Here is a 63,145-nt window from a genome sequence, read left to right as displayed (position 1 = left end):
GTCAATGGTTTCATCTTCTGCAAAAGGAAAGTGGAGTTCAACAAGAACCATGTGCCTTTATGACATTGGTCTTAAAGGTAAAAATCAGCCTAAAAAGGGGCACCCACCACACTTAACAAAAGCAGCACGTGGTGCATTGAGGCCTGAGAAAACTCTGGCTTGGTTCCAGCCCAGGAGATTCCTAAATCTTTAATTATAATTATTCCTTTTAATTGCACTGGATGTAAAAGCAGGGGTGAGCAGATCCCTGTGGACAAAACAACGGCTGTGTCTAGACACTCCTGGTTGTCATTTGTTTCTTTTTATCCCACAAGCCATCACTCAGCCATCCCCACCAGCCAGGCCTCCAAGCCCAGCTGTGAAAAAGGGTTTCCACAATTGACCTGCAGGCAAGAAGGAAATGAAGCAAATCAAGACAAAAACAAGCGAAAAAAACCCAACACACCAACCCCAAACCTCAGGGTCCAAGACTCAATAAGGGGATGCAAAGCACTGGATTAAAGAAACAATCCAGGCAGGAGTAATCCTGCTTTTCAGTGCCCTCCCAGCAGCTGCTGTCGCTGCCTGGTGGGAATTGTTTGGGTTTTTTTTTTTTCCTTGTAATTTAGTATTTGAGGGAGTGGGTGTTGGAGGCACTGGGATCACTGGTTTGATTGGAGGGGTGTTGCCAAGGGAAACGCTGGTGGTGCTGCCATGCTGATAAAAACCCCAGGGCTTCAAGTCCGGGCTTGTCTTTGCCTGGTTAGACCAGAAGGTGGAGGCAGTTGGGTTGGAAATGGACTTTATTGGGTGCAGTGATGGAGAGAGAGTAAAGAAGAGGGGGAAAGGGAGGGAAGAGGGAGGATGGAGGGGTGGAGAGAGGGAGGGATGGAGAGAGGGAGGGATGGAGGTTGAAGGGATGGAGGATGGAGGGATGGAGGGTGAAGGGATGGAGGATGGAGGGGTGGAGGATGGAAGGGTGGAGAATGGAGAGATGGAGAGAGGGAGGGTGGAGGGTGAAGGGATGGAGGGATGGTTGAAGGGATGGAGGGATGGAGGGTGAAGGGATGGAGAATGGAGGGTGGAGAGAGGGAGGGATGGAGGTTGAAGGGATGGAGGGATGGAGGTTGAAGGGATGGAGGGATGGAGGTTGAAGGGATGGGGGGTGGAGGGTGAAGGGATGGAGAATGGAGGGGTGGAGAGAGGGAGGGATGGAGGTTGAAGGGATGGAGGGATGGAGGTTGAAGGGATGGAGGGATGGAGGTTGAAGAGATGGAGGGTGGAGGGTGAAGGGATGGAGAATGGAGGGGTGGAGAGAGGGAGGGATGGAGGTTGAAGGGATGGAGGGATGGAGGTTGAAGGGATGGAGGGATGGAGGTTGAAGAGATGGAGGGGTGGAGGGTGAAGGGATGGAGAATGGAAGGGGTGGAGAGAGGGAGGGATGGAGGTTGAAGGGATGGAGGGATGGAGGGGTGAAGGATGGAGGGGTGGAGGATGGAGGGATGGAGAGACAGAGGGATGGAGGTGTGGAGGGGTGGGAGGCTGAAGGGTGGAGGGATGGAGGGTGAAGGGATGGAGGATGGAAGGATAGGGGGATGGAGGCATAGAGGGGTGGGGGATGGAGGGATGAAGTAGGCCAGAGGGGAGAAGGTGGAGGCAAGGCTGGACAGCAGGGTGGGGAGTGGAGTGTGGGTGGGATTTGGGTTATGAATCTGTCCTGGGAAGGAGCATTAGGAGACAGGGATCTGCTGCCTCATGGCAGAGGGGGCTGGGGGAGGGTTTGCTCTTGCAGCTGGAAACCTGCAGTGAAGGAGGAAGAGCTCCAGCCAAAAAGAAATAATACAATGTCTGTGTGTGTGTGTGTTTGTGTGCATGGCTGTGTGTGTGTGTGCTGGTACCAGTCTGCTGGTACCTCCCCAGTCAGCCAGGACTGCTGGTAAATGATGGGAAGTGGCTTGGTGAGCACCCCCACCAGCCCTTTCAGCAGGCTCGGGTGGGCTGGGTCCCACGGGTTTGTGCAGCAGGTCAGTGACCATCTCCTCCTGGACTGGGGGGGTGGGGGATCATTCTGCTCCTGGTCCCTGTGCCCCAGCTTGGGGAGTTGGATTCCCTTCCCATAACTGGTCCTGCTACTAAAGGCTGAGGTGAAGAAGTCATTAAGCACCTCAGCCTTTTCCTCATCCTTCATCACCATGTTTCCTCCTGCATCTAACAGGGGATGGAGGGTCTCCCTGCTCTTTCTTTTGTTGTTGCTATATTTATAGATGCTTTTCTCCTTGTCCTTTACCATGGAGGCCAGATTGATTTTTAGCTGGGCCCTGGACCTTCTAATTCCCTCCCTGCAGAGCCTCACAGCATTTCTGTAGCCCTCATGAGTGGCCTGGCCCTTCCTCCAAAGGCCATGGATTCTCCTCTTCTCCCTGAGGAGGTTTTGGCACCAGCCAAAGCTCCCTGCTCAGCCAGGCTGGTCTCCTTGCAGCACGTGGGGATGCTCTGCTCCTGCTCCTGGGCCTTCAGGACTTCCTCCTTGAAGACCATCCAGCCTCCACATGTCCCTACGTCCGCGTGCAGCACGTGTGTGTGCACGTCTGTGTGGACGTGTGTGCATGTGCACGTGTGTGCACAGGTGTGTGGGAGTTGGGTCTTCAAGGTCCCTTCCAACTCCAAACGTTCTGTGGGTCTGTGTGTGCCTGCAGATGCGTGTGCACGCATGTGCATACGTGCAGGGCTTGTGTTTCCACGTGCAGGTGCACATTTGCTGGGTGTGCATGAGTGTGTGCAAGTGTGAGCACAGCTCTGGGCATGTCCAGTTGGGTGTGTTGGTGTTTGTGTGTGTGTCTATGTCTGTGTGCACACCTGAGTCCGCGCATCTGCCTGCACGTGTGTGCACATAGTGCTTGCACGTGTGCATCTGAGTACACGTGTGCATGGAGGTGCACTCTTCTGCACATGCATGTGTGTGTGCATGTGATTGCAGGTACACGTGTGTGCATTCATGTGCAGCATGCATTAGTGTGTATGTTTGTGTGCAGGTGTGTGGGTGCATGTGCATGTACATACACCTGAGTGCACGTGTGCACATAAGTTGGTGCACGTGTGTTTGTGTGTGTATGTGTGCAGCCATGGGTTTGTGCAGGTAAGTGTGCATACATGTGTGCATAGCCACGTGCAGGGGTGTGTGCAGGTTGAATGCCCATGTGTGTGTGGACACGTGTGTCTGTGTGTGCTGGCATGGAGTTGTGTGCACGTGTGTGTGTCTGCATGTGTGTGTGTGCTCACCTATGTGTGTGCATGTCTGTGTGTCTGAATGTATGTGTGTGTGCTCACCTATGTGTCTGCATGTCTGTGTGTCTGTGTGTGTGTGCTCACCTATGTGTCTGCATGTCTGTGTGTCTGCATGTGTGTGTGCTCACCTATGTGTTTGCATGTCTGTGTGTCTGCATGTGTGTGTGCTCACCTGTGTGTGTGCATGTCTCTGTGTGTGTGCTCACCTATGTGTGCTCACCTGTGTGTGTGCATGTCTCTGTGCGTGTGCTCACCTATGTGTGTGCATGTGTGTGTCTGCATGTGTGTGTTTGCTCACCTATGTGTGTGCATGTGTGTGTGTGTGTGCTCACCTGTGTGTCTGCATGTGTGCATGTGTGCTCACCCATGTGTGTGCATGCATGTGTGTGTGCTCACCTATGTGTGTGCTCACCTATGTGTGTGCATGTGTGTGTCTGCATGTGTGTGTGTGTGTGTGCTCACCCATGTGTGTGCATGCGTGTGTGTGTGCTCACCTATGTGTGTGCTCACCTATGTGTGTGCATGTGTGTGTCTGCATGTGTGTGTGTGTGTGTGCTCACCCATGTGTGTGCATGCGTGTGTGTGTGCTCACCTATGTGTGTGCTCACCTATGTGTGTGCATGTGTGTGTCTGCATGTGTGTGTGTGCTCACCCATCTGTGTGCACGCGTGTGTGTGTGCTCACCCATGTGTGTGCTCACCTGTGTGTGTGCTCACCCATCTGTGTGCACGCGTGTGTGTGTGCTCACCTATGTGCGTGCCCGTGGGCGCGTGCACGTATCTCTGTGTGTCGAACCGCACGCGCGATCGCACACGCGAGCGCGCGCGGGTGCGTATCCGCACGCGGGTGCGTCTGGCACGCGCGTGTGCCTGTGTCCGTGTGTGCGCGCGTGCAGGTGTCCACGCGCGCCTGTTTGCACGTGCCCGCGCGTGCCTGGCAGGCGGGTGCACGCGCCCGCGCGCCCGCGGCCCCGCCCCTCTTCCCCCCCCCCGCCCCTTTCCCGGCGGCGCGCGCGCGGGGCGGGGCCGCGCATCCCCCCCCCCCCCCCCAGCGACGCGGGTCCCGGCGTTGCGGGGCGCGGAGCCGGGGCGCGCGCGCGGCTCCTCCGGCCGCGAGGTGCGGTGCGGGGCGGTGCGGGGTTCGGGGGGGGGGGGGTCGGGGTCCGGCCATGGCGTGGCCCTGCATCACCCGCGCCTGCTGCATCGCCCGCTTCTGGAGCCAGCTGGACAAGGCGGACATCGCCGTCCCCCTCGTCTTCACCAAGTACTCCGAGGCCACCGAGCAGCCCCCGCGCCCCGCCGCCCCCATCGACACCCAGCCCGCCGGGGAAGCGGACCCGGCTCCCGCAGCCGCCCGGCCCGGCCCGGCCCCGCACCCTTCCCCCCCGGCCGACTCGGTGATGCGACACGACTACAAACCCTGGAAGGTGCAGCGCCCGGAGCCCAGCTGCAAACCCAAGAGCGAGTACCAGCCCTCCGACACCCCCTTCGAGAGGGAGACCCAGTACCAGAAGGATTTCCGTGCCTGGCCCATCCCGAAGAGGGGAGACCACCCTTGGATCCCCAAGCCGGGACCTTCCCCCGTCCTCGCCCCCCCGGAGCGCGGTTCCCCGGAGAAACCGGCGCAGGAGAAGAGGCGGAAGGTGCCCGAGAAGAGAGAAGGAGACCCCGAAGGGGAGGATGAGCATCCTAAAGCGCTGCGGGGCGCGGGCGGGAGAGAGAAGGGGCGGAAGAAGGTGGAGGAGCCCCCGGGGGACGCGGGCAGGGGCCGGGCGGCCGCCGATGCTCTCAACAGGCAGATCAAGGAGGAGGTGGCCGCGGGGGTCAGCTCGTCCTACAGGTAAAACACCCCCCCCCGCCCCCCCAACATCCCCCCAGCCCAACCCTCATCCCTCCGGCTCCTCTCCAGCCTTTCTTCCCGTCCCCTCTCGCTCATCATCCCCCTGGGCAGGACATCCCAGCCTGGGAGAGCTGGGAACGCGGCTTTGGAAACATCGCAGTGTGTGTGTGTCTGTGTGTGTGTCTGTGTCTGTGTGTGTGTGTGTGTGTCTGTGTGTGTGTTGGGGGGGGGGGGGAGTTGCTGTGAGCTCCTCTCCTGAGATTTTTCCACCCATCCCGGGTGGGGCGCCGGGGGGGGGAGGTGGCCGCGCGGGGAGCGAATCCGCGGCTCCTTTTTGGCGGGTGGGTTGGGAGCAGGTTGGGGTGGGTGTCTGTGTGTGTGTCCCCGCATCCCCAAAATTCACAGACACCCCCCCCTCCCCCTCCCCTCCTTGCCTTTCGGGGGGGGAGGAGGGGACGAGTCTCCCCCCCCCCGCTCTTTTCCAAGCGCATCCCCGGTGCCGCTGTATCCTAAAGGACCGAGCATCCCCACCGCATCCCGAGGGCCATCCAAACCCCCCCCCCCCGCCTCCGCCCCGCGCCGGTGGGGCACCCCCCACCCGTGGAAGGGTCCCCACGCAGCATCCCCCCCCCCCCAGACAAAGCAGCATCCCGGGATGCGGGTGACAAAGCGTCCTAGGCCGCTTGGGTGGGGCAGCCTTTGGATGCTGCCATGTTTAATGCAGCTTGGGGGGGGGGGGGGGGTTGGTGGCACACCCCTCTGTGTGTCCCCCCGCCCCCCCTCTTTCCTCCACCAGCCCCCCCCCACCCCAAAAGGGTGCCCTTATTTCACCCCAGGAAAAGCCCCCGCTTGGGATTCAGAGCATGGAGCTCCCGGCTGTGGTTTCCCTCTCGGGTTTTGGATGCTGCTGGGAATGTGAGACAAAAAAAAGTGAGGGGAGGGGGGGATGGGGATGGAGGAGAAGGGGGGAAGGGGGACGGGAGCCCCCGCACGTACATTTGCAAGGAGGTTTTGCTGCGGTGGATGGTTTTCCAGAGCTTTCTTTTGGCAGAACCCACCTCTGCCGGGGCTGGAGTGGAGGTGGCAGAGGGCAGAGCTGGGGTTTGTCGTGAGAAAAGTGTCACCACAGCCTTTTTGGCTTCTCCCCGAGGTGCTGATGCCGTGATGAGATCGATTTCCTTCCCCGTGGGGTGGGGTGGGGGGGGTTTAGAGGGGACACCTGCCATCAAACTGATAGTCAATTCACGCAGATCTAAAATGAAGGTGGGTTGTGACTCCTGTGTCCTACTGGTGCTGGCGTGGGCACCAGAGACCTGACCATCATCTTTTCCCTTGTCCCCAGGTGGGACACAGTTCCAGCAGTGAGATTTTGGGGTTTGCTGTAATTCCATCATCAGGTCTGGGGCCCTTGCTGGGGATGGGAGTGATGAGCTTCGGGCTCAGGTGCATCCAGGTGTGACAGGGGTGGTCAGCTGAGACGTGAGACAACAGCCAGGGATTTTTGGAAGGTGTGGGGAAAGAGGTTTTCCAGAAGTGACCCACTCGTTTGATCTGCTTTGGCCAGCTGTGATTTTTGACTCCTGTTTGTTTGGGGTTTTTTGTCTGTCTGGGATCATGTCAGCAATGGCAGGACTACAGCAGAAGGCTGTCCTAGAGCTGGAGAGCTGTTGTGGTGCTGCCTTCCACTGGAGCAAGGGATAATTAGACTTATTTTCTTGCACATTTAAATGCAGATTGCTCACCTTCCCATCCCTCCTGTCTCCTCCAGCAAATTCATGCAGCTGAGGCAGGGCAGGCTGGGCTGGGTTTCCTCCCCAAGCAAAAGGGTTGGGTCAGCTCAGATGTTAAACCCGAGAAGAACTAGAAGGCTTCAGCCCTCCTTGTGTTGCTCCTTATCTTTCAGGACACCCTTAGGGCTTCCTTTTCCCTTGGATCCTCATCTGCTCTCCCATTTCCATGTCTTTCCTTCCTTGCAGCACACTGTAAGTGAAGTGTTTGCTCTGATGCTCAGCCCGGGAACATAAGCGCCTCTTCATTAATGCAGAAGTGATGTTGTGGCTAATTGTTCTCATTTACTGATCAAATCAGGCATCTTTTTACAGTGCTGTTGACTGTTTGGGTTCTTTTTAAAACTCAAATTCTCCAAATCCTTCCTACTGTCAAGAACCTTGCTACTTACAGGACTCCTTCCTGGGTGGGTTTTGAACATTTCCAAGGATGGAGACACCGCAGCCTATTGGGGCAACATTTTTGGGCCACTCAGAAGCCAAAATTGTCTCCTGGTGACATTTTGCCAGCCAGGGGCAAGGGCTGGCTTAAATGGGGCTTGTCCTCCATGGCTTTTGCTGGGCTTGTACATGGGTGAAGGCTCCTCAGCAGGAGAGAGCAGGAGGAGATGTCCTTACAGTCCTCTGCCACCACTGCAAATCAGTGTAATGTGATCCTCCAAGGCTGGGAGACAGTTCCTCAGTGAAACCAAAGAGCTCACTGGTAATGATTTTTAAGCTTGCTCTGTCCCCCTTGAGTATTCTTTCCAGGCCAGGGAATGGAGCATGGAATAGAGTAAGCAACTAGCCCAAGGTCATGAGGGAAGTCCACGCTAACGGGAGGCATTCCCTTCTATCATAGAATCCCAGAATCCCAGGCAGGGTTGGGTTGGAAGGCACCTTAAAGATCATCTAGATCTAACCCCCCCCTGCATGACCAGGGATACCTCCCACCAGACCAGGTTGCTCCAAGCCCCATCCAACCTGCCCTTCAACACTGCCAGGGATGGAGATTCCACAGCTTCACTGGGCAACATGTGTCTCACCAGCCACACAGTGCAGAATTACTTCCCAAGATCTCATCTAAATCTCCCCTTTTTCAGTTTAAAACCCTTCCCCCTGCTCCCATCCCTCTCTGCCCTTGTCCCAAGCCCCTCCCCAGCTTTCCTGGAGCCCCTTCAGGCCCTGGAAGGTGCTCTCAGGTCTCCCTGGAGCCTTCTCTTCTCCAGGCTCAACACCCCAACTCTCCCAGCCTGGCTCCAGAGCAGAGCTGCTCCAGCCCTCCCATCATCTCCATGGCCCTTCTCTGGACTTGCTCCAACTGCTCCATGTGTCCTTGTGTTGGGGACCCCAGAGCTGCTCCCAGCCCTGCAGGGGGGTCTCACCAGAGCGGAGCAGAGGGGGACAATCCCCTCCCTGCCCTGCTGGTCACACTTCTTTTTAACCTCTTTTTACCAAGACAAATGAATATTGCAATGACCGTGTGTCTGTGCTGGTGATGAAGATGAAGAAGCCTTCAGCAAGGCCAGAGCAGCCCTGGCAGGGCTGAGCATGTCTATTGCACAAGAATAAATAGGAATTATTTATATGATTTACATTATTCATGTAATTTCCATTATTTTTCTTAATAGTACTAATCTTGATATTCTGAATATTTATCTTTGTATACATTTATTACATGTTTATATATAGGATTTATTTATGGACTTATTCCCAAATACACTCCCTTGGCAAGCCAAGGGAAAGAGTGAGAGGTCGTGCTCATTCCTAATGGGTTCCAAAAGTTGGGTGACTCCCTGGGCAAGGTCTGGTTTGAAGCCATCAGGAGCAAGTAGGTTGGAAGGTGATCAAGTCGTGCGTGGTGGCATCTGCTTGTCAGTTCCTGCCCTGTGACTGTTCCTCTTTGGCTGTGGGGAAACTGAGTCAGAGGTGCTCTGTATCCTACCTGAGCCCACACAATGCAGCAGGGTGCAACTCCAGGGCTTCCTTCTCCTGTTCACTGTTGTTCTTCTGAGGTTGAGGTGCTGGAAGCCACCACTGTGACCAGGTATGCCTTGGTGTGACACGGGTTCCAGCACCATGTTTCTTGCCTCAGTTTCCCTCCCCAAAGCATGTGTTGCCCAGGCAGTGCTACAGGGGCAGGTTTCATCTCCCTTCTGTCCCTGCTTCTCATGGTGGCCTGGGGACCCTGAGGGATCAAGTAAGGACCAGGACATCCTTCAGCAACTAGGAAAACGAGGTTTATATGGATGACCTGACTTCTAGGTAAGAGTCAGGACCCAGCCTTGGGGGCTTTGCAGCTCCTTGGAAAGCTGTTGCTGCTGGATGGAGCATTTCTTTTTCAGTTACCTGGTGTCCCAGAGAAGGATCTGGTGGCATCACTGAGGGGTTTATCTGTATGGGCCACAGAGGTGACCCTGGTGACACCAGTGCTTGAGACAGGATTGTGCCCCTGAACTCCTGGAGGGATTGAGCAGAGCCCTTCTCCCTCCCATCCCAAAGGATGGAGGGAGCTGAGATTAACCCTGGGGATCAAGGACCAAAAGAGAGAAGGTGACAGAATGTGCAAATAATGACATTGACTGGTGGAAGTGAAATTTTAATAATTCCACTTTTGCACATTTGGCAAAAATGCAAGAAGGAGTGAAAGTTTTCCATTTCTATTTGAAAATGATGGAAAAAGATTAGATTTAGGTGTTTCCTGGGTATTTTTTTCCCTTTCTTCTTCTTTTTCTTGCATTCTTCTCCTTTTGTTACCTTCATTCACTGATAAATATCTATAAAATATATATAAATATAAAATTATATAAAAATATAAATTTATATAAATATATATATTATGTATATACAAAATTTCACCCCCTTTGCAGTGTGTCAAAATGAGTAGTGAGGTGATTAATCTTCCCCAGAGACACAATATTGTGAAACCTGGTTTTTAATTTCATCACCAGAAAGAGATTTTTCTTCTTTTTTTTTTTTTTTAACCAAAACAATGATTATTTCTTGTTCCCCCCACCAATTTCCTTTCCTATCAGAGGAAACAAAGCAAGAAAGGCTTCAATGGGAATTTTTGGCCTGCGTCTCATGTTAATGAATTGCCTGTTGCTAATGTTCTGTCATTCATCTCAAGCCCTGGAGGTGCTGAAGATGTGGAGCAAATGAGGATCTGTAGTAGCTATGGAGATGAATGAGTCAGTGCTGGAGACTTGGTGTGGGTTTGTTTTTTTTCCTGAGGTCTAGAGGAGCTCATTTAGGGAGGGATCTTCATGCAGAAGGGCTGGAGTGAGCTACACCAGGGCAGAGAATTCCTCCTCCATCAGTATCAAGGAAGGAATTTTTGATGCTGAGGGGGGTAAAACACTGGCCCATGTTGCCCAGAGGAGTGGGAGATGCCCCATCCATGGAAACACTCAAGGTCAGGTTGGACAAGCTGTGAGCAACCTGGTCTAGTTGAAGATGTCCCTGCTCATTACAGAAAGGTTGGACTGGATGAGCTTTAAAGGTCCTTTCCAACACAAACCCTTCTGTGATTAGATGATTATGATTGTGGAATTGTAGGGATGGAAGATCCCAAGATCCACATTTCATTTCTGGGGAAGGGTGTAATATATCTAGACCACACCAGGTTGATTTTAACCTCTTCTTGAAAGTCTCCAGTGGAGGACATGTCCAATCTTAGGTTCACAGAATCACAGAATAGTTGGGGTTGGAAGGGACCTTTTAAATTCATCTAGTCCAACCCCCCTGCATGAGCAGGGACATCTTCTACTAGACCAGGTTGCTCCAAGCCCCATCCAACCTGGTCTTGAGCACTTCCAAGGAGGGTGCATCTACCCCCTCTTTGGGCAACCTGGGCCAGTGTTTCACCACCCACACATGAAAGAATTTCCTCCTAATGTCCCACCTAAATCTCCCCTCTGCCAGATTGAAGCTCTTCCCCCTCCATGCCCTTGTATAAAGTTCCTCTCTAGTTTCTGTAGCCCCTTCAGGTACTGGAAGGTGCTGGTGCTGTCAGTTGTGCTAAGCTTGGTGGAAAATTTTCCTTTGCCTTCTGAAATTTCTGATCAGATCCATAGACCAGGTCGGTATCAGTAAGTTAAACAGTTCCAGGACACATTCCTGGACATGGGGACATGATTGTTTACACTCTTGAACAGTCTCTTAACCTGCTTCCCAGGCTGGTTTGGGGGTGGGTACCAGGCAAGAACTGATCCAAACAAGCAGCTTGGGTGCAACCACCTCGCTCTGGGGGTCCAAGGGGTTTCACAGTGTGAGTGTGTGTGGTCCCAGCCTCCATTGCCAGATAATGTTCCTGGGCAGGTTTCATTTCCAAGTGTCATTTCAGTTACAAACTCCCAGTTTGGATGAGCATATCATTCAAGCAACCCTTGCAGACACACGGATCCAAGGTTGCTGTCAGCTGGAAGGGATGGAGCAGGATGTTTTCTTCAGTCCAGAAAAGGCTGGTTGTTCAAAGAGATGTTTGGCAGCTTTGGCCAAGGCTGAGTTCTGGCACAACAGTGACTTAATATGTACCTTTACTGGCAGGAGACACGTCTGCTGGTACCACAAGGACCAGTTGTATGAGTCTGTCATAACCATGTGTGGTGGAAGCCCTTGTGTTTACCAAGACAAGAAGGTGGAGATGGGTGCTGCAGACAGGCAGCTGTCCTGCCATGCTCTGAATCTTGATCTTGAGGGTGGTGAGACCCTGGCCCAGGTTGCCCAGAGAAGCTGTGGCTGCCCCATCCCTGGCAGTGTTGAAGGGCAGGCTGGATGGGGCTTGGAGCAGCCTGGGCTGGTGGGAGGTGTCCCTGCCTATGCAGGGGGTTGGATGATATAAGGTTTCTTCCAACACAAACCATCTCTGATTCTGTTTCTATGATCTTCTCTGGAGATAGTCCACCAACTGAGAAAGGGCCTTGGTAGTTATCTCCAAGTTGGAGATACTTTTGTAGTATCTTGGCCAACGTATTCCCTGCAATCACATGAAGGTGGACAATATCCAGGCCCAGAAGCCAGCTGGGAGCTGCTCAGCAGTGTAGGCAATACTGAATTTGGCTGCCTTGGCTGTGTGGAAGCTGGAGCTGGGCTGTGTTTGCTGTGGGACGGGGATGAGCACAAGGAAGAGATGGACATGGCCTTCAGGTGATGGAGTCAATGTCCTTGAGCAATTTTTCCTCTGCTTTTGCTCAGCTGTGTCACCTCAGCAGGGACCTGTAGGCACAAGGGCCTGGATGGGACCCTCTGCACCAGTAAGTCCAGTTATCTAGTTTGTTCTTTAGTCTTCACGAGTGACACCCGAGGCTGTCTCAGAAATGTGGAATGTTTCCTTGCATGATGCCAGCTGGAAGGGTGTGCCAAGAGCTCAGTCTCAGATGGTTTGCAGCCATCATCTCATTTCCAGCCTGAGCCAATGGACAGGTTATAATTTGCTGTTCTGTGGGCACTGGGTTACTCAGTGCTTTTTCTCCTATGAGGAGGTCACAGCTCAGTGTCTCCATGTACAGTATCCACAGTTTGGCTCTGCAGCTTGCAAGTCAAAGCTTTTTAGTCTCCTTTTTACTCCCTCTATCAACCATTTCTCTCTAGGTCTTCTTAGATGAAATCATGGTTTCTGAAACACAGATCCAGACTGTTGCCCTTTGGAGATGAGCTCCAAATGATGATGGATCCCATGGCACATTTCATAGAATCATAAAACCACAGAATGGTTTGAATCACAGAATCATGGAATGGTTTGGGTTGGAAGGGACCTTCAAGATCATCTAGATCCAACCCCCTGCCATGGGCAGGGACACCTCCCAGCAGCCCAGGCTGCTCCAAGCCCCATCCAACCTGCCCTTCAACACTGCCAGGGATGGGGCAGCCACAGCTTCTCTGGGCAACCTGGGCCAGGCTCTCCCCACCCTCACATTAGATAATTTCTTCCTAATGTCTAACCTAAACCTCCTCTCCTCCAGTTTTAATCCATTACCCCTTGTCCTCTCATTTGTGGACATCACAGATGCATTGTGAATCCCTCACGCTTAGATAACCAGGACATCCACATTGTTCTTCTCCTTGGGCAATTCCAGCCATGGAGCTCCCATCCTGTAGCAAAAAAAAAAAAAATCCTAGTGATTAGTACCCAGCCTAGAATTTAGTACTGATAATTTGCATCCCAGTTTGGGCACAGCAGGCAAGGTCAACCCTTCTCTGCCTCCGTGGTATCCCCGTCCTCCTCCGTGTTGGTGCTGCCTACAACACAGTGTCATCAGGAGGTCTCATCAGTGCTGCCCTACTTGTTTTTTGGTGCCAAAGTCAACCTTAAAAATGCTAAGCACTGCTAACCTCCTTCCAGGCTGCAGCTCAGCCTTGCAACACTCAGCACTGTCATTTCCCTCGCCCAGTTTCCCGTTCTGCTGATGTTTGTGTTCACTGGCTTAATTAACAATTTCCCACGTGGCCCTGTAATCAGATGCTTTCCTGAAACGAGCTGGATTTTCATAGTTCTTTTGTCTGCTAAGTCACTTATCATATCAAAGGACATGTCAAACATCTCTCCTTCTCCCCTCCCTGTGTCTGTTTAGGCCACCAGCTTCTGGATGCAGGAGCAGGTGCTGTAGAGCAGACCCCACTTTCACTTGGTGGCTTCAAGCTGCCACTGTAACACAAACCATAAATAAAGAGGAGAGGAATCAGCTAATTTAGACAGCAGGACCTTTCCCTGTCCTTCCTTTGCCAAATAAATCATGAGCAGCTGTTGTAAATTTGTCTTCTCTCACATTTAGAGCATGACCTTTGCTTTTCCCATCTCCTACCAGCTGAACAAGCCTTCACTTTCTAAGTACTTCTGCACCCTGTCCCACATCAGTCTTGCTTTGCTCTCAGCTGAATGTGTTCATAGCTCTAAAGCTTCAGCTAAACCTGGCCCTGCCCATGGATGCTCTCCTAGTGTGACCATCAGCACCAGGCACGAGGGGAAAGACAGACATAGGGAAGCTTTCTAGGATGGAAGTTTGATTTCCCTTGATTTATCAGGCAGCATTCTGGAAATCCTTCTGATGTCCTTTATCTTTTAATTTTAAATAAAAGATGGGAGATGCCCCTCCCTGACTCAAGGTCAGGTTGCTTGGGGCTCTGAGCAACCTGATCTAGTAGAAGATGTCCCTTCTCATGGCAGGGGGGTTGGACTGGATGAGCTTTAAAGGTCCCTTCCAACTCAAACCAGTCTGTGATTCTGTAACTCTATGGTGTGTATATAAATACACACACACACAAACCAAGCTGTTCACCAAGTTCCTGCCTTACCCCCCAACTAGTCTCCCCTCCCCAAGTCCAACATTGTGGGTGTTGCACAGAGAACACATTTTTGCTTTCTATTAATGATTCCTCTTGCTCAACTGGTGCCTTCACCTGAAGGGACCCTGCAGCCCTTTGCAAACATGCTCTGCATGTGGAGAAGCTCCTGCTGCTCTGGGTGTCTGTCTGCAAGCTGTGCTGTTGAGACTACAAACCAGGGTGTTTTGGTGCTGGGAAGGTGGGGAAGCTGCTGTGTTTTGTGGTGTTTTTTTTTTATTTTTCCTATTTTTTAATTTTTAAATTATTTTTTATTTTATTTTTGGGGAGCTGTAATTCAGATTTGCAGAGAAGAATGGACTTAAGGGATGTTCTCAGGCTGATGGGGGGCTGTCTGAAGTGATGTCCATGCTCACAGGGCTGGCTCTATCAGTAAAAAATCACTGCAGCTCCTGTAACACGGGCAGAATCACCTGGAGGTGAGGATACAGCTGTCCCTGTCCATGAGGATGCCAGCTGCACAAAAAAAAAAACACCTTGAGGGGGAGAATTTAACCCGTGAACCTAAAGGAGCAGCTTGTTTCAGAGAGTGTTTTACATGTAGTGGAGAAGGAAAACAAATATTCCTGCTTCACAGCTCGCCCAGGGTGGATAAAAATTAGTGGGTGATGAACAATGTCTGGAGAGATTGTGGAGTTTCCTTCTCTTTCAAGACCCATCTGGATGTATTTCTGTGTGACCTGCCCTAGGTGGTCCTGCTCTGGCATAGGGGTTGGCCTCGATGATCTCCAGAGGCCCCTTCCAACCACTGTGATTTGGTGATTCTGTGTGTCCCATGCTGGGATGGGCTGGCACTGGGGTACAGCCCAGGGACCCCAGCATCCCCATCCATCTCCATCTGCAGGGTTTCTCTTCCAGGTTGCAATTTGGGAGCACAAAATAATATCCCTGGTGGGGATTTTTATTTATCATCTTAATAGGACAAGGGGTAATGGATTAAAGCGTGAAGAGGGAAGATTTAGATTAGACACTAGGAGGAAATTCATTAGTGTGAGGGTGGGGAGAGCCTGGCCCAGGTTGCCCAGGGAAGCTGTGGCTGCCCCATCCCTGGAAGGGTTCAAGGGCAGGTTGGATGGGGCTTGGAGCAGCCTGGGCTGCTGGGAGGTGTCCCTGCCCATGGCAGGGGGGTTGGAACTAGATGATCTTGAAGGTCCCTTCCAACCCAAACCATCCTATGATTCTATGGTTATTGTGGAAGCATCTCCCAGCTTGTCCTCACATGGTTGGTTAAAACCAGGCTTTACATTCATCTGGTTTTAACTAAAAATGCCACCTCAGAGATGTAAACAAACCTTCTGGGCATTGGTTACTCCATCACCACTGGACAGGCAAGGAAATCCAGGCTCTTGTGAGCTGTGGGCTGCCTCCTGGCAGCTGCACATCCCTCCGTAGGATTCCTGCTGGCTGCAGTCAGTTTCTTCTGCATGGCAACATCCTCCCTGTGTCAGTTAGCTCTTGAATGGTGTTAATCCACCCAACCTTGCAGGTGCCACCTTGGAAAGGGGCTGGAGATTTCTGGCTGAAATGCTTTGGAAGGTCTCTGGTGCCCTGCTGATGTTGCTTGGCTGCTGCTTTGCTTTTCTTGCTACCGTGTCCAGTTCTGGGCTCCCCAGTTCAAGAGAGACAGGGAACTGCTGGAGAGAGTCCAGGGGAGGGCAACAAAGATGCCTGGGGGGTTGGAGCATCTCCCTGATGAGGAAAGGCTGAGAGAGCTGGGACTGCTCAGCCTGGAGAAGAGAAGGCTGAGGGGAGACCTTCTGAATGCCTGGCAGTATCTCAGGGTGGGTGCAGGAGGATGGAGCCAGACTCTGCTCAGCAGTGCCCAGGGACAGGACGAGGGGCAACGGGCACAAGCTGGAACATGGGAAGTGCCCCTGAAAGATGAGGGAAAACTTCTTGCCTGTGAGGGTGACAGAGCCCTGGGACAGGCTGCCCAGGGAGGGTGTGGAGTCCCCTTCTCTGCAGATATTCCAGCCCCTGGATGCAGCCCTGGGTGATGTGCTCTGGGTGATCCTGCTTTAGCAGGGGAGTGGGACTAGATGATCTCCAGAGGTCCCTTCCAGCTCTGACAATTCCATGATTCTGTAAAAGGCTGAAGGCCTGTGGGGCTGTGCAGGTGCTTTTCTGCTTATGTAGCTCAGAAAGGGGAAAAAAAAAATAGGAATGTGGTGTTTTAAGAAAACAGTGGCCTTCTGAAATGGAGCTGTGCATTAACTGCAAAGGGCAAGGTTATTCTGCTGCTAGGAATGAATAGTCCATTCCCAAGAGTGCCAGTGTTGACATGGGGTGTTAACTTAGCCCAAAGACCAGGCTGCATCTCCTTTCTCTCCTCAAAGCCCTGCAGAACCAGGAAGTCCTCTCTTGGGATCCCTGCTCTCCTGCAGAATTAAAAGCTCATGCCCTGGTGTTGATATCTCAGATTTCCTTCTCCACTCTCATCCCATTCTTGCTCCCCCTGCACAAGGTGTGAACAATGTGATTCTTGTGGGACTCCTGTCTGTAAGGGTTAGCTGCCAGTCAAATGGTGATGATGTGCAATTAATTATTAGGTGACTTAGTTAATGTTTTCTTCCACTTAGTCCTTTTTCTTCCGATTCCATCCCATGAAATCAGCTGCAGAAAGTATTGTGGCCATACAGGGAGGGGGGAAGATGGGCAGAGAGTTTGTCTCCCAAAGAAGGGGATCCAATGTATTTCTTCCAAACCAGACATCCTAGAAAGTCCACGATTATAGGGAGCTGGACAGTTTGGGTATTCCAGAAACCCAGTTAGACCAGCTACAAACTTGCCTTTGGGAAGGTCAGAGCTGGCCAGACCATGGGCTGCACTGAGAAAACCTCAGAATTGTGTCTGGGTGCTGGGTGAATGGCAAAGGGAGAGGTTATCCAGGTGTAGGAGGGGGAAATCCTTCAGGATCAGCCCTGCTTGCTCAGCTTCAGCTTCTTCCCACGTTTCCCTTTGCCTTTCACCTTGAAGGAGGCTGCAGCTCTGCTCCTGGGCAGCCTCGTGTGAAAGAAATCAGTGTGTCATGCTCTGATGGACTGGAAACCCAGAGCTGAGCAGCAATGGGATTGATTGATGGTTGGTTTCTTGGCTGAGACCTTCAAGGAGAAGCTGCAGGTGTCCTCAGGGTGCTCTTTCTTTGTGAAGTGGGGATCCCTTTCCTTTCTTGCACTCACTTGGGCTGTGGAGCTCCATCAATCTGAGCCCTAGTGGGAGGGTGCCAGGGTGCTGGGTGTCTTGCAAATTCTTTTGCAGCCTGAGCCTCACTTCACTGCAACAGGGCAAACTCTGTAAGTGGAGTTCCTAAAACTAAGGGGGAATTAGATGCAAAGGTCTAATTTTACCTTTTTGCTGGATTCGTGGAGGCCAGAGTGCTGGGTTGCAGGTCAGGAGAGGCTGAGGGAACTGGGATGGTTTAGTTTGGGGAAGAGGAGGCTGAGGGGAGACCTCATTGCCCTCTACCTGAAAGGAGGTTGTAGGGAGGTGGGAGTTGGCCTCTTCTCCCAAGTGAATAATGACAGGACCAGAGGAGATGGCCTGAAGCTGCACCAGGGGAGGTTTAGACTGAATTTTAGGAAGAATTTATTTACCAAGGAGTGGTCAGGCACTGGGACGAGCTGCCCAGGGAGGTGGTGGAGTCACCATCCCTGAAGGTATTAAAAAAACCTATAGATGTGGCACTTCAGGACATGCTCTAATGGGCACAGTGGGTGTTGTTGTGGTGTTGCTTGTTTGGTGGGGGTTTTGGGGTTTGATTTTGTTTTGTGTTTTCTTTTTCTTTGTTTGTTCTGTTCTCTTTTTCTTTTTTTTTTTTTTTTTTTTGTCCTGGGTGGATGGTTGGACTCAGGGATCTTAGAGGTCTTTTCCAACCCTAACAATTCTGGGATTCCGTGGCTTCAGCCATGCTTTACCCTTCCATTATTGGGTTATAAAAAAGATAAACAGAAGGTCTGAGGAGGGGGAAGACCAGAGGTTGCAAGTGCAAGGTCCTTTGGAGGCACAAAGGGCCCTGGGTTTGGGTTTGCATGGGGCTGGTGAGCTGGGGCTGGGTGACAACCTCCCCATCCAGACACCCCTGTGCATCCAGGGGACAACAAACCACTGGAGCTTGTCACCAAGTTGGCCGGTAGCCATGGCAACCCACGGGAGGATTCCCAGTGAAGAGGCAGGTTGGCAAGCAGCCCAGCTGAAGGGAGGACACAAGGAAAACCACGTGTTCCCTCCCGGGAGCTGGGATGGGTTTCGGCAGCACCGCTGTGCAGAGAGAGAGGGAGGTGCTGGTGTTGAAAGTTCATAGAATCCCAGACTGGTTTGGGTTGGAAGGGACCTCAAAGATCATCTAGATCCAACCCCCTGCATGGGCAGGGACACCTCCCAGCAGCCCAGGCTGCTCCAAGCCCCATCCAACCTGCCCTTCAACACTGCCAGGGATGGGGCAGCCACAGCTTCCCTGGGCAACCTGGGCCAGGCTCTCCCCACCCTCATTAATGAAGGATTTTTTTCTAACATCCCCCCATAATCTTCCCTTTTCCAGTTGGGGTGCTTTTTCCTCCACCCATGGGGTGAAAGCCTCTGGCAGCACCATGCAGTGTTGGGGCACAGCTGGGTGCAGGATGCCCTAAGGGGAGAGGTGGTTTTACTGGATCTTGTGGGAATGCTCCTGTGGCTCTTTGTAGCCCACAAGGCTGGAAGGGTCTGTGGCATTTGTCCAGCATGATTCCTGGGGTGACAGAACAGGTTATTTCAGCCATTGTTGGGCTGCAGCTTCTCCAGAAAGCTCACGAGCCTTCAGAGGAGATGAAAAGGTCCATCTCTTGATCCTGCCCCAGAACACGGGCCAATTTAGATGGTTTCTGAGGTTCTGCTGTTTGCCATAATTTCCCTTTTTGGATGTTCTAGGGTTGCTGACAAACATGCTGATCCTTTTCCACAGAGGAAAAAGAAGTTCCTCTGTTACAACCAGTTGTAATTTGTCTCTCCTTGGCTGCTCTGAAAGCTGGAAACACTGAGAAAACACAGGCACATCTATTGGCTTAGAGGATGGTTTTCTGATTGGGCTTCACCTGGTACCTCTAATCATGCCTGGAGTCTTGGCAAAACTTCTGGTCAGTGTCTGCAAAGTCCAGCTCCTGGATTTAAGTGGTTATGGGAAGCCCTCAGCTTCAGTCTAGACCAAGGGTCTTGCAGGGTGGTGGAATGTGTAAAGCTGGAAGAAGTTTCTTTAAACATGACATTGCAATCAGGCATGTCTGTCCAGCCCTTCCTGTCTCAGTGTTTGGTCTTTCAGTGGCTCTTCAGGAAGGTCTAGTCATCTTTCAGTGGTGACATAGACATCATCATCTTTTTTGCACCTGGTTGGAGAGGAGGGATGCTCCCAGAAGGTAATCTTGGGATCTGGAACCCACTGGTGATCAACATGCCCTGCTTTGGCATGGATTGTCCCCCGGAGCTTGGCACTAGTTAGGCCACACCTCGAATCCTGGGGTCAGTTTCTTGTGTTGGGGGCTCCAGAACTGCACACAGCACTCCAGGTGGGGTCTCACGAGAGCCAAATAGAGGGGACAATCCCCTCCTTGGCCCTGCTGGCCTCGTTGCTGTTGATGCAGGACACGGTTTCTGCTCTGGAAGCGCACGTTGCCGAAGCTGATGTTGAGCTTCTCATCCACCACCATCCCTGCTGTCTTGGGTATAACCTGCCTTAAATATCCCACAGGCAATTTCAATTTTCAGCACTACTTCCCTGCTGTAGCTGTAACTGATCCCTTGCTGCAGTTAAGAGATTTCTAAGGGCAGAAAGGGGCATGAGGACCATCCCATCTGAGTGTTGTATTTCATCCATCTCCTCTTGTGCTGAGTCCTTCACTCGTGTGTGGCTTAATCATTTCACAGGCTGGGATTGGAACTCAGAGAGATCTTGACATATTGGAGAAACAGCCTGAAATAAATTAGAAGCAGTTCAGGAGAGGTGAGGGTGAGGTATGACATAGAGGTGGGAATCAGCAGCAGTGCTGGTGCAGATGGAGCAGCTGGTGTAGGAGCAATTCTGCAGTGAATCACAAATCATGTCATTAATGTTGTTGCATTGAAAAAAAAACCACAAAACACAACAAAACCCAACAAAACAACTAAAAAAAATATAAAAAAATCTTTTGGCCAGGTATTGTTCTGAGATATAGGTAAAAGAATTTGAGATACAAGATGGGACATCCTTCCACCTTAGCAAAGCCTCAGGTAGATTCTTGCATTCAGGTTTTGGATTTGTACTTCAGCACAGCTGTGGACCTGAGGAAGTCCTGAGGACACCCACTGGAGAGGTCAGGACTGCAGAAGACATGGTGCAGAAGGCTGGAAGGTATTGAGTGGTTTTGGGTAGAAAACCGAGTGCCCCAGAGAGATGGATAATTGGCTTTGCATAATGAAGCTGGGGAAGGGCCTGGAGAATCAATCTGATGAAGAACCCTTGAAGGAGCTGGGAATGTTTAGTTTGAGGAAGAGGAGGCTGAGAGGAGACCTCATCAGTCTCTACAACTACCTGAAAGGTCATTGTGGAGAGGTTGGTCCTGGTCTCTTCTCACAGGTGATCAGTGACAGAACAAGAGGGAAGGGCTTCAAGCTGCACCAGGGCAGGGTCAGACTGGACATGAGGAAGGATTTTTTCACAGCAAGAGTGGTCAGACCCTGGAACAGGCTGCCCAGGGAGGTGGTGGAGTCACCATCCCTGGGTGTGTTGAAGGGTGGTTTGGATGTGGTGTTGGTGGATGTGGTTTAGGGGAGAACTTTGTAGAGCAGGGATGATGGTTGGACTGGGTGATCCCAAGAGGCTTTTCCAACCTGAATGGTTCTATGATTCTGTGATTCTATGACATGAAATGTAACAGTCTGTTGGGACACTCAAACCTGCTGTAGTCACAGTCAAGAGGACTTTGATGTGGAAAGTCAACAGTGTTCTAAGTGCTTTGCTGGAGAGAATCTGAGGGGTATTGTGCATCTCTGGAGATGCCAGCAGGATATCTCCACAGTCCTTCTCTTTGAAACTAGGAAAAAAAAAAAAAAAAGTCATTACTGTTCATTCCCTGCATTGATTTTCTGTCTGCAGTGACCTTGGTGCTCCATGCTTTTTTTTATGCTCTCCAGGGCACAGGTTGGATCAAACAATTACAGTTTTAATAAAAGATGCCTGGGTGTATGAGTGATGACCTTTGACTCCTATTATCTTGATGGCTTCTGCTGATCCTCCATCATTACCCCATTACCCTCTCTCCTCCCTGCCATGCTCCATGGAGCCTTTCCCATATCAGACTTCGTGTGCCATAGGATCACAGGGTTGTTGTGGTTGGAAAAGACCTTTCAGATCATCAAGTCCAACCATTAACCCAGCACTGCCAAGTCCACCCCCAAACCACGTCCCTCAGCACCACATCTGCACCAAATAACCCATGAGTGGGCTCAAAGCCCATTGGCACATGTAGCTGGTGATTTGAAGTCAAAAGCATCATGACACATACAAAGCCAGGTTGGATGGGGCTTGGAGCAGCCTGGGCTGCTGGGAGGTGTCCCTGCCCGTGCAAGGGGTTGAAACTAGATGATCTTGAAGGTCCCTTCCAACCCATGCCATGCTGTGATGGCAGAGGTTAATATGGGGCTGCTGACCCTGCCCTGCCTGGCTGAACACCAGGAGGAGCTTGCACAGACAAAAGAGCCAACTCTGTGTGCAGATAGCCCAGAGATCAATGGAAAAGGCTTTACCATCCAGGGCAGGATCAGGATTTGATCTGAGAGAGCAGAGGGAGCATCAAGCCAAGAATCACCCCCTTTAACGGCTTTAGCTTTGCTCTCAGCAGAGCAAACCCAATGTGACACCTTCAAGGCAATAATTTTTCCCACCCTCTTTTGAGTTGATTATTCTCTTGGCTGGAACATCAGTTATTTTCTTTTTTGGTAATGCAATATTTAAATATTACTTAATATAAACATTTTATGAACTGTTACAACGGGTGAATAATTTATGGGAGGGGAAGGAGTGCTTTTTCTGAGCCTTTGTGCTCTGTCTGCTGCAATAAATCTTCATCTAGGGAGTGTGTTTAAAACCTCCAGCCTCTGCCTGGGAGACAAGCGCAGTGTCTTCTCTCCCCTCATCTCTCAATTAAGTACCTGCTTAATACACTTGCCCCTAGCATATTTTATATCCTGATTAACCTTGGAACAGCTCCAAAAGAAAGAAGTATTTGCAGACTGTCTCATTTCCAAAAGCATATTATTTACCCAGTGGAGACAAAAGGCTTCAAAGAGGCTGTAAACATTTGCTGGGCGAGCAAAAGTGCTTGGTAGTAACAGATCCTCCTCTCAGTTCTTAGCAGGAGAGTTATAAAATCAAGGCTTTTAATTTTTAGTCCTCAAATTTGCAGGTTGTTTGGGTTTTTTTGTTTTTTGCTTGAGGAGGGGGTTCTCAGTGCATGTTTTTATGTGGTGGCAGCTGGGTTTGGCTTTTGGCAGGTAAGGCTGTGATTGTAGGCACGTGCAGTGAGAGGGATATTTTTATTCACTCCTGTATTAACAATATCTTTCTGGGGAAGTGGGTTTCCATGATCCAAATTTATTTTTAGGGCTATTTCCAGCCACATAACAACGGCACCATCCTCTGGACCAGGTATCTCTGGGTGCATGAGCATCAGTGCAGCACAGTGTCAAAGCAAGTGACGTTCTTGCAACGTCCTTTAGGTGCTCTTGGCTGGGTCTGGAGATGTCAAAAGACCCCAGAATGTCAGACCTGTGGGCAGTGGCATCCCATCTGCTTCCAAAACCAACCTGATGCAAAAATGGGAATGGCCTCTTGAGTTTTCCAGGTTGCTGGGGTTTGCTCCCAGCCTGTGCAGCTCTTGGAGCTTTGTTTTCTGTGAGCAGCATCTCTAAATCCCCTTGGCTGGCACAGGCAGTTGTGCACAAGCCCTGGGATTTTCTTTCATCTCTTCTTAGTTTCAGCTCCCCAGTGCATGTTACACACAGACTTCTTCTTCTGTCTGGAAACAAAAACCTACATTTCTACCCCACTTTTTTTCTCCCAAGGCAGTAAATCCAACCCACTGTGTGCTGCTTTTTGTGGTGTGCTGTGCCTGTAGGCTCCAGCCACTCTGATTTGGTGAAGGGGCTGGAGCACAAGTCTGATGAGGAGCAGCTGAGGGAGCTGGAGGTGTCCAGCCTGGAGCAAAGGAGGCTGAGGGGAGACCTGCTGGCTCTGCAGCTGCCTGAGAGGAGGTTGGAGCCAGGGGGGTCGGGCTCTGCTCCCCAGGAACAAGCGACAGGACCAGAGGGAACGGCCTCAAGTTGTGCCAGGGGAGGCTGAGGTTGGATCTGGGGAACAATTCCTTCCTGGCAAGGGTTGTCAGGCCCTGGCCCAGGCTGCCCAGGGCAGGGGGGGGAGTCCCCATCCCTGGAGGGGTTTCCAAGCCCTGGAGATGGTGCTGAGGGACACGGGGCAGGGGTGGCCTTGGCAGGGCTGGGGGAAGGGTTGGACTGGATGATCTTTAAGGTCTTCTCCAACCAAAATGATTCTATGATTCTATCATTTTGAGGCTCCTTTCAGCTTCACAGAGCAGAGCACCAGCCTTGGCAGCACAGGGCCATCATCACAGGGGTGTGAATGGGGTATTTCCCCCATCGTTTCCACGAGCTGTTGACCAAACACACGGAGGGGCCTCTGAACATGAGCACCTCTGATGTAAGGACACAACCCATTTTGTCTGTGCTTCACTTTCAAGGTTTTCCCCTCCTTGCAAGCACTGGAGAAGCCCTTGGAAACAACCAGTTAATGACAAAATAACCTTCTTCCAGAACTTGCTTTCTTGCCATTTCCCCTCTAAACCTTTCCAACACTCCTCTTTATCCTCCTTAATTTCGTGTCACCATTTGTGCAGGCAGTGTGGTACCAGCAGTGACCTATAATTGCTTGGTACCCCCACAACAGTCCTTGTTTCACTTAATTACAAGGAGATTTCACAATAGAGCCATCTGCTCCAGTGCCTTGTGCTGTCTCTTTCCCAGACTCCCCTGAGACAGCTTTGATGATCCCAGTATTTACCAGTTTGGTATCATGGGACGAATCCAGTTGGGGAACCAGAGTCAGCAAGTCCTCCCCATTATATCATTATTGGTGAGCAAATGATGCTGATGGTTTCCCAAGCTTGCAGAGAGGCAAGTGATGAAACAGGGAGGGTTTTCTGCACTAATCTTCTCATTTCCTATAATTCATCTCCTTTTCTGCCTTCTGCAGGCAGGGGTAGCTTCTAAAGAAAGATGAGTGGACTCAAAGCAGCATGGACTTGGGTGTCCCACTGCTAAAAGTGACATGCTGTAATGGACATGATTCTGCTCCTTCTTACACCCATGCAGCCCTGGTGACTTGTGGTGCTGTGTCCTAAAAAACTGCATGGGTGTGCTTACCTTTGTCCTCTTCCCAAAGAAGCCATCCTACCTCCCAGTTCTCCCACACTGTCCCTCTAAACTGTCTTGCCTGTCTGCTCAGCCCAGCTTAGTGTTTCTGTGATGCTTTCCAAAGCCACCTTCCCCACAGCACCCAGGGCAATTTCAGTGTAACTTCCCCATAGAATCATACAATCACAGACTGGTTTGGGTTGGAAGGCACCTTAAACATCACCTATTTCCAACCCCCTGCCATGGGCAGGGACACCTCCCAGCAGCCCAGGCTGCTCCAAGCCCCATCCAACCTGCCCTTCAACACTGCCAGGGATGGGGCAGCCACAGCTTCCCTGGGCAACCTGGGCCAGGCTCTCCCCACCCTCACAGCCCAGAATTTCTCCCTCCCATCTCAGCTCCAGCTCCCTCTGCCAGCTGGAAACCCTTCCCCCTGCTCCCATCCCTCCCTGCCCTTGTCCCAAGCCCCTCCCCAGCTTTCCTGGAGCCCCTTCAGGCACTGGAAGGTGCTCTCAGGTCTCCCTGGAGCCTTCTCTTCTCCAGGCTGAACACCCCAACTCTCCCAGCCTGGCTCCAGAGCAGAGCTGCTCCAGCCCTCCCATCATCTCTGTGGCCTCCTCTGGCCTCTCTCCAACAGCTCCATGTCCTCCTTATGTTGGGGGCTCCAGAGCTGTTTCCTCCATGTTTCCTCCCTAGTAATTCTACACAGCTCGTGCAGACTCTGGGGCAGGAGTTCTGCATCTTGCCATCCACAGCACAAATTAAATTCACATCTAGTTTTGGCAGCCCTTGAAATAAGACAGTATTTAGGGGAAAGATTGGGGGGGAGGGGGGGTGCAATCCAGCTCAGCCTTTCATTGCTTTCCCTGAGCTCACTAATCCTTTCTCTTAAGATCCTCACTCAAGGCTAAGCTCTCTTCTTTTATCTACATGGTTCACACTCAGTTCCATTATGGTTCTTCCAGTTAAAAAGAATGATGACCTCTTAATTTCAACTTGAGAAACATTCAATGGGAACAGTGCACAGGAAGGTGTAAAATGGAAGGATTAATTCAGCCCTTTCTGTCAAAGCCAGCAACTGGCCTGTTGCTTTCCCATTCTAAACAATTCTTTAGGTTCATTATACACATCAAATGTTGTGCAGATGCAAGTGGTCAGACCAAATGTAGCTTCATCTTGCTTTCACCCATGTTCTCTGTTGAGTTATTCAAGACTGGGTGGTTGCCACACTGCATGTGTCATGGGTAGCTCACGTGCCTGACTTCACCTGCTTGTGGCACATGTTTGGGACACAGGGGACATGGGGACATGCAGCTTGCCAGGCTGCAGAACCATTTGCTGGGAAATATTCATCGTGTTGGAGCTGGTGGTGCAGCTGATGCTTGATGAAATCAAGGGATTTCCTGCAAAAGAAAAATATCTGCACCCAACAGTGGGAAACCAGGAGCCTGAGGGCACTGGGGATGCCACCCTGAGGCTTCCACCCCACGAAGGTGCCTTGTGGAGGGTTGATCTATAAAGTGTCCTGGACTTGAATTCCCTTTGCTTTTCTGAGAAGAAGATGCACTTGATGATCTTATAAGGTCTTTTCCAGCCTTGGTGATTCTGTAGTTCTGTGATATTAGGCATCCCAAGCATCTGTATGTAAGACGTTTGGATTGTATGTTATTTCCTAGTTTTGTTTTGCAGACTAAAATAGGATAAAATGGGGCTTCTCTGGAGCCTGAGCAGGTGTGTGTGCTTTGGTTTCACAGGCCATATTTTGCTTTGGTGGCTCTGAGCTGCTGAAGTGCAAGGTCTCTTAGGAGTTACTTGATTGTTACTACATTCGTATTTCAGTGATCTGATGGAAAATAAGAGGCCACCCTGGTTCCAACTTGGCCTCTAGGCTGAGCTGCAGGCTTCTCTATCCCGTAGGCATCTAGGAGACATACCCATTGGTGTGAGCAGCAGTTGAGGCTGTGACCTTGCATCAGTTTAGGGTGGTTATCAGGAAAAGGTTTTTCCCCCAGAGGGTGGTTGAGCACTGGAACAAGCTCCCCAGGGCAGTGGTCACAGCACCAGCCTGCCTGAGTTCCAGAAGCCTTTAGATGATGCTCTCAGGCACATGGTGTGATTCTTGGGGTGCCCTCCACAGGGACAGGAGTTGGACTCGATGATTCTGATGGGTCCCTTCCAACCCAGCACATTCTATGATTCAGTATCTCCATCAGCTCTGCAGCATCGTTGAAGGTGGGTGGACATAAGATGCTGCCAGGAGATGAGAAGGTTAGACCATGTGTTCACCTCTCTTGGGCAGTAGGTACAGAAGAAGTTTGTGGTATTCAGGCTTTTCTTTGTGTTGGCCTTTCAGCAGCATGTTATTGCTCCAGCCCAGTGCAAGACAAAAATTGAACACCACATATTCTGGGCACTAAATTTGCCACAGGGCTTGGAAGCCCCATCCCTGGAAGTGCTCAAGGGCAGGTTAGGTGGGGCTTGAAGCAGCCTAGGCTCATGGGAGGTGTCCCTGCCTATGCAGGGGGGTTGGAACTAGGTGATCTTTAAGGTTCCTTCCAACCCAAACCATTAGATTATTCTCTGATTCTGTGGTTTACTGCTCTGCTACTTCATGCTCAAGGTCCTTGTTCCTCAATGCCTCCTCCATGAATGTTCATGGGGCTCCTGATCCATGATCTCCCTTTTCCTGGCATTTTCCTTGTTGCTGTCTTGGACACGTAAACTTTTTAAAATCAAGTGACTAGGTCTTCTATTAAAGAAGAATTACTTTTATAAGTTATCTGAAACTCAGGGTGGGACTAACTAGTCTCTTCATTTTTCATGTCTACAACTGAGTCTTAGGACACCTGGTGCCCAATCAGCATGTGAAGGATATTCAAGTACAGTCATGTAGTAGCTGCTATGGTGAGAAGCAAATCATTTAATGCCCCAAGTCATCAATGCAGTGACAAAACAATAGCTGCTATTTAAGTGTCACCATCCTCCTCCTCCTTTAGCCCCTTCACTGCTGAATCTATTTCTGCTCCCATGTCAGGCTGTGCAATTACATTCTTGTGCAGACTAGGAAGGAAATCAAAGAGCAGCACTAATTTTGAGCTGCATTAGAAGCACAGAAAGGAGGGAAGTAATGATTCCCTGAAGGGAGGAGAAAAACACAGCTCGTGGAATAGCAGAAGAGCTGCTATTTCATCTCAAACAGCCATTTCCTGACCTTGCTTTGGCAAGACCTATCCTTCTGTGACTGTGATTTGGAAGGTAATTGAACAGATTCAGGCAAAAATCTTACCTGTTGTGTCCCCAGCACCACCCCTCTCCATCTTTTGCCTGAAGGGCAAACCTTGCAGCTGAACTGCAGCATCACTGAAGCATCCCCAGGTTGGAGAAGGGCCAGGTTCTAGGGGACTGGAGCTGGTGGTGAGCTCAAGCAGCTCCAATCAGAGCTTTCAGGAACAGCAGGACAGGGGGAGGTCTTCCCAGGAGTCCCTGCCCAGCACGGTGAGGGTCTTCATGAAGACCCCCACTCTTAATGCCAGGTGGAGTCCCCATCCCTGGAGGGAGTTAAAAGCCATGTAGATGTGGTGCTCAGTGACGTGGTTTAGTGGTGGCCTTGGCAGTGCTGGGTTAATGGTTGGACTTGATGATCTTAAAGGTCTTCTCCAACCAAAATGATTCTGTGATTTTACAGCAGTGTGAATGGAGCAGTTTGGACCAGGGCTGTTGTCAGTGAGATGCCCTGTCCTTCATCTCCTTGGGCAGCAGCTCTTCATTTCTGTAAGAGTCTGACCTGTTGTTGCTGAAATATGATTCCTTTGGGTTCCTTCCCCATCCTGCTACTGGATCTCTGGAGTGGTCTGATTATGCTGTGAGCTGGTGAAATGTCATTGCTTCATTTGACCTACAAAGCTTCATTGTCCCCAGGCTTCGTTAGCATGTCTTGCTGCACCAGATCCTTCTCTTATAAGTCATATTGTGGATTCACATCCATCTTTTGCTGTGGGGTCCACCAAGCAGGGAGTCATTTCTGCCCATATTTCCATGTAAGGAGCAGCTGAGAGCCCCTGTGCCTGTGCTGAAGTGTTTTGCTGAACTGAAATACTGCCTTTTTACTTCACCTCTCCTTTATGTCTTCAGACACGTAAAAAGAGGTGCTGAAAACTTGTCTCCACCAAGAATCCCACAGGAGCCAAAAGCTCCAAAGGCCACCAGCCAAGCACAGCTTCCTTGGCCAGGAGGATGGGCAGAGGCAGGTAGAGTTTAGCAGGAGACCCAGCCTGCAGCGTTGCTGGGAGCAGCTGCTGGATGCTCCTGTATCCCACTGGATGTTTGCATGAGTTCATTGCAGTCAGCATGGAAGGCACTGAAAATCTTCTGGACTTGAAGAAGGGCAGAACTGACAATGTTGTATTTTCTTTGCAAGTTCTTCTGTTCCTCCTTCATACAAAGGTTTGGGTTTTTTTCTCAAGGGTTTTTCCCTGAGCCGGAGTTGTTCAGCCTGGAGAAGAGAAGGCTCCAGGGAGACCTGAGAGCACCTTCCAGTGCCTGAAGGGGCTCCAGGAAAGCTGGGGAGGGGCTTGGGACAAGGGCAGGGAGGGATGGGAGCAGGGGGAAGGGTTTCCAGCTGGCAGAGGGAGCTGGAGCTGAGATGGGAGGGAGAAATTCTGGGCTGTGAGGGTGGGGAGAGCCTGGCCCAGGTTGCCCAGGGACGCTGTGGCTGCCCCATCCCTGGCAGTGTTGAAGGGCAGGTTGGATGGGGCTTGGAGCAGCCTGGGCTGCTGGGAGGTGTCCCTGCCCATGCAGGGGGGTTGGATCTGGATGATCTTCAAAGGTCCCTTCCAACCCAAACCAGTCTGGGATTCTGTGATCAATGGATGAACCTGCTTTATTCATGTGCCTTGGTGTAGCTGTGCAGTTGTGCACGTTGTCTTGGCAGAGAGTTTGCAAGACACCAAGCACAGCTTGCAAGGGTGTCAGATCTGGGATGCTCTTTCACCCAGCCAACTCTCGCAGCAGCACTTTGGCTCTCCTCACTCTGTAGAGCTTTCTGCAGCCCATCCAGATCTCCCTGTGACAATACTTTTCTCAGTCCTGCCCTTGCTGCAGCACCCTGTCAATAAAGATGCCTCTGTGTCAAAGCACCCATGTCAGGAGCTGCTTTGTTTGTTCAACCTTGTGGCAAATTTTATCATTACCCATTGGGAGGACGAGGGGCATGAGACACTGCTCTTGCTCCAACCAACTGGAGAATTGACCTACAGGCTGTTAAATGATACAATTAGCAGAGCTTCGACCTGGCCCTGACCCATTTTCCAGGGGTGAAGGTGACATTTGCAGATGAGTTGTTTCTGCAGCCAAGCTCAGAACTGTCAGGCTGTGGTCACCCTGGGAGCTTTCCCAACAGGCTGCATCACCTGGCTTCATTGGTGACACCAACCTTGAATTCACCAGGTTTGCAGGCTAGGCCATGTGAGAAGATAACACAGAAGCTTCTGTATGGAGTGGGACACGTGTCCCTTCCTCTGCAAGCTCGATAAAACTTACAACATTAAGGACAATTCAGAGAGGTATGAACTGGCAGATCTCCATGGAGTTGTGAGTCACGTCAGGAGGGTTCCTGAGGTCTCATTGCTGTTGGGTTTAACCTCTCAGCAGATCTCCCAATTGACCTTTCCCTGGTTTCTGTCATTCTGTCATTCTGTCCCAGTGTTTCCTTTCCCAGAGTCCACGCTTTTCCTTTTCCTATTTAGCTACCAGGATGTAGGGAGGGCCTTGGGCTGCTGGGCTGCAGCAGATGTTGATGGACATCATTTATCTGGCTTGTACTCTGAATCACAGAACAGTTTGAGTGGGAAGGGACCTTAAAGATCATCCAGTCCCACCCCCTGCATGGGCAGGGACACCTCCCAGCAGCCCAGGCTGCTCCAAGCCCCATCCAGCCTGCCCTTCAACACTGCCAGGGATGGGGCAGCCACAGCTTCCCTGGGCAACCTGGGCCAGGCTCTCCCCACCCTCACAGCACAGAATTTCTTCCTAACATCCAACCTAAATCTCCCCTCTTTCTGTTTGAAACCTTCCCCCTCTGCTTTCCCCAAAGCTGGCTGAGCACAGGGACTTGGGTGGATGCTGCAGACTGAGGTGTGGAGCTAAGGTCAAGGTAGCAGTAGAGGGAAGGAGATGATGGTGCAGGTGCTGGTGTATACTCCACAAAGTGGACTTCATATGTCAAAGGTGCCCAGATGTGCCAGCAGTCCAGGTGTGGGGATTTATCTCACTCTTTTCTGTCACACATGGTCCTCTCTATGCTCCTCAGTATCCCAGAGGTTGGCTGTTCCTCATGGATGGTCCTCAAGTCACCTGCTGAGACATTGGCAGTAGCAGGGCTGTTCTTCTTTGGGTTGCTCTCTCACAGCTCCGCTGCTTCCTCGTCTCTCTGGCCCTCTGCAGTGTTCCTCATCACCTTCAGTCATGTCTTTCTGACATTCAGCCATGACAGCATGTGCAATAATTCTGCCTCCTTGGAAGGCCATGCTCCATGGCCCTCAGGCAGTGCAATATCCATAAGTTGTGTGCTGCTGACTCAAGCAACTTTCGTAAATGGATCACAGCATGGTTCTGCTCTGCCAAATGACTTGACTTCATCCTTTTCAGAACATTAGTCTGGCTCATAGCCTGCTCCTGCCAGTGCTGAAATCACCCTGTTGAAGGTTCAGCACTTTCCTCCTCAACTATGCCAGGGCTCTACTTGATGGGCCCTAACCAAGGATGTCCACAGATCCTGGTCCCTCCCCATCCTGCTCACACTTGCTCCATTGTGCATTGTCCAAATTTCAGATTCTTGCATTAATCTATCACATTGGTTTAGGTTTTGTGCAGAATTAGATATTGCCTTGTCCAGATGGACTTGCTCTGTGTATGTATTTATATGTGTGTGTGTCTGGGTGTGTCTTAGAGGTTAATTATTAATGACTGGGATAAAAATAATCATGGGCACCAGGAGCTTCATTACACCATTCACAGTCTCAGTGCAGCTTTACAGTAAATTATTGTGTAGAGGATAATAACATGGGCTTTAGAGGATAAAGCTGTCATTAAGCATCCACGTAGGAGTTGGAGACAGGGCACTTGATGCCAAGGACAATGAGGGGGCAGTTCTTGCACTTGTGGTTGCAAATTTTATCTGTTGACAAGAGCAGGAGATGGTTGGAACTGACCTTTTAACTGAAGAGGGCTGGGTTGGGAGGTGGAATGAAGTGGTTGAAGCTGATGTCTTGGGGTGCAGGGCATTTTGTGTTGCAGTAACATGTCAGGCTGTCAGAAGGAGCAAGGAATCATCCAGGTCCAGCATCTTATTTGTCTGGGAGACAAGAACACATTGAGCCATCTACTATTGCATGAGAGACCTCAGCATGGAGCAGTGTTCCTTGATTGCTGAAAAAGTGTTAGGAGTCATGTTTTGGCTCTTGCAGAACAGTAACCATTGTTCAGGCTTGTCTTTAAAATTAATTGTGTTTGCAGGAGGATCCATGGCCTGTTTTTATTGAGTCCTAAAGGAATTGTCCTGTCCATATTAGAAATGAGAACAGCTTTATGATCCAAACGTGTGCATGTTCCTCAGAGGAGCAATCCTTTGTGAGGAGAATTTGCTCACGGTCCAGCAAGTCCAGTATCTTCTGCCTGATCACACCAGGACCAGGCAACTGGAGGGAGATGGGAGGAGATTCCTAGTGTGTGGAATAGCTCCTGCTGTGGCCCATAATTTGTGGAGGACAGTTAAATGCTGAAAAGTGGTGTTCATTATTATCTTGAGAAGGCATTACTGAAATTTCCTTTGATAACTCTGAATATTCTCATCTAAACAGCCATGACTTAATGAGATCTTGTTGCATACTGGACTGAAGTGCCCTCCTTTGGCATTGACTTCCAGAATTCCCCCAGGCATTATCATTGATTTTGGGTTTCCCACTATTTCATTTCACTGAACATCTCTTTTGCTGCATAAAGAGGGAAAAAAAGGGATCTGGAGAATATCTAGGAGCAAATGATATTCTATTCCAGAAAGGCAAAATAATTTGAAAATCCCTGACAAATTTGCTACTTAGTTTGCCAAATATTTCTATTATTATTTTTTTTTCATTGCTGTTTTGTGTAGAGGAATATTAAGGAGAAAAATGATGTCCTGAAATACTCCTTGTGAAGCAGTTTGATGTTTTGCTTCATAAGGGGATTCATAGACCTTTTGTGTTGTCCTAAGAAAAAATAGGTTATAAAGGTTAAAGAAAGTGAAGAAAAGAAGTTACATTTTAATTTTAGAGTTAATGAAACATTTCAGGAGAAGCATTTCATAGAGGATTTTTATTTTCCAGTGAAAAATATGGATATTTTTCAGTTTTGGTTGAGCCATAGTGTTTGAAATGAAGCTAGAAATATCCCTTCTGTGCAGGACTCCACGGTGAAGTTCCTGGTCTCCCTTTTCTGTGCCATTCATTATTTTGTACTGAAAGAGGGGTTGGCCAGTGGCACAGGCTGCCCAGGGAGGTGGTGGAGTCACCATCCCTCGAGTGTTTAGAAGAAATGTAGATACAGTGCTTGGGAACATGATTTAAGCACTGAACGGGTAAATCAGGTTATGGTTGGGGGATTTAGGTTATGGTTGGACTTGATGATCTTCAAGGTCCCTTCCAACCAGGATGATTCTATGATTCTATGAGGGAAGAGGGCTGGCTCAGTGCTGGTAAAACGTGTCAGCAGAGTTTTACACCCTGTGTACACCTGTGTTTACACATTGAACACCCTGTGCTGGTTCTGAACAAACATAACCTCCCTTTAAAGTCCTTCAAAGTAGGTGGAAGCTTTGAAGTGGTTAAACGTGGCCCCATCTCCCTGTCCTTCCCCCTCTTGGCTTTGCTCTGGCATCAATAGTTGAAGGCAGTCAATGCCTACATGAGTGTTGGTGAGCATCTCCAGAAGTGGCTGCAGGCCTTAGCTTGGAGCTCACATCAACCCCATGGTCACTGGCTGGAGTGGAGGAAGGTGATGAACTTATCTTCACCTGCAACCGTCTTCTGCAATCCTCACCCAAAGGGAAAATGCAATTAAAATAAAATAACCAGGGTAGATGAAGCTCTGTGCAAGAGCAGCCCCATTCCTGGCAGTGTTGAAGGGCAGGTTGGATGGGGCTTGGAGCAGCCTGGGCTGCTGGGAGGTGTCCCTGCCCATGGTAGGGGAGTTGGGACTGGATGATCTTGAAGGTCCCTTCCAACCCAACCCAGTCTGGGATTCTCTGACATAAGAAGTATATAAATTAATAAAATAACATCTCTTAGTGACACAAATACCCTGGAGCATCAGGCCAGTTCCAGGCAGCACAACCATTGCCCTAAGAGGTTGTAGCTGTGCTGGACAACATGAGCTCATGGTGCCACAGAGCCATATCAGCCAGACATTTGTTGGAGAGTCACCAGACCTGGAAGGGGAATTTAGGTCACCTTCCTGAGACGTCCCCCTCATCCCTACCATAAGTAGAGATGCAGACCCCAGGCAGGGCACCTGCCTCCTCATTTCACACCTTTGCATTAGTAAATTCCATGTGCCTGGCACTCAGAGGGGGTAATCCAGGCTGTGAAGTTGCTGGCACCTTCCTGCCTGCATTTTTTTTGGCTCAGGGTAACTAGTACTTTTCCAAGCAATTGTTGGGCTGGGTTCAGGAGTTGGCACATTCCAAGGGCAGTTCCCAATGGGCTGTTTTCCCTCACTCATCTGTGATGGAGATGGAGAGATTTTGGAGTTTGTACTTCTGTGCTAATTAACCAGGGTAAGTTGAGTTTCTGGGCACTGATGCAACCAGCCCAGAATAACTTGTGTCTATTCTAGTAACACATTTTTTGGTACAGTCTGTGTGTTGCCTGGTGTGTCAAAAATAGGCTCTGAAATCAGCTCGTGGCACCCGGCGGAGCTGTAGTGAAAGGTCTGAGTTTCTCTCCTCTTCCTCTGCCAGCTCTGGGTGCAAGATGTGCAGAACTGGGCACCCTGGGTACTTGAGCAGGTCACAGCAGGGAGTGGCAGGTCCATCCCAGGTGTGGTAGGGCTCCATATGAATGTGGCCCAGGGTCTCACTCATGCTTGACAAGAGTGGTTCTGGTGATGTGAGATCACCCACGTGTGCTGGAGGATTTAGAATAGAATCAGAGAAGGGTTTGGGTTGGAAGGGACCTTTAAAGCTCATCTAGTCCAAGCCCCCTGCCATGGGCAGGGACATAGAATCATAGAATCACTAAGGTTGGAAGGGACCTTAAAGATCATCCAGTTCCAACCCCCCTGCCATGAGCAGGGAACTGCCTTTTATCTTCTGAGTAGCTTAGGATGAACTTTGAGTTTGTCAGTAACGTGTTGACATCTTTGATCCAGGTTTATAAAGATAGTTCCTTTCCCTCAGCTCTTCTTGCAGGAGGGATAGTTTATCAATGGACTGCAGAGAAATATCTGCAGACATGTGGGTGACATTCACTGCACAGGAAAGAAGGGGACACAGAGGAGACCATTCATGTGCTGCTCCTTCAGTGCAACAGTTTCATGCTGAATAGCATCCTTCAGCCAGGCAGCATCCCCAGGGCCTGGGCAGTGTTCTCTAAGCCCAAGAAGGGCTGAAGAGCAAAAGAAGGGGAGGGGAATGAAAAAACACAGAGAAAATAAAAAGTAGATGTAGGTAGAATCAACAGTAAGAAGGGGTGGAGAGTTGGAGGTGGAATTTGAAACTGAAATTTGAATTAGAAAGGGGGTGGTTAGTAGGTCAGGGGAGGTTTTCCTCCCCCTCTATTCTGCCCTGGTGAGGTCACATCTGGAGTATTGTGTCCAGTTCTGGACCCCTCGGTTCAAGGACAGGGAACTGCTGGAGAGAGCCCAGGGCAGAGCCACAGAGAGGCTGAAGGGAGTGGAACATCTCCCTGGTGAGGAAAGGCTGAGGGAGCTGGGTCTCTTGAGCTTGGAGAAGAGGAGACTGAGGGGCGACCTCACCCATGGTTACAGACACGTTCAGGGCAGTGTCAGGAGGATGGAGCCAGGCTTTGTTCAGTGATGTCCAGTGACAGGACAAGGGGCAATGGGTGCAAACTGGAGCACAGGAGGTTCCATGGGAATATCAGGAAGAACTTCTTTCCTGTGAGAGTGACAGAGCCCTGGGCCAGGCTGCCCAGAGAGGCTGTGGAGTCTCCTTCTCTGGAGACATTCCAACCCTCCTGGACACGTTCCTGTGTGATGTGCTCTGGGTGACCCTGCTCTGGCAGGGGGGTTGGGCTGGGTGATCTTCCCAGGTCCCTTCCAATCCCTAAGGTTCTGTGATTCTGTGATTTGGCTCCTAGATTAAGATACCTACATTTAAGGGGGAGAGGAGTGTGAGTGTCTTCACATGTGCTAGATGTTTGCTTTCCCACCAGTGGAGATCCAGTCGGTTGATAGAGCCCAAAGAGGCACTGTGCTCCTCCCAAAGCAGTCACCCATCTTTGGAACAGGAAGGGGCTCCAATGACTGTGTTGTCTGGTCTCTGTTGACTACCACATGGGCCCAGCCACCCTGCAGATGTGGTGAGACCTTGAGTTAGGTGTCTTAAAAGGAGCCACACACCCAGGAGACTGTTGCAACCAGCAGTTGTCTTGGAAGAGAAAGGCTGTTTCCTTCTTTGCAGTGTGATGATGAGTGAGAAATGTGGTAGGGCAGGGAGCTGCACTGATCCTGCCCATGACAGGATCATTTATGACTGGTCTCTGAGGACAGCAGATGAACTTCTGCAGCCTAACCTCCCTGTCTGAGGAGGTCTTCAGATGACCAGTTAAGTGTGTGTCCCCGTACTGAAGCTTTCCTGAGCCTCTGGACTCAGTCCAACTGCTTATCTTCATGAAAGCAAAAGCTGAATATCTCCAGGACTATTTGTCAACATTGGTTGAAGCCGATTAAGATGTTCAAGGCTCTTATGGGAAGGGATTAACCAGCAATACCCTCCCTCAGGGTTCAGTTCCCTGATAAACCAGGCTGAAAACCAGTAACACAACCCAGAGGGGGTTGAGTTGGACAGGAGGGACAAGGTCTGCTACTTCGAGGCCCCTTTGGCTCAGATTTCCTGAAATTAAGAGATGATCTTTGATTTCCAAGCAAAACCCACCCCTTTGTGGAGGGCTTGTATCACCACCCTTAGGACAGGGCCTGGTTTGCATTGGAGTCTTCAGGATCTCCACACTGCCTGGGACTATGACCCATCTAAGGTAGCAACAGACTTGGGGTGTCTCCATCCTCATTCTCAGATGAATAGCAATTTTTAAAGGAGAAAATGAAATGATTTGCTGCAAGACTAGAAAGATGTTGGTGCTCCCTTGGGAAGAACTAAAAAAATGCACGAGAAGGAGGTTGTGGATGGGAACCAGAACATTTCCTGCAGGTTTTCAGGTTTGCTTTATTTTCTCCAAGAAGTCCCATCTCTTTCCAAATGAAATGAGAGATGGTTTCATTTTTGCCATTAACTCAATCACTCACCACCAGCTCATAAAGAGGAGCTGCAGCTCATGACACCTGACAAACTGTGCATTTCCTGCTCTACTGGAGCTTCAGTCTAAGACAGCTTTATCTCAAAGGGTTCCTTCTTGGATTGAAAAGCTGTTGTGTGTTAATTTGGTGCAAAATAAGCAAAATGCTACCATTCATTTCTTACAGGCAAGGTCTTGGCTCCTTCTATTCCTGAGTCACCCAACTAGGTTGCCTGCAGGGAGGTTTGCTGAGAGGTGTGTGTCCTCTGTTGAGCTGCAGAACATAAATGACGATGTTCCTTTCTAACTATTCTTTTCCACCCTAACTGTGAGAGTCAGGACCTGCTTGCAGGAAGTTTCAGTGCAGAGGTGACCCTGTAGAGACAGAAAAATCATCTTTCCTTTCAAAAATAAAAAGGTCACAGTCACATCCAAGGCCAGGTTTTCAGAGGGCACCCGACCACTGTCACACAAGTTTTCTGGTGTCCAGGACTGCCTGATTTTAATAGACCAAATCCTTTTAACTTCTCCTGATGTCTCGATGGGTCTTGAATGAGGTAAAAAAATGAGCTGTTGGGAGTCAGTTTCTGGGTAAACCTGACTGGATGGAGACAAAATCCTTCCAAGTAGACCTTGCTGAGCCACGAGGGATTTCATTCTCACTTTTCCGCTACTCTCCGGTTGGTTTAATTCCTGAACCTCTTTCTTTTTTGATCTTCAGAAACGAGTTCAGACCCTGGGTAGATGTTAAGCCTGTGAAAGCTATAAAAGCGAAGCCCCAGTACAAGCCACCAGAGGAGAAAATGACACATGAAACCAGTTACAGTGCTCAGTTCAAGGGGGAAACCAGTAAGCCTTCTCCAGCTGACAACAAATTCCTGGAGCGCAGAAGGATACGCACTCTCTACAGTGAGCCCTACAAAGAACCACCAAAGGTGAGGAACTCTCTGGAGAGGACCCAGGGCCATCCCTGCAGCTGGTGGGAAGTGTCCAACACAGTAAGGCTGGGCTGAACATGGCCTGCTTTCCTTTCCTTTGTGGGGGATCTTTATTTCTCACCAGAGGGTGCATCTGGGGGTCCGCCTTGGAGATGGTGGTGGTTGAAAAACCGTGTGTGACCCAGCAATGTGCACTCACAGCCCACAAAGCCTGTCAGATCCTGGGCTGCATCAATAGAAACCTGGCCAGCAGGTCAAGGGAGGGGATTCTCCCCCTCTAACCCACTCTGGTGAGAATCCCCTGCAAGGGCTGGGTCCAACTCTGAGGCCCCCAGCATAAGAAGAAGATGGACCTGCTCAAGTCAGTCCAGAGAAGGCAACAAAGATGGTCAGGTGGCTGGAACACCTCTCTTATGAGGACAGACTGGGGGAGTTGGGGTTGTTCAGCCTGGAAAAGAAACAGCTCTGGGGAGACCTTAGAGCACCTTCCAGTGCCTGAAGGTGCTCCAGGAAAGCTGGGGAGGGGCTTGGGACAAGGGCAGGGAATGAGAGGATGAGGGGGAAGGGTTGGAAGCCAAAAGAGTGGAAATTTGAGATGAGATGTTAGGGAGAAATTCAGTGCTGTGAGGGGGGGGAGAGCCTGGCCCAGGTTGCCCAGGGAAGCTGTGGCTGCCCCATCCCTGGCAGTGTTGAAGGGCAGGTTGGATGGGGCTTGGAGCAGCCTGGGCTGCTGGGAGGTGTCCCTGCCCATGCAGGGGGTTGGAACTGGATGATCTTTAAGGTTCCTTTCAACCCAAACCAGTCTGGGATTCTGTGGGCTCTAGTAGAGATTGATGTACTTTGCAGACAAACTGCTCTATGTCAACTGTAAAGAAGTGAGGGCAGGGCCCAGATGAAGAGGTTTTCACATCTTTGTTTCCCAGGTCATTTTTCTAGACAGCTTTTTCTTTGTCCCTCCAAAAATATAAGCACCCCACATTGCACTTTATCCCAGGAACAACATGGTAAGAACCAGATCTTCGTTTGCAGTTAATTCAGTGCTCCACAGATTTTGACAGTAAGCATTTACAGCTTTGATCAGATGGAGGACACGTGTTGAGAAGGGCCTGGGCTGAAGTGTCTTCCAGCCTTGTTTTCTAGCAGCAGCAGCAGAGGATCTGCATATAAATGGAGTAAGTCTGTGCAGTTTTAGTCCTTCCCAGAGTTTGTAAGTGCTTAGATTTGTGAGGTCTCAGAGGGATGGCAGGACCAGCAGGGAGGATCTGAGGGCTTGTTGCTGTTCCTCCTTAATTTTGAAGCTGTCCTCCCTACTTTGTGGGCTGTCCAAACAAGAGGATGTCGGTCATTGTTGGGGACTTTGCTGAGGTGCCACGTGGTGTCCTACTTCCCAGCCACCCCAAGCAATCTATTCTAGCAATCTCTTAAGAGACAAACAGACTGAGGAGTCATGTCCTGCAAGAAAAGTGGGGATTTGTACCAGTCTCGTTGTCCTGAGCATTGTTTCTTGACTCCAGAGAAAGACAGTCCCCTCTGGGCTTGCAAAACTCCTCTAGTTTGAGGAAGAGGAGGCTGGGGGGAGACCTCATTGCTCTCTACAACTGCCTGAAAGGAGGTTGTAGGGAGCTGGGAGTTGGACTCTTCTCTCAAGTGAACAACAGGACAAGAGGAAACGGCCTGAAGTTGCCCCAGGGGAGGTTTAGGCTGGATATTAGAAAGAATTTATCTACTGAAAGAGTGGTTGGACAGTGGAACAGGCTGCCCAGGGGGGTGGTGGAGTCACCATCCCTGGGAGTGTTTAAAAGAAATATAGATGTGGTGCTTACTGATATGATTTAAGCCCTGAACGGGTAAATCAGGTAATGGTATGGTGAGTTAGGTTATGATTGGACTTGAGGATCTTCAAGGTCTTTTCCAACGAGGGTGATTCTGTGTGATTCTGTGATTCTGTAGAAGTCAACAGGCAGGGCAGAGCTGAGGAGATGAGAAACGTTGATGCCTTTTCTGATCTAAACCCTGTTTTTCCACCTGTCCTTGTGTCTGTCTTTCTCCCTTTCTCTTTCCATCTCCGTGTTGTCGTTTTGCCTGTCGCCCTCCATGCAGGTGGAGAAGCCTAGTGTAAAGCCTTCCAAACCAAAAAAGACCACGACAAGCCATAAACCCCTGAAAAAGGCCAAAGACAAGCAGATTGCATCTGGCCGGGCTGCCAAGAAAAAGAGCGCCGAGACCTCCAACACAGCAAAGCCAGAGGACAAGGAGAAAAGCAAAGAGATGAACAATAAACTGGCTGAGGCAAAAGAGTAAATGTCACTGCACTTTCCTTTCTTTCTTCTTTTTATTTTCCTTTTTCTTTCCTTCTTTCTTTCCTTTTTTTTCTTCTTTCTTTTTAAATTTTTTCTTTTTCCTCCTTTCCCTTCGATTAAATAAAGGCCACAAAATTAATTAGAGGCTTCTAATCTGCTTTGTGTTCTGATTGTATTAGAAGCTTTTCTGTTTTATTTCCGAGGAGGATTAAGGAATCCTTGTTTCTGAGGTCAAGTTTGTTCTGCTTTGCCTGCACAACACGGCTCTGCACAGAGTGAGGGACGTGGGAATGCACAAGCAAGGGTCGTAGGAGATGAAGGTGATGGACCAACCATGGTTGCATCCAACAGCCTGTCCCTTTCCTCAGGCTTGGGCCTTCAAGGCTTTGACAGCTTGGAAGTGCCTCTTGAGCCATGGAGGGGCTGTGCTCTCATCCCATGAGGCCCTGTTGGGATTGGCCATTGTTTGGTCATCCCCCACTGGTGTCAGCAGGTGGAAAGGCTTTGGAGGCTGAGAGGATCAGAGGTTCGTTCGTGGTGCCATGGATCTGCCATCAATCCACTTAGAATCAGTGGTGCAGCCAAGAGGGGTTTCCCCTGGTGACACCGGTGGGACTTGCTCTCCAAGAAGCAGCAGGGAAGGAGATGCCTTGTAAATAAAAGGCCAAATCTCCCCCCAGGGTAGCTGGGGGTTGGTTCCAGCTGCATCGAGGCGGCTTCACCCATCAACACCACTTAGAAGACTTGATTTTTAGTAAAGAGGAATGAGGGAAGGCTCAGAGAGCAGTGAAGACTTCCCAAGCGTGTGGCAGGTCAGACTAGGGCATCTGCAGGTGGTTCTTCCCCGTTGTTGTCCGTAGGTTATGGATCTTTTTAGTTAGTCCTGGCTTGGTTTGAATCTTGGTCTGCTGTTTTCACTTCTAGGGTGCCAGTAGACAGAGCTAGATTACAGAAAGAGGTTTAGTTTGCAGATGTGGTCTTCCTAGGAGTAGAAAGAAAGAAGTTACCAAGGTTGGCTAGAGCTGTCAGCCCCGTTGTTTTGACTCTGCCAGCTGTTGGAGTTCATGTTGGCTCATTAGCATCCTAAGAGGGCCCTAAACCAGTTGCTGGGATCCCCAGAGTCCCTCCAGGCAAGATCTCAGGGTTTCAATCCTACTTACTGTGAATCCCCATGCCCAGCATGACCAGTTTGGAAGCAGGACATTTTGTCAGTGAGTATGACCTGGCTCAACAGCCTGGCATTGTACACCCCAAAATTTGGGTGGCTGAGTCAAGGGGAGCTGGGAGAGGTATGGTCCCATTCCAGCTTTATGTGCCTAACTCCTGGATTGGGTCCTAAATGCATAAGGATTAGTCGTGATCCCACCCAACTGAGCTGTTAAACTCTCCTGTAGTGGAGTAGCTGCAAGTTGAGGTTCTTTTTTATTCTTGAAACTCAGTGTTTCTGTCCTAACGTGCAGCTCAGCTTGAAACTTTCAGAGAACAGACAATGGGGAAGAACAAAGAGGTGGGAAGCAGGGCAAGGAGGTGGTGTAAGAGGAGAGCATCAGACCTGTGTTGCCATAGAGGTGTTTGAATGAGGAAAGTCTTGCTGCTGGGATATTTTAGAGATGTGAAACTATCTTAACAAAACAAAACAAAAAAACAAAAGGGATGGGCCAGGAGGGTGAGGAGTCCTGGTTTGGGGTTTTCACCCTCTTTAGAATTGGGTCTTGTGGAAACGTAAAGGAGTAGTGGGCTACAAGGCTGAGAGATTCTTTCCAAAGAGAAGGAAAGCTCTGTGGTGTACAGATAGTGACCTTTGCTGGCCTTAGTAAAGAATAAATGCCAAGTTCAGTGTATTGTGTGATGTGTCCTGTTTGCCTTGCTCTAACAGCCTAAAGCTTTGAGTATAAGTAAGTGTAGTGTTCTGAATTCAGTGGTGTATTTCCAAGCTTACCTGTGTTAGAACTGTGTGCTATGAGCTAGTCAGGTTGTGTGTGTGGAAAATATATATTCATATCTAGAAATATATATATTTAAACCTCCGATGTTGAGGAGGAAACCAGGGAAATCCTCCAGGAAGTAAAACTGTGGAAATCTTTGCGAATGTGGTGCATTTTTGATGTGCATGCTCCATGGAGATGCTGACCTGTCCATATTGACCATTGCTTTTTCTGAGTGCTCAGAAGCCCCTGCAAGCACCTTCTCAAGTGTAAAGCTCAGCTCTGTCTCCAGAGCAGCTCAGCAACAGGCTTGAGTTGAGCTGGTGGAGAGGAGTGTTGCCCACAGCTCTTCCCACCCCCTTGCACAAGGGACAACTGGCCAGAGAAGCCTGAGCTTCCAAGACTTGGTGTGGTTCTTTGGCATTTAGGTGCTCCATCCATCTTCACACTCCTCAGAAAGGTCCTTTCCTGTCTCAGGAGGTAGCAACAGTGTGAAGGTGACATGTGGCAGCAGGCAGAACATGTCAGGAAGGCATGTAGACAGTTCCCAGTAGCCCCCAACACACCCAGTACACACACTGTACGGAAGGAAAGACCACAGCCAACAATTCTCCCCATGACTTGTTGGCCCAGAGCTTTGCATTCTAAAAGACAGCCACCAATTCACCTGGAGTTCAATGGGAATTTAGCCCTTGGCTTCAAAGGTAACTAAATTTTGCCCAAGGAACATCAGTAAGATGCTCAGAGAACCTAATCCAGGCATCTCCCCCGCACTCTATCAACTGCTCATCATCTAGGGCTTCAGGTTTGCTTCTTCTCAATGAAGAGCATCCATCACAGTGTGAAACACCCACAGTGAGTGGTCAGAAGATGCCCTTACATTTCCTTAATACATGAAGTTTTTGGTGGCATCTAACTACAAAGCTAGGTATGAAGTACTAGCCAGTGGTGTAAATTCCCTCTCTAGTGAAGGAACTTTCCAAGGGCCATTGAGCTACCTATTTTGGGCCCCTCTCTTTGGGTGGAATGAATGACCTTTGGAAGGTTGCAGTCTTTGCAGAAAGAAAGAGCCTGAGAGACTGGTAGGGCCTGGGGACCTCCCTCTCAGACAGCAACAAAACAGGGATATAAATCCTGCCCATTGCTCCACGTGCCCCAGCTCCTCAGCAGACATCCACCACACAGTTTAGCTTTGCATGGAATGCCAGGAGCTGCAGCAGAGCCAGACCTCGGGGTGAGATCCTGCATTGCTCCACCTTCCACAGACTTTCTGCCCATCCAACCCACTCAGGTTTATCAGAAAGGAGACCAGATCTCTGCCGTTGCCCATTCGCTTGGGACTCTTGAGCTTGTCAATCCCACTGGGAGAGAGTGCTCTGCTGTTCTGTGTTTCTAGCTCCCACCCTGCTGATCCTGTGTCACTGCTACTCTGTAATACGTTTTGCTTTCCTTGTAAAAAGAGAAAAGAAAGAAAAAGACAGAAGAAAAGGTTTCGCTGCTTTTTTTTTTTTAACCCTGTGAAGGTTTCCTGTGCTGTCTGTGCTTGCTTTCTCATTTCCACTGTATTGTACTGGTAACTCCTTTCTGCAAAATGGTGCTAACTGCTGACTGAGCTCCTGTTTCCTGACTGCTTTGCACACTGATCACCTGCTGCTTCATTTGCCACGACACCTCTAGTGTAAAAAACCAGGGCTCCCATGAGTTCCACAAGCTCTTGCCTCTTGGAGGCAGATAGGAAGTGTCTAATTAATATTTTGTGGCCTGGGTTTGGTTGCATATCACAGATTGTCTCCTGTAATGTGTTAAGCACACCTCCTCATGGTGCTTTCTCATTCTTGCTGTTCTGATGAGAGTGACACACACACACACACACACACACACACAACACACCCCCCAATTAATGTATAGCCAATTGATTGTGACGTGCTTGTGATCTTTGCTTGCTCAAAGGGTCTTCTTTTTTTTCCAATGATAAATAAATGCTAAAGACAAATACCACCTCCTTGATCTTGTTTTCTCAATAAGAAGCACAGTTAAGGGAAAGAAACTCCCTTCCTGTCATCAGGTTTGTGTTGCTTGGAGCCACCACCACTTCCGTGCCCACCACAGGGACGACTGAGCTGTCACAGTGTGACTCCCTTTAGGTGGCTGCTGCCCTCAGAGTAGCCTGACATGAGAGCTAAGCATTTGCAAAGGTGAAGATGGACAGTGAAGACGTGGACAGAGCAAGTAGCTGGGTTTTATTTTATATAAATATATATATTTAGTGTCTTGAGCTGAGTGCTGGTGCTGCTGCACCTTGCTCGTGTCCACGTTGGATCAGGGAACAGGAACCCAAGAGGTGGAGGGAGGGGAGGTGCTGTGGATGAGGTCGCTTAATTACAAACCCTTTTCCAGCTGCCTAGAGCTCTTGCTTTGGCCCAAAACCACCTGAAGGTCCCATCAGAGGGGTCAAGGGGCCGTAAAACCCCATTGAAAGGAGGTGGCAAGTTCCTGGGTCAAGCACTTTCAGAATGCTGCAAGCCTAGACACAGTTGAACAGGCCCTTGGCAGTGTCAGTGGAGCTGCAAAGCACTGATTTTATCTGAAAGCAGTGACTGTCTGGGGAAAATGATGGTTGAGAAGAAAGCAAAGCCAAGGGCACCATTTTATTTTAAGTGGAGAACACTAATCTGAATTTAATCTCTTTTTTTTCTTTTAGTTAGCCCCTAAGATCCTTTCTGCAGTTGTTGTTTTTAATCATGCTTTCTCTTTTACTGGATACTCCACTAACATCCCCAGCAACCCAGGGAAATTTGTCTGCATGGGGGTTGTATTTGGAAATCTCTCCTCCAGCATAGCTCTGCTGACTTCCATGGAGCACCACCCCTGTTCTGCTGGTACCATGTCTGGGTGCTGATTCTCACCCCTGCCTGGTTTACAAATCACATTCTGAGTTTATTCCACCTCTGACTACATGCTCATGATGGTGCTGCTTTCTGATGTCCTGCCATATCACCCTGCCTTCCCTCTCCCTTCCCCATGAGCTTCATCCATTCATCCCTCGTGCCTAACAACGTGATCTTCTGAGCTGTAGGTCTGGGGATTTATCATTTCACCCCTCCACAGCTGGTACTGGAGAAAATGTTCACTGTTTAAAGACCAGTTGTTGATGGGGCATATCTGTGACAATCCATGTTGGCCAACAAAAGGTTTCTCCCATGATACAAAGGTATGGGGTCTGCTCCATGCTGCAGCATGGGTGGGTGATCCATCTGGTCCCACCCAGCTGCCCACACACAGTGCTGGAAAACATTCCCCTGTTGATCTCTGAACCTTGCAAAGCCTCAACACCCAAAAGGGCAGGATGAGAGTCCTAAGAGACCTTAGGACTTGCTGGAGACAAGTGTGTGGACCTGGTCTCCTTAGTCTTTAACCATCACTGCTGCTGACTCAGTCCTTCGTCTTTGTCAAATCATTTGTGGCTGGCACTGCCCACCTTTTCCCAGGGGTTGTTGTGAGAATGATGGCTCTGCAAAACACTGCAGGTGGGTCACTAAAAATGAAATGCTTTGCCTTGCAAGAGCGTTTAGTGTGGAGGCCCTGGCTGGAGTGAAAATAGTCCCAGTTGTCAGTGCTGGTGTCTGGTGAGGGGGGAGAGAGGGGAGAGAAAATACTGGCATGTTGAATTGAAAGAGTCAAATCTGCTTCTTTTACATGGTTTAGTGGGGACTTGGCAGTGCTGGGTTCATGGTTGGATTTGATGATCTTGAAGGTCTTTTCCAACCAAAATGTTCCTGTGATTCTGTGATTCTCAGACTCTTAATAAGGGAGGATCTGAGTGCAGCTTTGCGGGAGTGTTTGGAGCAGCCCCTGAGGGAGGCTGGCATGTTTCTGATTTTAATCAGTTGATTTCAAATACATGGTGTGCTGAGGGCTTCAGCACACACCCCTGGAGACTCGTGCATGGGTGGATGAAGAGGTTCCTGCCTGATTCTCTCCATCCCTCCCTGCATCAGGCAGGGACTTAAGTGCCTTGGGCACAGGACTGAGATTCACTGATTTTTCCAGGTGAAAATCTCTGAGGTTCCTTTTAAATCTTCAGTTATCACAGAATCACAGAATATCAGGGGTTGGAAGGGACCTCTGGAGATCACCAAGTCCAACCCCCCTGCCACAGCAGGACCAAAACTAGGGCAGGTCACTCAGAAAGGCATCCAGACAGGTCTGGAAAGTCTCCAGAGAAGGAGACTCCACAACCTCTCTGGGCAGCCTGTCCCAGGGCTCTGTCACCCTCACAGGAAAGAAGCTCTTCTTCATGTTGAGGTGGAACTTCCCGGGCTTTAGTTTGTGTCCATTGCCCCTCGTCCTATCCCAGGGCACAAGTGACAAGAGGTTGTCCCTGCCTTCTTGATATCATTAGTAGGTAATGCCTGGTAATACCAGTCTGGTAAAGCAAGGTGAAAGGGTGAGTATGACATGAGGAAAGCAACCTCTTGTGTCACAATATCCTTCAGATTTTGGGTTTATTTAGAGATGTGCCAGTGCAGAAGAAGAAGGGACTTTTTAAGAAGATGTCTCTGTCATACCTGGCACCTCCCAACACCAAGGAGAAGCCACCAGACCCAACAGCAATAGTAACATCAAATAAAGCAGAGGAGCTGTGCAGGAAGAAGAAACTCCCTCGTATGAACGTGGTGCCATGGCTGTGTTCAGCACAGTTGGCAAATATTGTGATCTTCAGACCCGGGCTCCAGCTCTCCCTGTTTCCAGGAATGTCAAGGTGAGTTTGATCCAACTGGGGCTTTGACAGCCCACTTCCATTTGCCCTTATTCACATGAGCTTTTTGGGTTGGGAGCAGTCCTACTCATGCCACTGGGTCTACTCACAAGTTCTGTGTTGAGAAGTGACACAGCTCTGAGTACTTCAGGTCTGGTGGGTTATTGTGAACTCAAACCAGGACACTTGGAAACAGTCTTTATTTATGTTGCAGGGTGCCTTGGAAACAGCTCCCTAATCATGACTGTCATGTGGAGAAGATGTGAGCCCAAGGATAAAAGGAAAACCTGCTAGTGGATTGAAGGCATCTTCATGCTTTCTAGAACTCCAGCTTTCCCTGCAGGGAGTCTGCTCCACAGAAAGCAACAGCAAGGAGTGGCCACCAGAACAGTGATGGATGAGGAGTGGTGACAGACCTTGGTGATATGTGAGAGCACTGAGGAATAATAGCCATTCCTTCCATGACAGCAGTTCAACAGTGGGAGAGAAGGAAAATGGGGAAGCATCTCTGAAGCCCCCTTGTTGTCATCTGCCCACCTCCCAGCCCAGCCTAGCCTGAGACATGCAGCAACCTCAAGCCCCTGAGCAAAGCTGGGTTTTCCCACATCTTCTTGGGGAGCCAGAGACCCACGTGCCCTGCCTGGCTCTGAGAGCTGGGTCATGGCAGAGGGTGAGGACCATCCTGCATGCCATGTGGTGATGGGCTTCTCATCACTCAGTGCCTGGGGCAGATGAATCTGTCCTCATCAGTTAAACAGCACCCAGGAGCACTTGATGGTGCCAGTACCTGATGGCCAAGATAGGGAAATCCTGAGGGTAGACCCTGCTCTTTGAACTGACCTGCTGCTTGGCCTGGGTCAGGATTTAGTACCCAAATGAGGACCAGTTCAGCTGTGCCCACCTTGTTTGGAGCTAAGAGATCTGCAGGGACACGAGCCAGCAAGACACCTTTAATTGAGTGAGACAGATGGTGCCTCAGAGCTGCAGGGCAGTGGACATCCTCGCCCCCATTGCCCTGCTCCTCCCATCTCCCCAGGCCTCATCCCTGATCAGACTTCTCTGTCCCTGTTGGCTCCTTCCCATGCAGTCTTCAGTGCCCTCACCACCCCCTCAGACCCCATCTGCCCACCATGTTGCCATTCCTTCCCAGTTGTTTTCCCTCCATCTTCCCTGCCAGCTTTTTCATGCCTGTCCCACAGCTGCTTCTTCAAGCCCTTTGCTTCCTCCCACCTTTCCCCCTCCATCACCTTCTCCTCCGACTCATCCAGAATACCCAGCTCTACCAGGGGCCTCTCCTTCCCATCCTCCCCAAAGTTACTGTCTCATGCCCTGTCTCTCTTGGACTGTAAGCCTTGTCCTCTGCCTGTACCGTGTGGTTAACACTGCCTGCTTGGAATAAACAACAGCTCACCCACCACTGCCCTTTCTCTCTTTCATTTCTTGGTGTGGCTTCAGTAGATGTGTCTGCAAGTGCACTGTGTGTCTGTCCTCGTGGCCAGTCCACCAGTCACTCCTGCTGCCTCAGCTCTGTCCGTGGCCTTTTTGGGTTGACTCTGCTCATGTTTTGGTTCCCCAGTGCCTTGTTTGCCTTTTTTTCACAGCCACGGAGACAAGTTTTGTTGTGTGTGTAGGAGCCTGGCACCTTCAGAGCTGCGTGACCTTCTGTCCTCTGCAGTTCTGGTCCATCTGATAAAGAGGTTGGCCTTCCTCCAGCTTTGTGCAGAGATCTCCTGGGTTGGCAGGTGGCTTGACAAATGCAGCAGCTGAGGAGGGTGAAGGAGAAACCTTGTAGCCCAGAGCAGAAGTGAAGGAACAGTGAAGACAGGGCAAAAGTGTGTCGGTGGAAAGCCAAGCAGATGCACCTCTCAGGGGTAGAAGCAGAAGCTGGCTTAGCAGCAGGACGTGTTTCAGAGATGGATGCCCCAGAGGCTTCTTGTGGTTCAGAAGGTGACCTGAACATCTGCTTCCTCCATCCCAGGCTTGAACTAGACCTGCTGTGGTCCCTATGATCTGTGAGTACAGCAGGGACCTGATTGTGACTAAGTCCCAGGTGGGCTCCTTGCTCTCTCCTTGTCCTAATGTGTTGCCTGAACATGCTAGTTTGGTCTGTGCTGGCTGGAGCTATGAAGATGGTGCTTCTTCCCAGCTGCTACACACACATGGAAAGTTGTAGGAGCAGCTCAGTTCCTCTACCCTTAGTGTGACCCTCACTGCCAGTGCTGTGACACCAACTTGCCAGAAAGCAAAGGAGACTCTTTATCATGCTGGGTGAGCAGCTGAGCTCCCAGCATGGCCATTGGTCTCATTTTGTGGACCATCTGCAGAAGTTAGGCCTGAAGATCTAACTCAAGACCAAACTGAAGCTAGTTGGTGGACATGGATGGGAGAAGGATCAAGCAATGCTCAGTCTCCTGGGCTTCCTTCAGTGTCTTTTCCTGTCCTTGGGTGTGCAAGAGCAGGCAGAAGAGATGAAATGAACCTGGTCCTGAGGGAGATGTCCCTGCCCATGGCAGGCAGACTGGGACTAGATGGTCTTTAAGGTCCCTTCCAACACTAACCGTTCTATGATTCTATGTTTGAAATGTGTGGGGAGTTCCAATCCTCCCCCAGTGAGGAGATTTCATCTAGAACACATGAGACCTGCATCTGGGTTGTGCTTGACACCTCCAGGCTCCAGGGATTTCAGTGCAGATACTGGGAAGAGGCAGTGGGAAGGAGGATCCCCTGCTGTAGGCCATGCCCTGCATCTTTTCCTACGAGCCACCGTGACCTGCTCCCACCCACTGTGCTTTCACTGTGCTGCCTTCTCCTCCTCCAAACTCTAGACTCCAAGAGTGAAAAAGCTCTAGAACCACCTAGACCAGCAGCCAAGAATCTCAGCTGCACAGTTTTAGGGACTGACTAGTATTTAGGACAAGATTCCTGGGTGCCCCTGAGGTCCCTAGCTGACCTTGGAGGTACAATGAAGCCATCTAACACATTTCTGCTAGCAGAGCATTTTAAGAGCTTGTGTATCTGCTGCTTTGCAGGTGGACAGTTGTTGAAGCCCTCAAACCCTGAGGCCCTTGCTGCTCTCCTCACACCTATGGCAGGTCAGACTTCACAACCAGACACTTTCTTCTCCTTCAGCCCTTGCTGGCCCCAAACTAGGGAACATTTCTCCATTTCCCTGCTGTCACTTACAGTGTTAGCTTCTCTATTGGGTGCTGTTGCCTTTTCCAAGGGATGTAACCAAGACCAGTCATTAAGTACAACGTTAAGGAGGACATTTTTTAGGACAAGGACAACTTGTATTTTTGTCTCTGTTGTCACAGACAGCAAATTTCAATGCACAAAGGGCCACAAAAGATTCAGAAGAGAGGAGTGACTTGCCAAGCCCTGTTATCTTATTCTGATTTATGTTTGCCCAGGAATTGATGAGTTAGTATCTTCTGAGGAGCATGAACCTGCCAGTGTCCTCTGGGTGAGGGCCCAAACAGAAAGATCTCCTCACCTGAGTTCCCTGGGAAAGAAAGGACAGATTTCTCATGGTTCTTTCTTAAAAAAATTGGCTCTTTGGCACCAGTCTTCACAGCTACATGTGCCTGGGGCTATTTTGCAGTTTCTGAGCCATGGGGAGGTGATCCTTGTTGCTTCTAGTTGCTCTTGAAGGCAAGTTTCAATTTTCCATGTGCCTGGAGTTCATTCTGTCTGTATGGACTTGTAACAGTTCCCACATTGTTAAACTCCTTTGGATGAAGATAATTTTTCAGAAAAGGTTCAATGTCATTGGCTCTTTTTGATATGAGGCCACTGAAACATCAAGAGCTGAATCCCTAGAGGGTCAGGGATGAGCCATGAGCTCCACATCTGTGAAGAACAGGATAACATTGCTGGAGCCCATCACCTTCAGAGGCAAGTTTAGACCCCAAGTCACAAGATCCCAGCTCCCTGTTGTTACATCAGGGCCAGCAAGGAGGAGATGGTGCTGTGTATGCTCTTGGTGGTCACCCTGTTTCTTTGTTCCCAGACACCAGGTGCTGCTTCTGGGAGATGAATCCCTGCTGAATTTTGTGCTCTCTCTGAATCTCTCTCTCAGCTGTAACCCAAGTGATGATCTGTCACCTTCAATCCATCTCTTCTCCATTTCTCACCTTGTCACATTGCATAATCTTCTACTCTCTTCTACTTCTTCTACTTCTTCTTCTACTTCTTCTAATCTCTTCTACTCCCGTGGGTTTCACCAGGCAATGATTTGCCACCAGCAGCCCTCCTGGGGGCCAAGATCTCCAAACTCTTTCCTCACTTGGCTAAGATGATCCCATCTGTAAGTGTTGATGTTTCTGTGTTAGAACTTGCTTAGGTTTCAGGGTCAGTCTTTCCTTTCAACCCTCTGATTTGCACCTTCCCAGCTCACTCTTCCCGAGGCTGGTATCCAGGGCTGGACCTCACCGTGCAGCCCTGCAGAGATCAGCCCTGGTTGTTCTCCTCCTGGTGAGAGGCTGTGCAGTGCTGTGTCGTGCCTGGACACCAGTTCCTAGGGAAAAAAAACCCCTGTAATTGCTTTCCCCTCACACTCCTTCCAGTTTAAAATAGGTTTGGAATGAGCTTCACTGGGAAAGACAATCACACAATTATCTGGAAGAGGTTGCCCAGGGAGGTTGTGGCTGCCCCCACTCTGGAAGTGTTCAAGAGCAGGTTGGATGGGGCTTGGAGCAGCCTGGGTTGGTGGGAGGTGTCCCTGCCCATGCAGGGGGTTGGGACTGGATGATCTTGAAGGTCCCTTCCAACCCAAACCAGTCTGTGATTTTATCCCTTCCAACCCAAACCAGTCTGTGATTCTACGGTTCTATGATCCTATGATCCGATTTTGATGCAAACAAAGAGGAAGGCAGTTGGTGGGGCAGGTTTCTGTTCCAGGAGAAGGATGGAGAGACACATTCATGCTAAAAGAACCAGTGGATTAAAATGAAGAAGCATCCACCATGCAAACCTGCACCAGCCTCTACAGAGAGGTACCACAGCAAGGCAGGGGCCAAGGAAGATGTGAACAGAGAGGGATTTCAAACAGTTTATGTCCCTCCAGGGAGAGCTTTGGCTTTCAAACTCTATTCTTAAATGCAGGGCAACAGCAAGAGCAGGGTTGGACACCAGGGAAGAGGTGGGATTAACCTGGTGTTGACCCACCTACACCCTTAGGCATCAGATATTCACTGGCACAGGAAGACCTGAGCTCAGTCCTGGTAGTTACTGCATCCTCCCTTGCTAGAGCAGATGTGAAGATCTGCTCAGAGCGGGTAGTTTGGCATCTGGAGCAGCTGCTGGCAGCCTTGAACCTGCCCAGCCTGCATGTGCAAGTGCCCTTGGGCATGCTCTCCAGTGACAAGGATGTGCAGGCATCTCCAGCCTTCTCCAGAGAACAGGCAATGGGTGCTGTCCTAGCAGATGTCTGTGCATGTATGGACCTGGTGTGTCCTGACAGTGGAACAGTCCTCTTTCCAAAGAGGAGCTGTCCTGCATTTCCCCCCTAATTCCTTGATTGATGGTGCTGGGCTCACCTCACTCCTACAGGAACTGGGAGGGTTGGACTCAGCAGTTTTCCTGTATTGAGGACGTGGGATAAAGGCCATGCTGACCTCTGCCCACAGCTTCTGGTAGCAAATGTCTCTTCACTGGAGGCATGGAGGGCAGGATGAGGGTGAGTATTTGAGTGAGGTTTGTCCTACCAGGGCTCTCCACGTGGTCCTGCTCATGAACCTCTCACGCAGGGATGATTAGACCCACGTTTCCAAGTTGGGCTGGTTTCCTGGGCCAAGGAGATAATTGCTACCACCTGTTCTCCTGGCCTTGGTGTCAGCCTCTCCTTCCCTCCTTCAGCCTGCAGGCTGGAAAAGCCAACATCAGGCTGGGGGACAAGGGAGGATCTCCACAGTTCCTTCATGCAACTGCTGTGCAACGCTGCCCATTTGAAACCTGAGCCACTTTCTCCTGCCTCTCCACCTGCTTTCTGCAGCCCCACAGCTGCCTCCCCATCCATCACACATCGCTCCTCATTCCTGGAGATCCTCCTCTCTCCATTATGAAGATTGATTCCCTTGTTCCTTACAGGTCTTCCCTTCCCCATCTCTCCCTCTGCGCTTCAACACGACCTGACCTTCCCTCCAGCACCCGTCCAGAGCTCCTGGCAGCATCAACCTTAATCCCCAGGCTTTGTTCTCTTATGCTCCCATCCAAGACTACCCCAGGTACAGAGCTGGCCCCAGATCTGATCCTAATGAGCATCCAACTCCTTGATGCCATCTGGTGCCATCTGATGCCATCTGACCACATCATCTGGTGTCTCCTTGAGGCATTGAGGAGAAGGGGTGCTCTCAGATTGGGGTGAGCATGTGTTAGGTTGCCTTCCTTTCCTGTTGGTTGTTTTAACAGGCACCAGATGCTTCCTGAGCACCACACGAGCTCTGCTCCCCTGCATTATAGGGCTTTGACCACTCACCTTGAGGGAAACGAGCTGCTTCTTTGTGAGACATTTTTACAGTGAGGTGCTTCTTGGATGCAGGTTATAATCAATTGGCAAACATTTTTCATAGCTGATAGCTGGGCCTGATCCCGGTCCCAGTTGAACCCAGGGGCTGGTCAAGAAGTCAAGAGCTCCAGGTCTCCTAATTTTGTGGACATCAGTGGGTTTTGGACCAGGATCAGGTTCACCGACCAGCCTGAGGACACACCAAATGTGTGGGCTACTTGGGGAGCACTCTGCAGAGTCACAGGCCATGATCAGCTCAAGGGTGGCCTTTTGGTTTTGTGTACCAGTCAGTTGCTCTGACAGCTTTGCAATGATGCTCTTTCTCTGCTTCCAGGAGCCCTGAAAAAAACCCTGGTGCTACACACCAAGAACCAAGTACCTTAGTGCAGGACCAATGCACATGAAGTCAAGCATTTTCTCCTGGGCGGCGGCTGGAGGAAACGTATAGTCTGCATGAAATGTGTATTGTCTGGCTGGCACACAATAAAGCTGATGATCAGAGCTGAGCTGCAGTTTCTCTTGTCTCTTAAGCACTGAGAAGTTGCTGTCACCTGGATCTGTTAGCACGTCTGTGCCTTGATTTCTTTTCAGTAAAGTCAGAGGAAGAAAAATGGGTCCAATTCTCCCTTTGTTCAGAGCTGTGAAGGACACTGTGTTTCAAGGGTCTCTCTAGTTTACGTGGGCAGCAGAAAGGTGAGCTTCACATCTGTGGTCACATTGGGAGATCCTTCCTGCAGGGCTGGATCCAGTTCTGGGGTCCCCAGCACAGGAAGGACACGGAGCTGTTGGAGAGAGGCCAGAGGAGGCCCCGGAGATGCTGGGAGGGCTGGAGCAGCTCTGCTCTGGAGCCAGGCTGGGAGAGTTGGGGTGTTGAGCCTGGAGAAGAGAAGGCTCCAGGGAGACCTGAGAGCACCTTCCAGTGCCTGAAGGGGCTCCAGGAAAGCTGGGGAGGGGCTTGGGACAAGGGCAGGGAGGGCTGGGAGCAGGGGGAAGGGTTTCCAGCTGACAGAGGGAGCTGGAGCTGAGATGTGAGGGAGAAATTGTGTGCTGTGAGGGTGGGGAGAGCCTGGCCCAGGTTGCCCAGAGAAGCTGTGGCTGCCCCATCCTTGGCAGTGTTGAAGGGCAGGTTGGATGGGGCTTGGAGCAGCCTGGGCTCCTGGGAGGTGTCCCTGCCCATGCAGGGGGGTTGGAACTGGATGATCTTCACAGGTCCCTTCCAACCCAAACTGTTCTGTGATTTTCCAAAAAATATTTCATTGAAATATTCTTCAGTACAAACTGGAAATGTAGGAGAAATGTAGCTGGTTCTTGGGATTAGCAGATCTGCTTGTTCTGCATGCCCATCTCTTTGGGTGAGGCTCCCAATGTCCATAAGATGGATGCAGCACATGATGGGAGATGTAGTCCAGCCCTGTGGCTGAGTAAGGGCATGAAGTACCCAGACTGCAGCTCCAGCAAGGCACTGGCCTGGCACACTCCAATAAATACTTCTTGGTTTAGGCTGAAGTTTTACAACACTTAGAGCTGGGATTTGCTTCACTTTCTGCACTTGGTAACTTTGGGCAGAAGGCTGCTCTTCCTTCCCAAATTAATCATGTAAGGCAGCTACTTTGCTGGGGGTGGGGACAGCTGGGCAGCTTCCATGAAGTGTGGCAGCTCCTAAGCTCTCCAGAACCAGAGGGTCTGGTTGGATGGGTGTAGCTCACAGGGAAAGTGCCTTGGGCTCGGATAAGTCACTCAAGTGTTTCAAAGTGAACGTGGAAGTCAAAGGGGAGATTCAGATGAGATATTAGAAACAAATCCTTTGCTGTGAGGGTGGTGAGACACTGGCCCAGGTTGCCCAGAGAAGTTCTCACTGCCCCATCCCTGGAAGTGTTCAAGGCCACATTGGGTGGGGCTTCAAGCAACGATCCTATGATTCTAAGTCAATTAAATATCTCCTCCTCATCCTATGTAAGTATTCTTCCTATACAGACCCCTGTTCAGTGCAGGGGTAAATCAAGAATGATTCCAGCATGGCTGGAACAAATCATACAATCATAGAATGGTGAAGGTTGGAAGGGACCTCAAAGACCATCAGGTTCCAACCCCCTGCATGAGCAGGGACACCTCCCACCAGCCCAGGCTGCACGAGCCTCATCCAACCTGCCCTTGAACACCTCCAGGGAGGGGGCAGCCACAACCTCCCTGGGCAACCTCTTCCAGTGCCTTCCTGCCCTCATGGAGAAGAATTTCTTCCCCATATCTAACCTAAATGAGTGAATGATTTTGGATATCCGGTCTCCTCCACTTGCAGAGCCCCTTGGTTACCTCTGCTGTTTGCTATTCATATTGTGCCACTGCCAAGACACCCTGTGATGGCCAAAATCCCAAGGGTGCCAAGAGCTGTGCAGACAAAAAACATGGGGACCCACCCAAAGGATCTTGAAGGCAAAGCAGGAACAGACATTGCCTCAAGCTCCTGAGGTTCACATTGTGGTGAGTTCTCTTTGGCAACAAGGAAGTTGAAAAGAACCTCCCTGTTGAGGGGATCAATTGCAGAGGAACATGTGCAGCAACAGCCTTTCTACAAGCCAAGGAGAAATGAGAGTGAATCCAATCACTGAACCATTGCAAAGCACCTCCGAGAAGATGTGAATAGTGACTCATGAAGTCTTCAATGCAAAGGGAAGCAGATTATATGTCTGTGAATAATTGTGCCAAGCGTGTGCCTCGCTCAGTAGCTGAAGGGTCCTTGTTACACATGATTAAGTAATTAACTTTTTTTTGGGGTGTATAATTAACCACGATTGCATAATTCTTAGAGAGGAGCCCAGTCCAAAGCTCCAGCGCCAGACGTTGGTGGCCTGCAGGAGGTTTGGATCCAGATTCCTGGAGCTGCTGTTGTCCCAGGACCTGGCAGGCATCTGGCTGTTGTTCTCTGATGTCTTGGAGCCCATCACTTGTCTCTGAATCAGATGCACCTGAGGAAAAAAGGCAGCCTAGATCCTGTCAGCCAAGTATCTTATCTATACATCATTATTTGTAGTAGCCCAGACATCCTTGGTGGAAAAGATGAGAAAAAAAACAAAAAGGCTTGTTCTCCCATCAGTGTCTGATCTTCAGGGAGCTGGCAGAAAAACCAACCTTAACATTCACCAAAATACAGGTATTTTTTCTGCCTGGTCACCTCCCTGAAGCAGCTCAGCCCAAAGTGGGAGCAGGAACAAGTGGCCACCAAGTTTTCATTTCCCCCCCATGGAAGCTGCAGGAAAATGTTTCTGAAGTAGGAAGATAAAATTTCACAGAGGTCAGTTTTGAAGCAGCAGGGTCAATTTAAACAGTGACCCAAATCAAGGCAGAAGATGCTCACTCTAGAAAAGATGTATGTAACTCGTAAATAACCACGTATTTTTCCGTGATATTTCAGGCTGACCAAAAAAAAAACCCCAACCCTAAATTCAAATTTCGTTTCATACAGAAATGCAATGTTCTGATTCCACTCAGCACCTCCCCCCTAAACTGTTCATTTTGCCACGAGCTGGAATATTTACAGGTTGTTAAGAAAAAATAACAAATCCTGGCAGATTCTGCTCCTGCTTGCTAATATTTCCCTCCCCTCCCTCCTGCTGTCAACTGCTGTTCTCAGGTTCTTGCTTCCTTCCACTTCTCTTTCCATTCAGCTTTTCTTCCCCTAAAATAATCTGGCCCACTCAGGTTCCACCTACTCTCAAAAATAATCAAGTCACCAACTGTCATATTGCCCAGCCAGCATATTATGTAGAATTTTCTACTGTGCTTCTCTTTTTAGATTGCAAATTAGTCGTGGCTGGGAGTTCCCCTCATTTTGTGCTGTTCCCTGTTCTTGCCTTGTCTTTGGCTTATCCTGAGGTTTTGGTGTAATAGATGGGATTAATAGGAATTATCCTCCCACCAGCAAGATTAATTCAATGTGAATTTTGCATGGCTTTTTTTTATCTCTGATGTACTTGGTACATCCTTGCAGCCTTGGCTGTGGTTTGGAGCAGCAGGGGGGCAAATCTGAGAAGGGGATTCCTCAAGCAAACAAAGCCAAGGCTAAAATAGGAGCAACACAGGGGAGCAGAAATTAGAGCAAGGAATGAAAAGGACTTTTTCCAGATCAGAAATTAAATTAAATAGAGGGAAACAGAGGCAGAAGGCAAAGTTTTCTCTTCCCCCTCCAGGAGTTGAGTGATAAAACTGGTCCAGGAAGGATGTATCCCCTAGAAAAGAGGAGCAGCAGCACTGGAAAAGAAGAAGAAAGTGTTCAGAAGGGTGTTTCCTACTGGATTTCACACTTTGTAGGTCCTAGACTTTACAGATTGGATGATTTTCACTGATTTTTCAGGAAAAGTATGCCCAAGGCTGAGGGGACATGTCAAGTTCATAGGGTGGGCTTTGCCCACCAGCACCAGTGGCAGCAAGAACAGTGATTATTGCTGCAACATTTCCTTTCTGATGGGTTGTTTCCATTTAATGAACTGGTGTTAGGATGAGGGGGAACTGTTTCAAATGGAAAGAGTGGAGATTTAGAAGACATCTACGGAAGGAATTCTGGGCTGTGAGGGTGGGGAGAGCCTGGCCCAGGCTGCCCAGGGAAGCTGTGGCTGCCCCATCCCTGGCAGTGTTGAAGGGCAGGTTGGATGGGGCTTGGAGCAGCCTGGGCTGGTGGGAGGTGTCCCTGCTCTTGGCAGGGACTTGATGATCTTTAAGTTTCCTTCCAACCCAAACCATTTTATGATGATTCAATACTAATGATGCCTGAAGGAGCTCAGTGACTGGGGACAGCTCCCAGACGGGTCCATCAAGAGGTTGGGTAGAACTGAGCCAGGATTAAATCAGAATTTGAGACCAACAACATCCATGGTGTAAAGTGGCTAAAACTGCTGGAATTCCATCTGTGCCCTTCTGACCTATGGGCCACTTCCTCAGAAGGGTGTAAATATCCCCAAACTGGACTGACTCCTTGCTGATTTACACCAGTCAAGGTCTGTCCAAGCGGCACAGAAAATCCAACAGCTCTTTTTTAATGCTGTGAACAGCATGTTGGTTTGGTTGGTTCCTCCCCCCTCCCTCAGTGATTCCTAGATGACTTATGCTCCCTTGTTTCTTCAAGGCTCTTTAAAATCCTGACCTGAATTATTTAACCTCAATTCACTCCCCTTTTCCTCCACTGTCGTTTCTCTTTTGTCTCCTTTGCTTTGATGTGTTTATCTCCCACTCTATCACTCCAGTTACTTAATTTCTCCTCCTACCTTCATGCATCTTTCATAGTTTCCCCCTCTTTGGCGAGGGGCAGGTTTTCCTCTTTGGTGGCAATCAGGTTTTGTGACATATCTAGGTTACTGTCAGGATTCCTTCTCTGTGTGAAATGCCTTTCATTTTTCATGAATCTGCGTTAATAATTTATCTCCCATCAAAGATGTATCATGAAATCACCACCCTGAAATGGCTTTTCCATGTTGAGGTAATGGAACAGAGATGGGCTGGAAGGAACTATCCCCGGATGGTGTTTTGGTGCAAGATAAGCCACAAATTTCAGGGGAAGGAGAAAGTTGAAACAGCTGAGAAGATGCTGCTGTTTGGGGCCTGGGTCAGAAGAGAAAATGGACCTTCCTTTTCCTGTAGTGCAAAACTATGTTTCTAGGATTGATTCTGTTGATCTTATGAAAACATCACACGAAGGAGTCAGATGAACCACTGTGATGCTCTCACTGGTGGACTTTGGCTCACAGCTACCCAGCATGGAGATGAAACACCACAAATACCAAGGCCCAAAACATCCTTCTAATGAAGATGTAGCAACACATCTCAGACTCACAGAATCACAGCATCTTAGAGGTTGGAAGGGACTTGGAAAGATCACCCAGCCCAACCCCCCTGCCAGAGCAGGGTCACCCAGAGCACATCACACAGGAACGTGTCCAGGAGGGTTGGAATGTCTCCAGAGAAGGAGACTCCACAGCCTCTCTGGGCAGCCTGTCCCAGGGCTCTGTCACTCTCACAGGAAAGAAGTTCTTCCTGATATTCCCATGGAACCTCCTGTGCTCCAGTTTGCACCCACTGCCCCTTGTCCTGTCACTGGACATCACTGAACAAAGCCTGGCTCCATCCTCCTGACACTGCCCTGAACGTGTCTGTAACCATGGGTGAGGTCGCCCCTCAGTCTCCTCTTCTCCAAGCTCAAGAGACCCAGCTCCCTCAGCCTTTCCTCATCAGGGAGATGTTCCACTCCTTCCATCATCTTTGTGGCTCTGCCCTGGACTCTCTCCAGCAGCTCCCTGTCCTTCCTGAACTGAGGGGCCCAGAACTGGACACAATACTCCAGATGTGGCCTCACCAAGGCAGAATAGAGGGGGAGGAGAACCTCCCTTGACCTACTAACTACCCCCTTTCTAATCCACCCCAGGATCCATTGGCCTTCTTGGCCACAAGGGCACATTGCTGGCTCATGGTCATCGTCCTGTCCACCAGGACCCCCAGGTCCCTTTCTCCTACCCTGCTCTCCAGCAGCTCAGCCCCCAACCTGTGCTGGTACCTGGGGTTCTTCTTCCCCAGGTATAAGACTCTGCACTTGCCCTTGTTGAATTTCATCACGTTTCATCCTGCCCAACTCTCCAGCCTGTCCAGGTCTCTCTGAATGGCAGCACAGCCTTCTGGTGTGCCAGCCACCCCTCCCAGTTTAGTGTCACCAGCAAACTTGCTGAGGGCACACTCTGTTCCCTCATCCAGGTCCTGGATGAAGATACTGAACAGCACTTGTCCCAGTACCCACCCCTGAGGGACTCCACTTGTCACAGACCTCCAACTAGATTCTGTCCCACTGACCACAGCTCTCTGGCTTCTTCCTTTCAACCAGTTCATGACCCGCCTCACTACCTGATTACCAAGAGCACACTCCCTCAGTTTATCTATAAGAATGCCAAAACCACTCCATCTCTTACCTCTGAATGTCCTCACAATGGTCCAAAATGGACCATAAGATCATAGACTCACAGACTGGTTTGGGTTGGAAAGGACCTTAAAGATCATCTAGTTCTGACCTCCCACCATGGGCAGGGACACCTCCCACCAGACTAGGTTTCTCCAAGTCCCAGGTGTAACTGAGGCTAACAACCCTCACCTTATCATACATTGATGGTGGTGGGAGAGCTGCTCTCATGCTGGTGACCTAGGGCTACCTGTGAGGCAAGGCTGGTGCTGTCTTGTGTTAGAAGAGGAGCAGGGGTTGAGAGGACACTGTCTCAAGATCACAACTGCTGCACCCAACCAAGCTGGGGCTGTTGGCCCAGACCCTTGCAGTGCCCCAGGATGGATTAATTAAGAAGCCAAAAGCACACGTGCAGCTTTTTCATGGGCACAACCCATCAAAGGTGCAACCCAAATCCTCATAGTTATCAGATGACACAACAGGAAGGTGTGTGGGCCCAATTCTGGTGGAGAACAGCACGATGACATTGCTTTGAACCTTGGCTTTGGAGGAGTGCAGGTGACTCAACACAGTAGAGGACCTGGGGATGTCAAACCTGGGATCCAAAGGATGCAGCTTGTTCCTTCACAACATGAGCAAAACCAAACTGCCAGATCCCAGTGATCCCAACCAGTGGAATAACGTGGCCTTGGCTTGAAGCTTGGCAGTTGGAGCTCATCCCTCAGGGGAGCCTCATTCAAAGAAGTACCAAATCCTCAAGGATTTAAACATTTTATCTCACACACGCAGAGTTCAAGAGTTATTACAATTAATTAAATTAAAGCTGATAATGGCTTATTTTTTGTGCCTTCCCATCCTTCATTCTCCAATCATCTCTTCAAGCTTCTCTCTGTAATCACATTTATTGAAACCACTGGAAGCAGAGGCATTTCCCAACCCAACTATGTCTGGCAGCTGCAAAAAATAAATGTTCCTTTAAAAATAATGACTTAAATTGCCCTAGGAGAAAAATAGAAAGGACCATTTGTACATGGAACTAAACATGAAAGGAACAACTCTTTTTTTGCCTGGTTCTTCAGCTCTTATCGTGTGAACACAAAAATCCTCAGTAGGAGCCATTAAATAAAGCAGCTCAAGAAAATATAATTGATTTTCCTCTCTCATCTGCATAGCTCATTTCTGATTAACTATTCCTTGGTTAAATTTCCTCAAGAACAAGAATGAATATATAATTATGAAACTGCACAAGCCCAGCTCTCAGAAGAGCACGTTTTTGAAGGGTGAAATATTTTTATATTAAGCATTAATCAATGACACAGGGTGCTGATGACAGCCATTGTCAGCATAGTGGCAGAAGAAGACCTCAGTTCTCCATTCATCTTATGAGAACCTCACCTGATGAGGGAAGGCTGAGGGAGCTGGGTCTCTTGAGCTTGGAGAAGAGGAGACTGAGGGGCGACCTCACCCATGGTTACAGACACGTTCAGGGCAGTGTCAGGAGGATGGAGCCAGGCTTTGTTCAGTGATGTCCAGTGACAGGACAAGGGGCAATGGGTGCAAACTGGAGCACAGGAGGTTCCATGGGAATATCAGGAAGAACTTCTTTCCTGTGAGAGTGACAGAGCCCTGGGCCAGGCTGCCCAGAGAGGCTGTGGAGTCTCCTTCTCTGGAGACATTCCAACCCTCCTGGACACGTTCCTGTGTGATGTGCTCTGGGTGACCCTGCTCTGGCAGGGGGGTTGGGCTGGGTGATCTTTCCAGGTCCCTTCCAACCCCTAAGATTCTGTGATTCTGTGATTCATCTCTAGCAGAAATATGATCAAGAGAAGAAGAGAACAGAAAGCTTCTCAAAACAAGGCAAGCAAATCAAACCCAAACAAAGTTTGTGACAAAGTGCTTTGGGTGGGTGCATTTCAGAGAAGGAGGTTCTCCAGAAATCTGGCTTAACTGTGAGTATCCTCTTGGATTGTCATAGGTTGTATGGCTTGGAGTGGTCTTCTCTGAGTTGAGGCCATATGAACAGAGCTAAAATCTCCATTGATCTTCCAGTGCTAATCCAAATACTTTCAGGGTCATGTAATTGAGCCCTGGGTGCAGTTTTGGGCACAGCAGGATAGGAAGGACATGGAGGTGCTGGAGAGGGTGCAGAGAAGGGCAACGAGGCTGATGAGGGGTCTGGAGAACAGGTCTGATGAGGAGAGCCTGAGGGAGCTGGGGCTGTTCAGCCTGGAGAAGAGGAGGCTGAGGAGAGACCTCATTGCTCTGCAACTACCTGAGAGGAGGTTGTGGTGAGGTGGGTTTTGGCCTCTTCTACGCAGTGACCAGCGATAGGACAAGAAGAAATGGGGTCAAGTTGTGCCAAGGAAGGTTCAGGTTGGATATTAGGAAAAATGCCTTCACAAAAAAAGTGGTGAGGTCTTGGAACAGGCTGCCCAGGGAGGTGGTGGAGGCACCATCCCTGGAGGTGTTCAAAAAAGGGGTGAACGTGGTGTTTCAGGAGATGATTAGTGGTTGAGGTTTTTAGGGCTGATGGTTGGACTTCATGATCTTGAAGGTCTTTTCCAACCTTGATGATTCTGTGATTCTATATAAGCTCCTAAATAGGTTTTGAAAACAGTCCTCAGGGAAGTGTTTGAATGG

At 49.9% G+C, this 63,145-nt stretch overlaps 1 protein-coding gene across 1 annotated transcript; it reads left to right on the top strand.

Annotated features, from left to right (window-relative positions):
- Positions 1 to 4,421: 4,421 nt before the first annotated feature.
- On the top strand, positions 4,422 to 54,070 carry MAP6 (microtubule associated protein 6). Its single transcript, XM_051608763.1, has 4 exons — positions 4,422 to 5,103; positions 37,869 to 38,082; positions 40,186 to 40,382; positions 53,909 to 54,070. The coding sequence occupies exons 1-4, from the start codon at positions 4,433 to 4,435 to the stop codon at positions 53,976 to 53,978; spliced, it is 1,152 nt and encodes a 383-aa protein (XP_051464723.1). The 5' UTR covers positions 4,422 to 4,432; the 3' UTR covers positions 53,979 to 54,070.
- The last annotated feature ends 9,075 nt before the right edge of the window (positions 54,071 to 63,145 follow it).

This window comes from Apus apus, chromosome 1 (genome assembly GCF_020740795.1).
Source record: "Apus apus isolate bApuApu2 chromosome 1, bApuApu2.pri.cur, whole genome shotgun sequence".
NCBI lineage: Eukaryota > Metazoa > Chordata > Aves > Apodiformes > Apodidae > Apus > Apus apus.
Note: the sequence above shows the minus strand (reverse complement) of the source record. Positions and strands in the feature narration are given on the sequence as shown.

Coding starts and splice junctions, on each gene's coding strand:
- MAP6 (XM_051608763.1), top strand. CDS start 4,433: ATGGCGTGGCCCTGCATCACCCGCGCCTGCTGCATCGCCCGCTTCTGG. Junction 5,104..37,868: donor GGGGTCAGCTCGTCCTACAG/GTAAAACACCCC, acceptor TTTGATCTTCAG/AAACGAGTTCAGACCCTGGG. Junction 40,383..53,908: donor AAACTGGCTGAGGCAAAAGA/GTAAATGTCACT, acceptor CTCTGCTTCCAG/GAGCCCTGAAAAAAACCCTG.